This window comes from Falco rusticolus, chromosome 5 (genome assembly GCF_015220075.1).
Source record: "Falco rusticolus isolate bFalRus1 chromosome 5, bFalRus1.pri, whole genome shotgun sequence".
Taxonomy (NCBI): Eukaryota; Metazoa; Chordata; class Aves; order Falconiformes; family Falconidae; genus Falco; species Falco rusticolus.
The window spans coordinates 41,900,376-41,972,464 of record NC_051191.1 but is presented as its reverse complement, the minus strand read 5'-3'; the positions used below and the strand labels follow the sequence as shown (position 1 = coordinate 41,972,464).

The 72,089-nt window shown below is 40.0% G+C and overlaps 1 protein-coding gene across 3 annotated transcripts; it reads right to left on the bottom strand.

Moving 5' to 3' along the window:
* Nucleotides 1-43,402: 43,402 nt before the first annotated feature.
* Nucleotides 43,403-69,650, bottom strand: GXYLT1 (glucoside xylosyltransferase 1). 3 transcript variants are annotated; one of them, XM_037389099.1, is made up of 8 exons: nt 69,347-69,648; nt 62,591-62,683; nt 51,413-51,587; nt 50,334-50,459; nt 49,216-49,467; nt 47,267-47,390; nt 46,812-46,984; nt 43,403-45,315 (listed from the first exon to the last, which is right to left on the bottom strand). In XM_037389099.1, exons 1-8 carry the CDS (start codon nt 69,553-69,555, stop codon nt 45,154-45,156), a joined length of 1,314 nt encoding a protein of 437 aa, XP_037244996.1. In that variant the 5' UTR covers nt 69,556-69,648; the 3' UTR covers nt 43,403-45,153. The 3 variants fall into 3 exon arrangements, with proteins under 3 accessions (XP_037244996.1, XP_037244997.1, XP_037244998.1); XM_037389101.1 differs by having other exon boundaries at nt 45,183-45,315; nt 46,898-46,984; nt 69,347-69,650; XM_037389100.1 differs by lacking the exon at nt 62,591-62,683 and having other exon boundaries at nt 69,347-69,647.
* Between the last annotated feature and the right edge of the window lie 2,439 nt (nt 69,651-72,089).

Below are 72,089 nucleotides of genomic sequence, written 5' to 3'. Positions count from 1 at the left end.
CCTCTCGAAAAAAACCTGCCTCTGACTGTGACATTGTTACCCTAAGCAGTTAGCCAGTTTTCAAGGGTTTGGTGGGTTGTTTCTGTTAGAAGCAGAAGAAATTAAAGAGCGAAAATGATATTTGTCTTGCTTAAGTTTCTTAAGCAGGAAGCAACAACAACATTGTCTTATTTCTATGAATACATGCAGAATCAAATATCTGTTCCAACTGCCTTTCCACTCTGCAATGTTCCCCTGAAATACCACTGTTAATTTTATAGCAGGGTCATGTAGTGTTTTATCACCTGGTTCTGACTTGTCTTTTTTCCTATGCAGGGGCGTAGGAAAAAATTTTACGCTGGGTATAGTGGGGTCCATCCCTCCCTATCCCTGCCACAGCCTTGCAACCATTAGTAACCTCTTTCTGTGCCTCGCTTCCCCCTGGCACTGAGAAGTGACAGCCCCTGCTGCAGCCCACAGGAGTTGGAGGTACACACATTTCTGTATCAGTCCTCAGCAGGACTTTCCTGCTGTTCCCAAAGTTACTTGGACAGGCACGAAGCAACTCAGGCAGGAAAAATGGTTCATGGAGAAAGTAAGGAAGTCCCATGGCCTTGACTCTCCTGCGCTTGTGCTGGTGAAGCAAGCAGTAGATATTCATTGCGCAGTTGTTGTGCTCCCACTTTTCTTCATGCTAAAGCTGAATGATGCAGATCTTTCATATTGATCAACAAGTTAAGTAAACATGTTACAGAGCGCTTGTGCACTTGCGTGTCTGGGCAGTAGACACCAGGGAAGGTTTCACTAGTTACCTAAGCTCACAGAGATGACCATAGAGCACCTGCAAAACAGCACACGAGAGAAAATTAGAAGGCTTTTCATAATGGCGATTTGTTCAGGTTTTGAACATGCAACAACTATACAGTCTCATCTTAGTATTATCTTTGCAATGAGTGATCTGTATTGTTCCTATGCTGTATTGCATTGTTTTCTCAAGCCTTCATTATGCGTGCACACATATTCACAAAAGCCTGCTACAAAATTTTCTGTTGAGAAAATTGGGTACATCAACTAAAAAAACACTGAAGTAAGCACGTTTCTATGTATAAAACATACATGTTTTTTCCCCCTTCTCTCATATACCCATTCCCTTGAAACAATAAAACTGAAAATGCTCTTGAAAGCATGGCTACCGTGTATCAAACTGTTGGCTGTAAATGGTGATTATTTTCTGGAAATTCTAGCTGGGAAGAATTTGAGGGAAGAAAGAGATTATTGTATTTGCTGGACTTCCAGACATGTGGCAACTTATGTGGCAACCTACACAGTAGCTTCAATTGACTAGCCAGAAATCTGGCAACCTCAGGGTCTGCCAGACCGATGGCGTGTGTGGTACACAGATGGTTCACATACATGCAGTAAGTATGATGTGAACTGGAAGTGTCAAAGTGGCTATGTACAGATTTAGTCCTTGAAATCCCACATAAATACAGCAGCCTCACCTGAGATCCCCTGGCTCAATATCTGTGCCAGGTTTGAAGGTAGCATTGGGCTCTGGGGTATAACAATATTGTCTCCTCTATTTATTCCACAAAGAAACAAGATCAATTTTGCTATTTATTCTGAACTAATAAGGCTTCAGTAAGGCTTTGCTCGCTCCCAACATAACACAATTAAACATCATGTCATACTCTAATAGGTCTGCCCTGAATGAAGTTAACTTTCTTCATAGAGGCCCGTATAGTGCTGAGTTTTGGATTTGTGGCTTAAAAAGTGTCCAGAACACACTAATGTTTTGACTATTTCTGAGAAGTGCTAGCTAGCACAGCATCAAGGTTTTCTTTGTTTCCCACTCTGCCCTCTCGTCACCCCATGATGAGTAGGCTGGGGATGGGCAAGCAGTTGGGAAAGGACACAGCTGGGACAGCTGACCCAAACTGGCCAAAGGAATACCCCATGCAATATAATGTCATGCACAGCAATAAAACTGGGTTAGAGGAAGGAGGAGGTGGAGGGGCTTTGGCTTCCAAGGCACATGTTGCTCAGAGGCTGGCTGGGCATCAGTCTGCTGGTGGGAGATGATGAGTGATTGCCTTTGCATCGCTTGGCTTTGCCTCTTTTTTCCACTTATTTAACTCTTTTTATCTTGACGTATGCATTTTCTTGCTTTTACTCTTCCTGTTCTCACCCCTGCCCTGCTGGGAGAAAGGGCTGAATGAGATGCTGGCCAGGGTTAGCCCACAACACATACCCAGTGTGCGCACAGGCAGTGTGTTAACTGGGGCAGCTTGTATCAGTAAACCTACTTCTCACATTTCAGTCGAGCTGGACTGTGCGATCATCAGACCAGACTTGTGTTTGCTTTAACAGCTAGATTACCTCCTTCTTCACCCAGCAGCCCTTATATGTACTGATGCACACATTTAACTCGTGAGTTTGGCATCTATGTATTCATTGTCCTGTAACACTGATACCAGGGTCTTGGGCCCCATCTACTTCCAGCCCCCACTTCGCCAAACCCTCACAAACATGGCATTGCCCTGCTACCATCTACGTGCTCTACCTTATACTTATTCACTGTTTTCCTTGCCCTTCCTCCTAATCACCTGCCAGGATCTCATGTGCATGTCCTGCTTGTTCAGGTGCCTGGTCCCAGGACCTGTCCCTCATGAGGGACCCAGTTCCCACCATCCTACCCCATAGTCCTTCTCCTCCCCAGAGCCAAGCATCAGCACTGGGTACAGAGAGGCAATGCTCCTGTTCCCCTTCCTATGCTCCGGAACACAACTGAAAGAACATGTTCAGTGTCTTACCTCTAGGATCATAACCTGCCAGCCACGATGATTTTATTACTAGTTTAAAAATCTTAGTTCTTCAAGCCACTGATCAAAAGTTAATTCTTTATTTCTGTAGGATAAGCAAGTTTATAGCACTCTTGGGTGAGGGGGATATTCTGACTTAGGTAACCAAGTGAGTCTGAATAGATCCACTGCCAGAAGGTGACTGCTTTTAAGGCATGTATTTCTTCACTTTTATAGCTCCCAGAATTTTTAAGCCCATCTCATTTTCTCTGTGATCTGAAACATGAAATTAATTTTTATTCAAGATGCTCTCCAGGATCAGTCAAAATGTAGTTTAGTAGTAGATTCCTACTGAAACTCTTCATTTCAGCAGCATTAAACATGCCAGTTCTTTTTAGAATTAAATTCAGCCTCTCTGAAGACAACAGGAGTTTTGTCATTGATTTCAACAGTGTCGCTTTCTACCTTTTCATATAAAAGAATCACTGCAGCGAGTAACTGCAATGCTGAGGCTTGGATTTGGATCCTGATTGATCTCCAAATCCCTTGTGCAATCACCCAGACAGCTGAGCAATACTGCAAGTCCAGGAGCAAGGATGAAATCCACTCGCTTCCAAAAAAGAACAAATATAAAGCAAATGTTTGGAGGATTTAAAGTCTTTAGGGACCAGAACGGTTCATTCCTCTCATTTCCCTTAGCTGTTATTGTAAAGGTTTCCTTCACTGTGAGGCTGATCCAATTGCCATTGAATATCACTAGCAAAACTGCAAGTGACTTGTAAGCCAGAATACACAGGAAGGTTATTACTGTTATTATTACACTACATAGGAATTAATCTGAAGAACTTTTTTTAAAAAGTGTGTTCTCTCTGTACTGTGACCTAGTCTGAAGAAGTTCCAACTTTCAGCAAAACACAGAATGGCAGCCTGACAAGTGTCTTACTAGCTCCCATTTTAAGGCACACCATCTTTGCTTTCAGTGTGCCTGTTAATACTCCCTGGCTTCAGTTGGCTTTGCACATATCCTTCTGGTGATAAAAGTGGTCCTACACCAATAAAACACCACGGAGACAGCTTAGTGACAACATGTAGAATAAATTCAACCTTACTAATTAAACCCACTTTTTCAATGTTAGGGTCTTGCTGCAGCATCAAGTACATCATAGGACTGTCTATGGGGGGGAAAAAATCACAAAGAAAAAAATTTAACTGGAATTTCCAAAAAAGTTCCCCAGCATTATTTTTTTTCGTAGAATCACTCAAACCCAACAAATTACTGAAGGTTTGAATGGCATGTGTTCTTGGACAGTGGTGCTGGGGCATTGCATGTTGGCAGTCCGTGTGTTAGGGCAACTGTTCTATAACTTTCCCTTGTCTGTGACAGTTCAGCATACATGAAGAAAGATTTCTGATGAACATTTTTTAAGTTACTGATGCTTGGAGGCTCCAGCATTGCAAATAGAGACCACACTGCTGGAGATCCTTTCCATCATGCCTTCCAGCATGACGTTCCCCCACCCTACACACTTGCTGTTCACCCGTTATCTTTTGCTAATTTGCCTGCCAGCCTGAGAGTCAAAAAAATTTCAGTTACACTCTTCTGAAACATGTGCATACACAGATTTCTTAATTTCTTCTTGCTGGGTAATTAAGTTCTTTTCCTAGGCTAAGTATACACAAGCCTTTTCCCTCTGGGTAAGTAAGCGTCCTCATGTGTGACAGAGAGGTCAGAAATCCTACCACTTAACCTTCTAACTCCTGCATTGCGCCAAAAGGATAGTCAGAAATCTTTTTGACAGTGGATTAAGAAGTAAGAAGCTTAACTAGAGAGTCTCAGAACATAACTTTCAGTGCCCTGCTAGTATGCTTTGAAATGGATCTCAGTGTACGTTTTCAATTATATATTTTTTAAAAAATTCAGTACACATGGAGCGGTCTGTTTGCCCTTTCCTTACACAAACACGTTTACCTTCTGCTAAAGGGAGTAGCAGAGGCATGAAGAACATCTGGGTTGTAGGCACTAGGAATCTTCAGAGTCCTCAGCATTCCCAGCTGCATTACTCACAGTTTTAGCATGTTGCCAACAAAAACTCAGAGACTTGTTTCCACTTAATTCAGCACTTTTGTTTTGGAGGTGTATTGAACCTTCTTTCAGTCAAAGCCAAATATTTTACTGTGGATGCAAATTTTTGCTAATGAATGAATAGCAGACTCACATTTCTCATTTGCTAAAGACATGCACTTAATGTTATCATTTAAAAAATGTATATTCATACAGCCATTTAAAAATAACTGGCACCATTGTCATAATTATCTTCTCATATGTTCAGCAGTGCCAGGAATTAACTACGAATGTAAATGTAATCAAGCATGCTACCACACTTTTAATAAATAAGGAAGCTTCTATATCTCTATTGTGCTAGGAATGATCTGTGGCTTGCTCCTAAAGAAGATAAGGGGGGGTCTTTTCCCTGCTAACAAGTGTGTTGGTTCACTTGTACTGAGTCTGCTGAAATTCATGGGGCAGATCAGCTCCGAGAAAAGGCGTCCTGCTCCAGCTATGGGAAGAAAAATAAGTATTTTTCTGTGTCCTCTCTCATAGACGTGGGGAGTGGAGGATTATCTTTGGGGAGGTACTAAGCAGGTTCTCAAACTCCCCCATTAACATAAATGCTCTGTATGTTCCTACATCACACAATGTAATTGCAGCCTGTATCTGCATATCCCTTTCCTCAGTCTCCCTGCTTCAGCCTCCACCTGTCAGATGAGGACACTGTTGCTAACGGTCTATGTATTGTAAGAAAAAGCCCTCAAAGTCGTGTGCACAACAGGAACCAGGATATACGATCAAAACACAACTCACCATGACTTGATTATTTTGCTTTGGTCTTGCCCTAGCTCCTACCTCTCCTCATCTCCCTCACAGTGCCTTTTACTTCTCTGAGGCTCTCACCTCCTTGGAGGAGCAAGTGGCTTTAGTGAACAAACATATGACTATAGGCCCTCTCAAAAACCCTAAGACTGCTTATTGGCAAAAAGGTACCAGAAATGTAAAAGGTGAATTGCATAAAGGTAATAACATACTGTTCCCTTTGTATATCTTGGAAAAATGCAAATACCTTCTTTCAAAATCTATTCAGTGCCCTCATGAGATGCCCAGTTGAGAATCCTATTGCCCTTCAGAAAAGGCAGGATAACCAAAATTTGGGCCAACAGGCCCATGCCTCAAAGAAGCCATGCTATGGAAGGATTTGCTTTGGGGTTGAAACAGCAACTGACTCTCCAGAGGCACGTAGGTGCTCATTTCTGCTGTGAGAAGGGGATCAGTTAGCAGCCACGTGAGCACCCACCTTTCCACTAGAAAGGGCCAATACACCTTGCTCATTAAACCCCGGCCACCAGACACCTGTCACAGAGTAACAGCCTCTGGAGCAGAATAGGGCTGGATACTGGGCTGGATTTTAACCAGTGGCCTGAGGGCAGGAGCACCTGTGCGTCCCAGTATTAGGTATTATTTCTCATTGACTTGACAAGGAGATTGCGCTCTGTTCTGGCATACTGAAAAGCAAAGACCACACTGAAAGTTTAACCCTTGACTACATCCCACAGGGGTCTTTAGACTCAAGGCACTTGGTTAGGAATGGCTTGCCAGCAAGTTCAAATAATACAAATCATTGCAAGGAGAAAGTTACTCAAACTAGTGAGTCCCTTATGATGAAGATAATGATCTCTGTCAGAGCGTTCCAGATCATCACTGATTAAATGGTTCTTTTTCATGTCAGCAGGTTTTGCTTCTTCAGGTATATTCCCCACATCTCCCACAGCTCAAAGGGGCCATCCACAAGGTCACTGGCAGGTGATGGAAAGACTTCTCAGCTAGGAGAAAGGCAGCTGGAGACAGATGCCAGAGTTCCTTATTAAGTCTCTTCCTCCAGATACAGGCACTGAATTTTTCATGAGGGATTTCTGTTTATGCTTGAGGAAAACTGCACCATATCAGCAACACCTGGACCAAAGACTTTCGCTCAGAATTTTTTTGTTTTGTGACCACAGCACGGAGACCGTTTTCATGCACCCCTGCACCTCCCATTGTCAATCAGATCTGGAAGTAGGTATGAACGTAACAAACACAACTTTTCCACTGCCATCTCTCTGTATTGGGAGGAGGAGGAATGTATCACATAATGACAGCTGAGATAAATACGGGCAAATTTTCAAACTGAATCCTGTGCTTTTGAGATTAAGGCACTGGTAGTAAAGAACCTCTTATCAAAACTGCCATACACAAAAATGCTACAGGAATGACACCTGCCCCTTGCAAGTAACCCAGAAATACTGAGTCCACAAGTCTCTTGTTTGGCAAAAAAAGCCTAGAGAAATAGTGAGGAGTATAGCATCTTCTTTCCTTTAAACTTAGTGCTGATGCAGTGGCAAGATGCAATATCATTAATATTATTTCCCTTTAACGGTTTTGGATCATTAGTTGTCATCATGGTTGATTACAGTAACTAGCTATGCACTTAAATGTATGTGACTGGAAGCATGATCAGTAAATTTAACTTACTGATTCCCTAATGGGTTCATTTATGTCTTCAGCATGGTGAAATCAGTAGTAACAGGCAGTATTTGGCAAAGCCCATCCAAGTCAGCTCAGGATTTTTTCCTTGGTCTCCAGGAAGTTTGAGTCAGATCCATGCAATGTGTCCATTTATAGATGTAAAAACATTTTACTAAAAAATGAAAACTCATTTCTCAGAGATGTCTTGGTGGATATATATGTGTACACATGCCACGGTGTATATACAAGAATTGTATTTTGCACATATCAGCCATTAATTTTACTTTCTTAAAGAGGTATGAAGATAAAGAATAGTTTCAATGGCTGAGTTCATGTGTGTGCATGAAACAAATTGCTGGCAGTGTAATAGGAATTACGGTAAGGTGTGTTTCCACATGTAATGGGGTATAGTATAAATTTTATGATTATACTTTCTGGCACATAAATAATACAAATTCTCCAAAGGACCCTTGCGGATATCAGCTGATACTTTTCTGGTTTTGCAGCCTGCAGACTGCTATTGCTTTTGTGCTACTGTTGTAAAAACAGAAAACACTACATGAAGTACTTTACTGTTTTTGCAATTTTGTTTTTTGTACTAAACAGACATTAGTAACACAGATTGTGTGCAGAAACATTCTGTGCCCTACTCTAGAGAATGAACAAAATACATCATATTTTGTCACTTTTTTTTCACTGATGGGGTTCTTAGAACTACTCTCTGTCCAGAAATATAGCATCAAAAAATGTAGCAGTTCTTTAAATAAGAAGTTTTTCGCAGATTATCACTACTGAAGAAATGTAATCCTACTTGATATTCAGTATATATTTTCTCCTGACAGTTTTATGGTACAATTAAATTTCATATTTTCTTTTTCTACCACTCTGAATATGCATTAGAAAACCGAGCATCATAATTCTAAGCCAATTGGCTTGATTTGCTTGTTTAAATTCAAATATTGCTTCTTTCTGTGCATTTTGAAGAAAGGCCATAGGCTGTGACAGTGTATTTAGAATCAACACAGCACATGGTCACCAAAGGTCTAGCTTGCATTAAAATTGTATTTCTCAGCTCAAGTTATGCGCTTTACATGTAAAATGAAATAATATAAATCTAAGTTGGTTTATTGGAGTAACAAACTGTAGAGAAACAATAGAGCTAATGGAGGGTTAGGGAGAGAGGCAGATTATGGAACTCATTGTGCATTAGCTGAAAATTATACTGATATTTAGATGGACTTAATAACTTAATAAGACTCATTTGAATGCAAAAGAATGAACATTGAGTTGATATTAACTTTTAATGCTTGTCATTTTATGATAATTTATATTTTTAAATTATAGTTGATTTTTTTGTAATCAGACAGGCTAATTATACCTCAAACATGTAAATTTGACATGATGCCAACACGAAATTATAAAAAAAATTTCAACAAAGTACTTGGTTATAAAGACCTATAATTCACTACAACTGGATTCTGGCTGAGTTCCTCCAACCACACAAAGCATTGTGCTTTTCACTAGTAAAATAATTTGATTTCTCTGAGATTATTTCTTTAGTTTGTTTTACTGAGGGCACAAAGCTAATGCACTCTACTTGTGTAACTTTCTCCTGGTCATTGAATTTATTATTCTTGGAGAAATCCTTCATCTAGCCTTGATACCTGCAGATGCAGTTTTCAAAGATTCCCTCATGCTAAAAGCATCATTAACAAAAAAGATATATTTCTAGCACTGAAATGGTCTCAAATTGTGAACTCTGTTCCTAAACAGTACATAGTAATTTATTGTTGTAAATCTTAAAGGTCTACTAACCTTCTAAAATCAAAATGTAAAACCAGTGCCTGACATTTTATATATCTGATTCCCTTCAGGGCAATTATTTCCCAACACATTTTAAACAAAGTTACTCTGTCTAAGCATGCCAAATAGACAGGAGCTCATACGCTGCTGGAAGATGAGTGCTTTCTTTTCTTAATTTACACTTTGGAGTTAGGCTTTATTTCATTTCTTTTATCATGTTTCTAGAATGGAAATAATAAATTCCTTCTGTCAACTCTGTACAGATAGTTTTTTAAGTGCTCGTAATTCAGTTGTCTTTAAAAAAACAAAGTCTTTTAGCTTGAATGACCTTGGCCTTCATCAAATTGGGACTTACTGTGCGCTGAGCTTTATACACAGTAGAGAGAGATGTGTTGAGCTGATAACCTTGCTGCACCACGCCTCCACTCTTTTGAAAGGATCTGTTTGTTTAGCAAGTATTTGTAATGGAACTGAACTATTTCATGAAGATTTTTTTTGCATGCAGGTGAGCAGATGAGATGATTAAAATATATAACAAATTCAAAATCCTTACTCCTTCAGCAGGCCACTTTTTCTCTTTCTCCTGCCTTCCCTTAGGGTCAGCACTTTATTCATGTTGTCTTTCAGGACACAGATTGCGATGAAATCAGTAAGCTAAATTTTAACATCGCAAATCTTCACTCAAGCAAAACTCCAAGTGACCCAAGACGGAAGTTTCTCCTAAATAGGAATTGAAAGTTGAACTGTGGCTTTTGGGGTAAAAAAATGCACAGTTACTGCAAATAGGTAGGTTAGGTGAAGTGTCTACCTCCACTTCACTTACTACTGTGGAAATGTCAAAGCCAGGCCCTGCCTCTGGGTTTATGAAGTATTTTGCAATGCCCCTATAATCCCGTTTCACTCAGCTGTACCTATAGCCATGTAAAGTCCCTAATCCACAAAACTGTAGGTAGTTTCTTTTCCCACCAGCAGCAAAATTATCAGTATGGGGTAGGATCTTGGTCTGCCTTATTTTCTCTAACCTTTTTATGTGTTTAGGTCGCCAAGCTCACAATTACACCGGCAGTTAATTAATAATTACTGAACATCAGCTACCAGCTGAATGTGGTTCCCCATCCCTGCCTGTCCAAGGCCATATTTTCAAACTGCTGCTTCTTTCCATTTCCAGCATCATCTTTATTGTTAGTTTACATCCAAAATTATCAAGGCAGTTTTCTTTCATAGTTTCTCTTTTTTAATGCTGAAGTCAAAGCAATTTTTTTTTTTTTTTTTTTTTTTTGTGGTGAGAAGGCAAGGAGAGATTGGAGGGGTTTTGGGTTTACCAACTGGTAGGGGTCTCATTCAACAGAGATAATTCAAGCACCTGTATAAATAGCTCTGCTCTAGCATCTTTTATCTGCTCTCCAGTTGGACCCATGAAATGCACATAATAACAGTTAGAGAGCACCAAGAGGGTTTACTTGCCCCCAGCGCAGAGCAGTGAAAAGAGAAGAATTCTGAAATTTGCAGACCATCCTTATAATAACAAAGAACGCATCTTTTCAGAGGCTCAGAACTGATTTTTCTTTTATTAAAGCATCTTCTATAACAGCTAGTGCATACTTACAATGCTAGTTACTTTCTTGCAATTATGTTATTCAGAAATAATTGGATTTCTGGGTTTAATTGGGCTCTAAATTAGCCAGAGCTTTCATAAAAGCTATTACAGAGATTTCTAATAGCAGCTTTTCCTGCTATTTAAGCACAGAGTATTTCAATGAGAGTGATTCACCAGTGTAAAGTCATGGCTGCTATGAACTCTAGCACAGGTTCAGATTAATTATGCCAATTTAGACACCATCCTTCTGTAATTAAACATTTGCTCAAAACATTACCAAGAGTGCACAACGGTGTCAGACAACTGGTTGCCCTTTATTTAGAAATGTATGATTTTGTTTTCCAGCTCTTTGGAAGATCAAGAAGCTGTATGGTAGGTGGGCTCCTGATGACCAAGTTCAGAGGCAGGGTCAGCCAGCATCTCTTTGCTCCCACCAGTCATTTCACCAGCCCAAGCAGGAGGAGGCTGTGTGAGGTGTCCTGACACTGCCTCCCACCTGTGGAATCCTACGCTCCGTTTTCTGACCATCCCCTTGCATGTAAACATCCCACTACTGGTTAAAAGAGAGAAGAAAAAAATGCAGTTGGGTACTCTGGAGAACATGCTGGGGCTGTTCCTTTGACTTTGCTGCAGAAGATTGAGGGGTCATGATGAGGTGATTCAGGGTGAAGAGTAACAGACTTGGCCTTTGTGCTTTTCCCTGTTTTCTGTCAGTGGTACCGCTACTTCAGTGCAGCAGTATCTGTGATCCTCACAGTCTTCACCCCTACCCTGTAGGCTAGGCTGTATTTTAGGCATCACTGTGTTTGAGGAAAGGTGTGCTGCTTTACCCTACCAGACAACGTAACTCCTGGACCGTAATGATGCCTTCCCTACTTATCTCCTGGCCCAGTGGTGGATGGGGGATCATAACAGCAATTAGTATCAATTGGCCACTGATTCCTGCCTATGACTGGCCCCTGCATACCATGTTTGTTGTGCTAACTGATCAAGAGAGGATGAAGTTTTGCTCAGTTCTTCCTCATTTAGTTTTGAGTAAAAAATGAAGCTTCTCCCAGACACACGACTATGTTAATTGTATAATATTGGACTTAAGGACAGAGTGTGATCTAAAAAGTGGAAACTCAGGAAGGTTTTGAGAAGGTAGACTGCTTGGGCTTTGTATTTTAGAAAACAAGACAGCAAGTATCTACTTGGTATTTTTTGCTTTGGAAAGTGGATAATCTAAGAAAATTTAAAATGTATTGTGGTAAATTTGCTTCATTCCCTGAATCACCCACCCTTCTGAAGAAGCCCACCCCTCTCCAAAGGCTAGTGCCAAGGGAGACCAGTGCCAGTGGTTGTTATTACCTGCTTTGCTAGGAAAGTAGGAGCTGGATAACTTCAGCACAAATGGGATTGCTTGAAATAGTAATATTTTTCCGGGACTAAATTAAAGGCAAAACTGTGAGAGGTTCTGATCTCATCATTTGCACTGTCCTTTCTTGGCTTCCAGAAGATACACATTCCCAGTAATGTTTTGCTCTATTATTGGAACCACTTTCCGTGCAAAATGGATACATGTCACAATGCAGGTTTTGCCTTCCACTCTAACTCAGCACCTAAGAGAGCAGGTGGATCTGATTGTCAGCATTTTTTGTGGGTTTCTTCCAGCTGTTCAGGCTCCCCACAGCATTTTTCTGTGGTATTTCTCTCTTCAGGAACGGCATCCTGTGCATAGCTTATCAAAAAGGCTTAGGCTAAAAATTCAAAATTAAAAAAACAGAAAAAAGAGAAAACTCTTCCACTGATTCATACAACTCAGAAATGTTTGCTCAGGTAATAAAGCATGGGATTCAGTCTCAGACTAAAACATGAGAATTTGGGTGCCTACGTGTAAGTATCTACACATGAACTAGGTGGCCAATCTTCCATCCTGTCTCTGCAGTTTTAGTCAATACACTCAAATGAGAATAAAGAGGATTCAGACCACTCTAATATAGACGATTCAGGACTCGGCCCTGTACATGAACGTAGGTGCTTGGTGCTACCTGAGCAGCCCTGGGGGATCCCAGCTGACTTTTGGCTGTTGGTCCCGGAGGTTCCTTGGCTCCCAGGGTTCAAGTATCACAACTGTAGCCCCATGTCCAAGTCTGGGGCACTTCAAGTACCATGAGAATCCTGCCTTTATGCAGCCGCATTTTGATATCAAGAAGTCAAAGCACTGAAGTAACTTCGGACACAGAGGGACTTCATAGGACATTGTAAGACATTGTCAACTTAATTCATTATATTACTACGAAGTCCAAACAATATCTGATCTGAAAGACATGACACAAATTCAGACTTTGCCAAAATTAAATCTGAAGTCTGAAAATATTCAGTTGGTTAAACTTTTTACTATTGAGATTTTTTCCTTTTCCTACAAAATACTAGACTTAGAGGAGACTGCATTTTCTGGCAGAAAAGTCTCCTACAGACAGGCAGCCACCTTTGCAGGTATACTTCAGACAAATGGTGAGTGATAACATTTCAGCATCTTGCAGCAGGTGCTTTTTGCCTTTGTTTTATCCATAATAGCTTGGAGGATTCTTCAAGATTTACTTCAAGGCTGAAAACATTTTTTGGAAATTTGTTTGCTAATGCACATTTTTTCATCTACCTGAGAAAATTCAAGGTTCTTTTGTGTCAATAGTGGAAAATGGTAGCAAGGCATTGCATGGGTCAATTCTCAATCCTTTTCTAGTCAACAGGAGTTTTACAATTGATTTCAATATAAGCAAACTTAAACCTTCTAAAACAATATCCCAGTTTGCCATGGACTAATTACAAATAAAACCTTACTAAATTGTAAAAAGAATTTAGTGAAGTTACTGAATTCACTGAGTTAAAGGATAAAAAAATGTAATCAGAAGAGATATCTTATTAAAAAGCATTATTTAAGTATACGAACTTCTTTTGGGCCCTGTTTCATATAAGCAAAAATTTATCAATATTCATCAATAATATATTCACCTATGATGACTGTGAATAATGTGATGTTTAATATTCCTTAAATTTTTAAGTTAACCTTAGTGAAAAGTCATTAATTATAATATTTATCTGTTACTTGAAAAAGAACACGATATAAAATGACAACTCAATTTTCCTCTTTGACATTTCAAATGCAACTAGGTCACATTAATCAATCAATAATGTACTTATCATACACTGTGGTCAATTATATCCCAACTATCAGTGACAGTTTCCTGGCTTGCAATCTGGACACATACTGTCATGACAACTACAGTCTTTTTAGCCCTTTCGTATTTTACAACTAGTGCTATTGCTTAAGGCACATCATAAATGTGCAAAAAGGGCATCAGATACTTCATAATCCCAATTCCATTTCTGTGCTATTAGTGTATTTCCAGAGAATAAACTTTCCGTGCACCAAAAGCCAATGAAAATAGGATAAGCTCCCCTTCTCTGAAGAGAAAGTTACACATAAAATAAAACTGTCAGTACTACGAATAGAGCATTTGCATTTGCTGATTGCAAGCTTACAATTATAGCTCACCATTTTAATGAAGTCATAAACTAGTTGAACTTACTTCTTTGGTTTATTGGTTGTTTGGTTCTGATGAGAACCTTTTTTTGGAGTTGTAGCCATATAAACTATAGTTACTAATGATATCTCTGTGAAACGCATTATTAATACTGTTTGCTAGGACATTATTTATGTTCTGGGCTATCTGTAAAGATGAGTCAGTATCTCCCACATGAACTTTGACAGAGTTTTAAATAGAACTTCTCACCTTCAGACAAATCATATAAATCTTAACCTTTCTGGTTTTAGTGAAATTATTCAGAATGAATGATACTATTGTAAATTTTAGGATAAGGTATTTCTCCACTGGAAAATGTTGGTCGGCCAGTGGTGAAATCGCTTATTTCAACAATACCTCACTCTTAATTTCCCTTGAAAAATATTTTCTGATAAGGAACAACAGAACATTGTAGATTTTTTGAAGGGGAAAATGTAATTTTTCATTTTAAAAAGAACTTCTTTCAAAATAGTGAAAGCAAGTTATTAACACAACACGAAGGGAAATTACGGGAGAAACAATTCTAAGATACATTATCCAGAATATATTTTTTTATTTAATTCCACATTAATGAAATCTAAACCACTTTTTTATATATTTGCTCAGAATAGGAATTTGGTTTAAAGTGCATAGTTTCCTATGAAGTAGAATGGGCAGTTTTTATGAGGCCACAGGCTCAGTCAGGCTAGGGACACAAGCGCTGACTGATGAACCTTCTCCCTCCCTCAGAGGCATCTGCAGCACTGTCGTCCACCATTTCCTGAAAATAAAAGAGAATGTGACCTTCCCTATATACTTTTTTCATCTTCCTTGGGCAAAGTTCTGTTTGCTCCAACTGGCTTGTAGATTGAGTGCTGAGAAGGAAGGAGATGTGTGAGTTCTCAACCCTTCCAAGTGTGTGATGAGACACATTTCACATCTTCCTTCGTTAGTGCCAGCAGCAGAATATGGAAACAAGATGAGAGCAAATTTGAATATCAAAAGTCATTCTTCAGTTTACCCGCTCTTAAAACCTGTCACATCACGTTCCCAGCAGTAATTAGCTACCCTGTTCCAATTCAGAGTCAACGGTATCTCAGAGGTGCTTGAATGACCCCATCAGCCGCAACCTGTTTATTTATTCAGGATAAAAATAAGGAAAAGGGAAGAAAAACATGTTGTATGCAACTAACAGTTCAATAATTGCTGTTTGCATGGGTTTATTGTTTTTACATTGTATTTTGATGCTGTTATACTCATTGGGACATTTAGAGGGTAATATAGTAATAATTTATGAAATAAGAGAGTCTGATATGCGACAGTATTCCTAGTGGTGCATTTCGTATCATATTAGCAATACAAAAATTGTAAAAAGCTGATGGTGGCAGTGGGTCCCCACTGAGACATACCCTATTACAGTTGTATCCATGTCAGCTTTTTGCTTTTTAATCACAGCTTTGACATTCAGTGACTACAGTGCTCTTCTTTTAAAAATCATACTTAGGAGCCCAAATAATTTACAGGTCATTCCTTCTCCTACATTAAAGCCAATTAATGAAAGGAGTATCCTTAGTGCAGCTAACTTCCATTAATGAAGGCTGATGTACCAACATTATTTGTGTGTGCAGTCTGTAAAGAAAAAGCCCCTCCTTAACCCATAGCTTGAGCCCTAGTTGATGCTGCAATGGGACATGAGAGAGATTGGCAAGCATTCCTATGGCAATTTGAAGGTACTTTTTTTTTGCTCTCACAAACATTATGTTATGCTACCAGTGCACAAATATACACAAAAATGGATAACAAAATGTGGTCTTTTGATATTTACTTGACTTAGTACACCGAAAGCAAAGATAGGTAAGACCCAGAAATCTTGAGCTATTCTTCCAAAGCTAAGGTAAAAATGTTGATGAGAGGGGTATGTTGATATATTGGTCAGATCAAATAATTGGGCTTGGTGAAAAATGGTCTTCCAACCCTTGGAAAAAAATCTTAAGAGTTCAATATATTTCTCAGTGATTGCCAAACTCCTTCCACTTAAGTCCCTGAGAACTTTTCTGTTGCCTGAAGTGTGGTCAGACCACCAACCACAGCTCTCACTCCGAGGGGCAGAAAATTTCCCGTATAAAGCCTTGCTTTGATTTTAGCTGTGCTTTGAAAGAGAGACATCGTACGCCCATAGGAGGAAAGTGTAGGAGTGGAGCTTTGACAGATAGGCAGTGCGCAGTGGTAATGGCTCTGCCTTAGAATTGCCTTATTTTCCTTAACAATGTCTTTAAAATTTAATCATCCTGGATCTACAAAATTATTGACTGCTGTTGAATCTTCAGTTTCATTTTTTTATACCATTCCCAGGTTTTTATTGTATTACCATCTCCCATCAGAGAGATCAACTTTGTTAGAATAAACTGAAAATCACTGGTTACGACAAAAAAGAATTCCCATTAACAAGTCATCATCTAATCATATTAGGATCTTTGTATCCTATTATCAGCTTTCTTATGAAATACCATTTCTTAATGACAGGGATTTGACTAATGCTGTGTGAACTCTGTGAACATAATTTGGAAGTTACTACCAAGTGTGTATTTATAGAATAAGGTGTCATCTTTTTCATTCTTGCACATAATTCTAGCTTGTGATTTGATCACAAATGAATGCTGAAATGTTAATTTTCATCAGATCAAGTGAGGAAGGAGGCAGAGAGTTATCAGCACTTTGCACTGGATTAAAATGCACTGGCACTGAATTCAATGAGGCCTCGAAGGGAGTCCAATTTCTTTTCTCTGTGCCCACAACATTTCTTTTGTGGGTGGCAGAGGCAAACCACCCATTTAGCATTTTCTTTGAGGGCAATGGTACAGCTTGTACATGCAATCTCTAACATTTACTGTATTTCATCTGGTTACATTGAAGGCCAAGCAGTGGGGAGAACTCGGGCCCTTTCAGTCCCAGTTTCAAGCCCTGTGCAGTGAACCTGATGCCTGATTCATTTCTGTCACCTCCCTCACTCCAAAATGCCACGTTTCTTTCCCCCTGTTCCCTCTGTTGCCAATCCAGATTGATCTCGCCTTAACCTGAGCTGCCTAAGTCAGTTGTCCAGGCTCCCCAGAGCATGGAAATGATACACTGGTGTAACATGCCACCTCACCATTATAAGTCTACACACGAAACCATGTGAAAATACGGAAGAAATTTAACTCCTCCTTTTTTTTCATTCCATATGGTTTGTTCCGTGTAGCTCTGATTCAGGGATAAAACACATGGTGGAACACATATATATTGAATAGTTCGCTTTCCATCAATCCGAAGATATATTTCCTAGGTAATGGCTTGGGAAAAAACGCTTTCCAAGGCAGAAAAACAAATATATTAAATTTTTTCATAGTCTTAAAAATACAAAAATAGATTTTGATCCCTTTCTAATTGATGATCTTCATAGAGCCTTCCCCCTACCTTAAAAGAACAAAAAGCATCCATTTATTTTTAGAAAAGAAAATCTTCTATGGGAAATAGTCACTTTAGATTGATTTAAGATACATATACTCTGCTAAAGAGTAGATATCAACTCATAGAAACAGAATTTTGCTTTACCTTTTCATAGACGGGTTGACTCCATGGTTCTGAATTAAGAAAACCATTAATTAATTTAGTAGGGTTTTTTTTCAGTTCGACTTGCAAATGTGGAGATACCTATCTGAAACACTATACATAGGCTCACAGAACTTCAGAGAAAAATCTGCTATCAACAGACTGTTCATAAGACAGCCTCAGACTGGCAAAATGCAGAGCACTAAGGTCAGGGACTGTCCTTTCAGTTTGTGTTTGTACAGCATCTACCATGGGCTCAGATCAATGGCTGATGTTCTTAGATCTCCTATCACACAAATAGCAATACATTTTTATCAAGTACAATGCCACAGAGTGAAATAGATAGTATCATAAATGACAGCAAATAGAGCAAAATTGTCAAAATATGTAAGCTACCTATTGTGCTTCAGTATCCTTGGTATCTTTGTTATGGAAATCCATGTAAGGGGATAATGCAAACGCGGTAACGTCAATGGAAGTCTTTACTTTGATTTCCATGACCTTTGCATCATGATTTTACTTCTAATTTGCAAAATCTGATAATCCACAATACAGCCCACAGAGTTATTAATTTGAATTAGTGAACTTCTCCTACCCGATTGGTTTTAAGCCAATTTATATAGGCTTGTCTGTTTAAGCTGTTAATACGGTTGAAGACTATGGCATTACTGCAGTCTGCAATATTTCAAAGCTTACAGCACTGTTTCTCACCAAATCCTTGAAACAGATTTGACTTTTTCAATGCCACCTCTAGTTGTCTAAGAGCTATCACTTGTGAAAAAAGCCTCTGAAAGCCTGGGCTAACTGTGCTAAGTGTCAGAAAACAGCATTTAGTCTGCCAAAAGAACTAAAGCAGGAATTCAACTGTTCAGCATAAAAACAGAGAATACTTTCTTATTTCAACCAACTTTAGGTAGCTGGATAAACATTTCAGTTAATTAAGCTGTGAAATGGTTTCCTTGATTTAGAGGTTCTGATATTTTCACTGAATTCATTGCTTAAACTCAGCTTGTATTTTCTTTTGCAATTCATTCATTTTAGTAAAGAATTACCCATTCGAAATGAATACTGGTTTTGCACGCACGAAAAGAATCCCTTAATAAATGTAAGTCAGTGTTCTGCTCTAACTGCACAGGGAAGATAGATTAGTGTTGTAAATTAACCCACAAACAGACTTTATGCTTTCTTGCTCCTTAAAACAAAATCAGTGCATGGCTAAGTAAACCGTCTCTGAAAATATGTAGCTCCAAATGCTCAGCCAGTGCAGAAAAGATTATTAATAATCCCCAGTCTTGGTTTGAGAAGTTTAGCTAATGACAAGTCTGTGAGAAGAAAGGGAAGTAGAGCACCATCTGCTGTACAGCTGTGCAAATGTTTCAGAACAAAAAACCCCACCAATCCTACCTTAAGCTTTCCACATAGTTAGGACGTGTGAAAGGCCATCGTCATCCAACATTGCATGACCATGAGCTTGAGATGGACACAGACTAAAACTAGAGAGAGACATGAAGAGCCAGGGTGCAGAGTTAGCCATCAAGAAGTGCAGTTTATTTGGAGGGATAGGCATGGCTGTGATTTTGAAGTACAGAATTTGACTGCCTATATATGTATGGGCTATTATACTGACATGCCATTTGGGAGACTCGCCAGCTTGGGCCAAAGCACTGTCGTGAAAAAAATACCCAGAAGTTGTGTTATTATGACTACACTTCAGGAAAAAAGAGAATCATTGTGCTCACAGGCCACTGTCAGCATCTTTGTGCAATTCCTCCTTATCATAAGAGGCTGGTAGACATTTGAAGATGAGCCTTTTGGTGGGCTTTTATTTGGGAAATTTTAAGTTCTTTGCGGGGATCTCAAAAAGCAGATCAGGCTTGAGCATGCCCATCACACTCTGCAGCAAATGGAAGAGTTAAGAAAAGAGATGCCAGTGACTCCAGAATCACCCAGCAAGCCCGAGGGTAACCTGCTATCCAACATATCCAACATAAGCCATTGATGAGTACAAGAGTAATGAAGAGTGATTGATTTCCGTTCTATGAATAGAAGAGAAAATTCATTTTTCAGAGTATCAGCTGCCCAAATTAAAATGAAGACCATCACCCCTAGTAGATGAGGAAATGGTACTTCTAAGGACTATAGGGTTCAAATCCACCAACATACAGAGCAAATAAGGAGTGGAGTGGCCCCTTGTCAGTCCTGAAGAGGATGATGGATTGTCTGTAAGCCTGACATCCCAAGACGTCCACCATCTGCCTTTACCTGTCACTCAGAAGAGCCACTGAGGCTCATCCACTAAATATTGGGCAATCCAAGTGAGTGTTAATGATACTATCCACAATAGCTCTAACACCAAGAACTGGCAGTGGAACTGAGTCATAAGCTTAGCAGGTGTTACAGCCCTTGTGTTTGCAAGAAAAGGCCCTAATGGGAACAGGAGCATCCTGTGGATTACACATGGTTTGCACAGAGTATCACCAAAGAGGCTTTGGTTGTTTATTGTGAAAGGAGAAGACTATTACAAAGATGAGGCATCTTCCCTGAGCTGGAAGACAGGGACAAGGAGCAGAGTGAAGCCCCCATAATCCAAGGGGAAGTGGTCAGTGGCCTGCTACACCACTTAGACCCACACAGGTCTATGGGGCCACATGGGATCCACCCAGGGCATCAAGGGAGCTGGCAGAAGTGCTCACTGAGCCACTTTCCATCATTTATCAGCAGTCCTGGCTAACGGGGAGGTCCCGGTTGGTTGGAGGTTAGCAAATGTGACACCCATTTACAAGAAGGACTGGAAGGAAGATCCAGGGAACTGTCAGTGTGACCTTGGTGACATAGAAGGTTATGGAGCAGATCATCTTGAGTGCCATCATGCAGCAACAATGCAACAAGTGCCAACATACAGTGCAGGACAAACAGGTGATCAGGTCCAGTCAGCATGGGTTTATGAAAGGCAGGTCCTGCTTGAGCCCAATCTCCATCTACAGCAAGGTGACCTGCTTAGTAGATGAGGGAAAGGCCCTGCATGTTGTCTACCTGAACCTTAGTAAAGCCTTTGACACCCTTTCCCATAGCAACCTCCTGGAGAAACTGGCTGCTCATAGCTTGAATGGGTGTACTGTTCACTGGGTAAAAAACTGGCTGGATAGGAGGCCAAAGAGTGGTGGGGAACAGAGTTACATCCAGTTGGTGGCTGGTGACAAGTGGTGTTCCCCAGGTCTCACTGCTGGGGACAGCTCTCTTTAATACCTTTATCAATGATCTGAATGAGCTGATCAAGTGCATCCTCAGTAAGTTTGCAGACAACATCATGTTGAGCAGGAGTATTGATCTGCCTGAGGGTAGGAAGGCTCTGCAGAGGGATCTGGACAGGCTGCACTGATGGGCTGAGGCCAGTTGTATGAGGTTCAATGAGGCTAAGTGTCAGGTACTGCACTTGGGTCACAACAGCCCCACACAGCACTACAAGCTTGGGGCAGAGTGGCTGGAAAGCTGCCTGGTGGAAAGCAACCTGGGGGTGCTGGCTGACAGCTGGCTGAATATGAGCCAGCAGGGTGCCATGGTGGCCAAGGTGGCCAACAGCATCCTGGCTTGTATCCAAAACAGTGTGGCCAGCAGGACAGGGGAAGTGATGATCCCCCTGTACTTGGCACTGGTGAGGCCGCACCTCCAATGCTGGGTTCAGTTTTGGGCCCCTCACTACAAGACAGCCACTGAAGTGCTGGAGCGTGTCCAGAGACGGGCAATGAGGCTGCTGAAGGGTCTGGAGCACAAGTCTCATGAGGGACGGTTTGAGGGAACTGGGGTTGTTTAGCCTGCAGAAAGGGAGGCTCGGGGGGACCTTATCGCTCTCTACAACTGCCTGAAAGGAGGTTGCGGTGAGGTGGGGGTTGGACTCTTCTCCCAATTAACAAGTGATAGGACAAAGAGGCAATGGCCTCAAGTTGCACCAGGGGAGGTTCAGATTTTTCCTAACATCCAATGTCTTCACCAAAAGGGTTGTCAAGCATTGGCACAGGCTGCCCAGGGAAGCGGTGGAGTCACCATCCCTGGAGGTATTTAAAAGACGTGTAGGTATGGTGCTTGGGGACATGGTTTAGTGGTGGACTTGGCAGTGCTAGGTTAACATTTGGACTTGACAGTCTTAAAGGTCTTTTCCAATCTAAATGACTTCATGATTCTATGAACATAGGCTGCTTAGGGAACAGGACTGGGATTATCAGGGGCTGTTGCAAAGACTTGCACAAAAAAAACTCCAACTTGGCAGTGTGGTACATATAAAGAGGATCTAATTACTCAGTATATCAAGACACAAGAGGAGCAAGAACAGAGAAGAGGACAATCCGAGGAGTCTCTCAGGTGGATGGATACCAACTAATTAAAAAGTAGCCTAAGCAGAAGCTGGAAACAAAGCAACTACACATCCTTGATTCTCCACACACACTCTCCCTTCTGCCCTGGACACTTTTCAGCCAGCAAAAGGGAAAATGGGCTTTTTTCTCCACAGTTCTGTGTCAGGCAGCCCACAATAAAATGAGTGAATTTTGAGAAAGCACAGAAAAAAAAAAAATCACTAACCAATCAGGAAGGTCCCTTGAGAATTAAATTGCAGAAGAAGGTCAGGATATTACACACAGTACAAAATATTCTAATGTGTAAAGTAAAGACATGAGGGATAATAAGAGTCATTTTGGTCCATCATGCCTTTTGCAATGATCTCAAACACAAGTAAACGTACAAAAAGCAGAAACCAGGTCCAAATTATTAGGGATAACAGACTATAAAAGAAAAAAAAAAAAGTAACTATTAAATCAGAAAAGGATAAAGTCACAAAAGAAGGATCATAAATAACAAGAAAGCTGTCTATGGAAATACCTCAGCCAGAAGTGAAGAAGAAAGGCTAATTAGCGGTGCTGAGACAGATTAAATATCTAACATTTCCTTTCGTTTCAGTCTTCACTTAGAAGGTCACCCAGGTGACACAACTAACACTAGTGCCAAAGAGCTTGCAGGTCAGGTTCATCTGCCAAACTCAGAGCCAACTTATCCACACACAATTAAGGCTCAAAACTACCAAAACAGCTGAACATGACCTTTCTGGTTTTAAACAGAAGAAAGAAAATACGTTTCTTTCTCAGCCTGTTTTTGGGTTATGGGGAATATGCACGGGGTGTGATAATGGGTGTCCCTCAGTCTGGGTTAGTGAACTGACTCTGCTGCTGCTCTAACAAATAAAAGACCAGACTCTTCTGTTTTATCCCAGCATAAGCCAAGAACAACTTTACTTGTAAACAGAATATAAAACTGTAAACTAAACAACCAATACTAAGATCAGGGTACAAAACATTCTGTCTTTTCCCAATGGCTCATCATTTTACCATTTTGCCTTTTATTTGACTGAGATTAGCCTTAAGGGAAATCTTAGTGCCAGCAAGTCAATAGTAACTCCACCAGACGTTACAGCTATTCTAAAAAATAAAAAGGACCAGACCCTTCCTCTGCTCCTTTGAGTAACTGGAATGATATAGGTGAATCCAACTCCACTGCATATCACCCAGGGAAGCACAGTGGGGAAAGGCTTAAACCAAGCAGGGAGATGCTGTGTGGGTGTTCACAGACTTGCTGATCAAATCCTCTTTAATTTGCGCGGGCATATAGTCAGTACAGCTGCAGCCAGATGGGCATGGACTTCACCTAAGACTTTTACAGCTTGAGATCAGATTTGAAATTCCAATTTCCTGCAGAATTAATGCAGTGATTCTCAGTCTCTCCTGTGCACTTGCCTAATTGCTTTCTAATTTAGCACTCATCAACCAAAAAATACATTCATGGCAGTACCAGTGATTCTGGTTAGGGCTGACATTGGCACACAATTCATGCAAAATTACCAGAGCATGTTCTCAGAGCTCCTAAAACGTTAAGTTGAAATTCCCTTGGGGATCATGGGAGGGAGTGTTCAAAAGAGGAGATTAGTCAGCAGTGGTTCAGTTTTTCTGCCTGAAGTAGGGTAAGAAACTCCTTAGCCTCTCCAGGGGACTTCAGGTGGCTCTGACTTGCTGACAGCAGCTCAGGACCTTCAGGGTAGAAGACCAATATTGCAGTAGTGGTACTCACAGCTTGTGGCTGGCCCAGGCAGATCGCGCTTTCAAAAAATGAGCCAGAAGAGCATTTCACTTTTAGAGAGATTAAGAAACAGACGAGAAGTTATAGGTCCTTTATTAGCAGATTATTCCAAAGATAAATCATAAATGCACAGGCTACTCAGACATGCATCTAGAATATTAGCTCCGAGCAATCAGTAATCCATCAGTCTAAGTGAGGAATGCTCCAGAACTAGAACTGCAGACCTGATGATGGAATGCCATTTGACTACCCACCCTGCACAAGAAGCCCATGCACATCTGGGCTGATGTCCAGCACCCCTGGCATCATCCAGCTCTACACTTGCCTGACTTCATCATCTCGCAAAGCAGAAAGTGTGACTCCAAGGGCAGACGCAGAACCTGCCTGAAAAGACAGCCTACACCCAGCCGTTTTGCTTAACTATTACTATTTTGCTGTTGTGATTAAGAAACAGAAATTGCCTGTGAAAAGCTTAAGAAAGCCACTGCAAACTTTCTGCCTTGTACTAAATTTTGGGGCAGGGGGAATTTCCAGCCCTCTGCTTCTTAGAGCTGCAACAAACATGCAGCCACGCTGCGGCAACGGGCAGCCAGACACGCTGCCTGTTTTCACCACACAAGTCACGCGTGTTGCATTACCAGTAAACATGGGAGCTTTCATATACAAGTTCATAAATGAGTTTCAGAGCAACACTGCTCCGCTTCTTTCACATCTCTGCAACCTGGCAAAAAAGGCAGGCAATATTCTGCTCGCTTCAGCCCTGCAGCTCACTTAGCACGGTTTCAGTGATCCCATGAGAAAGGCTGATTCAACCTTTCCCTGATCTTAAGAGTGGTAGAAATGTTTTGATTGTTTTCACTGAGCACCAAATCAAGTCCTTGACAGGTAAGGGTTGTTTATTGTGTTGAGGAGCCGAAGAAATACACAGCATTTCTGACTCTTACTCTCAGTGGAAAAACCTGTACTTTGTCACTGCCTGCATCCTTCTACAGGCATCTGTAAATAAGAAATTAAGAGTTCCTCACATAACTTATATCAATCATTACCAAGTCAGGCAGCTCTAATAATAGCCTGGAGAAATCTATAACCCACAGTTGGATCCAGTTTACAAAAGCATCTGGATAAGACCCCAGAATGAAAAGGTACCCTGGACCTTCACAGGATGGAGATGTGATCACCATCCTAATCTGGATGGAGCTGTTTTGTGTCAATACCATTTCATTTGGCCTTCATGGGCTGCTGCTCTGCAAGATACTATCTGCATGATGGTTGGTTTTACTCAAAATTGATGCCCAGCAGCTGAAATTGTATGACGTGGGAAAGAGCTGTCTTTTGCTGTGAAGAACTGGCAAGCTAGGTTGATGGCAATGCATGAGGAGAGAAAGAAACATATGAGGAGCAGAGGGGATGGTAGCAGCCAGGTAGGTTTGCATCTCCATCAGCAGCCTCCCATCCTCTGAGCGATCAGGTTGGGTCGCAGTAGAAATTTCCCTGTTGGGGCAAACCAAGGGACAGGACAGCGGGTCTGGGGATCATGCAGGGGCTGCAGCCACACAAAGACCACACTGTGGAAGCCACAGGTGTAGGATGAAGGGGTCAGGCAGGCAGAAAGCACTGAGGATGCTGGCAGGGAAGGGACCACCTCCCAGAGTCCCAAGAGGAGCCCACCATGGAAGTGGCTCGGTAAGCACTATCCCAAGTCAGTCAGAGGAGACAAGGGTGTAAGCAGTTAAATCCCGAGAGGACATTAAAAAGAACGGCAGACTAAGATACACAGTCAAGGGGAGACTAACAGGTAGATTTTTCTTTAACAGTTAACCTGTCAGTGGTTGTAGCAAATATAACTAGAAAAAAAGAAAATCATCAAAAGCAGGCAGATTCCATCCTAAAACTGAGATCCCAACATGTGAAAGAAGCAGCACATTTCAGCACCCTTCTGTCTCTCCCCCTTCATAGGGCACCTTCACAGCATTCATTAAGTCCAAAAGGGGACACAAGAAAAGCCAGTCTCCTTCCCCAGGGAAATTCTAACAAAATGAAGGGTTTGGACTCCTTCCCCAGGGAAATTCTAACAAAATGAAGGGTTTGGACAACAAAAACTTGCCCGTGCTCCTCCTGTTTTACTCCAGACCACATTAATGTTTTAATTTCTTGAAATAATAGAAACTAATGTTATGTAAAATTAATATGCATTTTCTTAGAAAACTCAGTTTTGGGCCAAGTAACCTCTCTTAAAAATATAGATGAAAAAGGAGTTCAAAGAAACAGCTGGTAGTAGTACTCTTAATAAAACACATTTAGAAAGCAAAACAAAAAGCCTGAGATAAACACACATCTGAACCTATTAAAGTTGCACTGTTGCGCTCTCTTTCCCCTGAGATTCTGCTGAATCTAGGGCTCCTGGAAAACTGTAAGCAGTAATGGTCTCTTAAAATTAAGACCAAATGTGAAAGAAATGCAAAGCAGTTTGCAAATTCTTCCTGTCTGCGGAACCAATTACATTATTAAACACTGCCAAAACATTCTGTATTTTAATTGCTGCTCAAGATTTCACTATATCCTAAAAAACAAAATTGTTTCCTTTTCAATTAGTGCCCATGGGATATTTAAGAATAAAACTGCATGAAAACAATAATTGCTAGAGGTTTTATTGAGAAGTATGCCACTTAATTTCCTTAAATTTGTGCATTTCCCAAAAGAGCATAACATCTAATTCTTTGCCTATCCCACGTTCTGTACAATTCACAAACATACCTCATTGATTTTCAGTACACCAAGTGCAGGGTGAAGATAAACAATAACTTTATATAGAAAATATTGATTTAAAACCATTGATTCAAAGCCTTAGGGTATCAAAAGATTAGTTACTTTTAAGGAAAGCACTAAAGGTGACTTTCGGCTACTCTGTTATTGGAAAACGCAAAGCAAAAAAGCGCTGCTATTTAAAGCAACAAAATAACAATGCAGAAGCTGTTAACAAAGCCAGTGTGACGCACAACAGACCAATAGAAAAAGACCCAAATAGGCATCACCGGCAACTGGTTTAGTGATAAAATATAAATGCTACATCTTCTAGAAAATAGAAGAAAAAAACCATGCTCAATGTTTTACAGTAATCTCCAGATGAAAAGGGACAGTACAGAATAAAACCTTGTTGTGATATAAGATCCCACAAGGATGTCTTCAAGCACATATGATGGAGCAGATAAATAGAACCATGAGGCTGCATCCTGGTGGCATCACTGCCTCCTCCTCCCAAAGCTGCTAAGAGCCGAGGACTCTTCAGTACCCACAGTTTGCTGGGGTTCCAAACCAACCCTCTAAATCCAGGGCTGGGGCTGGTACCCTGCTGGGCACCAGCATGGACACGGGGCCCACACCAAGTCCTGCTGACATAGATGGACTGGCTGGTGATGCCACTGGGTCATCCTGCATGTAACGGGAGAGGAGCGAGGCCACGAGGTGTGTTGGGTGCACAGAGCTGCACAGGGACATGTGGCCAGGTGGCAGGGGACTGCCAGCAGGCAGTGACTCTGCTGGGTCAGGTGCTGGGTGCTGGCACACAGCTCTGCGCTCACTGGAGCTGGCCCTGGGGAAAACAAAACCAAAAGAAAAATAATGTTTATTCCACCTATAAACTACTTCCAGTCTCCCTGTAAAATTCAGGAATGAAACAGTGAGGGGGAGGCTAGCATAACCAGACCCTGTGTTATCCTTTAACACAGTGTAGTGTGTTGACCCTGGCTGGACACCAGGTGCCCACCAAAGCTGCTGCATCCCTCCCCTCCTCAGCTGGGCAGGGGAGAGGAAACATAACGATGGGACAAGATAAGGACAGGGAGATCACCTGTTACTATCATGGGCAAAACAGACTCAATTTGGGCAAAAGCAATTTAATTTATTGCCAATCAAATCAGAGTAAGATAATGAGAAAATAAAAACTAAATTAAAAAACACCTTCTCCTCACCCCTCCCTTCCCAGGCTCAACTTCACCCCCAGCTTCCCCACCTCCCCCCGCCAGCAGCAGGGACAGGGCCTGGGGGCTGCGCCCAGCCCCTCACACCTGTCCCTGCCGCCCCTTCCCCCTCAGGGGGAGGCTCCTCACACTCTGCCCGGCTCCAGCCCGGGGTCCCCCCCACGGGGCGCAGCCCTTCAGGCACAGACGGCTCCAGCCTGGGTCCCCCGCGGGGTCACCAGCCCGGCCAGCAAACCTGCCCCAGCCCGGGCTCCTCTCCCCACGGGGACACAGGCCCTGCCAGGACCCTGCCCCAGCACGGGCTGCCCACGGGGTCACAGCCCCCTTCGGGCACCCCCTGCTGCGGCGGGGGGTCCCCAGGGGCTGCAGGTGGGGATCTGCCCCACCGTTACCCTCCATGGGCTGAGGGGCACAGCCTGCCTCACCAGGGGCTTCCCCAGGGGCTGCCGGGGAACCTCTGCTCCGGGCCTGGAGCCCCCCCTGCCCCTCCGCCTGCACCGGCCTGGGGGGCTGCAGGGGTGCTCCGCTCACACAGCCTCACGCCTCTCGCCTGCTGCAGTTGCTGTTGCACAGCAATGCTTTCCCCTTCTCAAATACGTTATCCCAGCAGCGCTACCATTGTCGCTGATGAGCTTGGCCTTGGCCACCGGTGGGTCCATCTTGGAGCTGGCTGGCAGTTGCTCCATTGGACATGGGGGAAGTTTCTGGCATCTTCTCACAGAAGCCCCTCCTGTAGCCCCCCTGCTACCAAAACCTTGCCATGCAAACTCAAAACACATAGGCATCTGCTTGTTCAGTTTTAACAAGTCTTGCTTTTGCCAATATTTTCCTTTTCTAGGCACACACTGATGTCAGGAAGAAGTTCCAGATTTCAGCTGCAAAAGGAACCTGACAAGAAGAAAAATCACCAGAAGAAAAGACGCCTGTGGTAGAACAGTAATATCCTGTCAAAAAGTGCCTTTCCTTAAAGCACACCAATCTCACAAGCATTTCCTTCTCTTTCGGTAGTTCGTTAAATGATGGAAGACAGCTTATCCCTAAATGGACATTCTTCAGTCTATTTGCTGTTTATATTCACATCCACACTGCACAAAGTATAAAGCCACGCTTAAACTCCGAGACCTACAGACACCTTATTCTCCCAGCACATGGCATATTTCTGTCCCACGTGGTGTGAACTGGTGAGAGAGTCTGCCAACATCGGCCCAAAAATAAGCAATGCTGAAAGCAAGGTCAGACAGAGCAGCAGGCAGATGTTGTAGGTAATTACGTGAACTGCCCTGTGAAGATCAGTTACTTGTAAGAAATCATCTTCTCATTCTCTGACTGCCCACATGCAGGTTCATGTTAGAACAGTGGTCCTGTGGTCATCAGAGCCCTCACCCAGAAAACCAGGGAAAGCAAGAATGGACCAACCTCCTGTCTAAAAAGAATCTCAGATGAAGGACTGTGCCCAGACAGCACTCTGTCTCGCAGCTTTACAAATCTGGAAGTAGTTTTGTGTACAGAGCCTGTGCCAGGTTATAAACATGAACTATACAAGCAGGTTCCACCTTTGCTGTGTCATGGCAGGTCTTCATGCCATGTGTGATTCAGGAGGATGGCCTCAGGCACAACCTGATAAAATCAAAGCTCTTTCTGAAGCAGAAGCAATGACAACTCACTTTACAGGAAGGAGTCTTAACCAAGGAAATTTTAATACCCAGCGCATGTAGTGTTCTCTGCTGGAGCTGAATAAGGTTTGGGAAGAAACACAGAAGGATCATCCTTCAGGAGAAACAGTATTCATACAACCATGGGTGGAGACTTTACCTTGAAACCTTATCCTAGAAAAATCCAGCATACCAGAGATTAGCCACGAGTCCCTTAAAGCTTTTTAATGCAAAGCCTGAGTTCAGATTTCATGGTGGTGAAGGATTTCTAGATGTAAGAGCAGATGCCTTTAAGCAAATGTACTACAGAAGCACAGAATAAAGCCAAAACTGTTTCTACAAAGCAAGCATAAAGACAAAAATGTCTGCCAAAAATAATTTTTACTAAGTTAATGGAAAGGTTCCAATTTTTCAGATTTTCCATTTATCCTAAACTGACATGGTAAAGGTTTCCCTGGGAACAACAGATCCCTGCCCACACACTAAGCCCAAAACTTACATCACATTTTATCCACATGGGCCAAACACTGTCTGTTGTGCTACTGAGACAGATACTTTCTCTAATTACCTGGACCATCCTGTTACCTTTCCATAATATGGAGGTGCTTGAATTCCAGCGGCAAGACCTTAAGAGATTGCTATGAAAAGATAGAAATTGTGGTGATTGCATACAAGAAAGCAGGAGGTAGAGGAAAGAGAATGCCATGGGCACACAAGGTAATTAGGATACTTAATTCCTCACCTTCTGTAATGCCCTCAGGCTGAGGGACTGGGTAGAGGCTTGTGTCAGATAGCCTCACACTGGAACCAGGAAAGTGCCTGAGAGAAGACCTTAACCTCTCAGCTTACAGAGAAACTGATAGGAGGATACCCAATGTGGAAAATCATCTTTAGACTACCATGTCGTTACCCATTGATGACCTGACAGTGTAGAACATATGGTTGTCCAGAAGGTAATGACTGACAGGAGGGCTTGGATCCAGCCACATGGCATCCAGAGGTTCACCGTCTCAAAGAAAATACTCCAGAGTCATTGGTGAGTTGGAGTCACCATAAGCGTAAGGGAGAGCCTTCCACTCTGCCTGTATTTTGAAGATATTTACATGCAAACGTTAACGTATGAGCAATCAAACATGCTGAGCTTTTAGGTGACTAAAGGGGGCCAATTTTAAACAGCTTGGTAGACCCGAAAAGCATGAGTCAAATGGCACTATTTTTACTGATTTTTGCATCATCGAGAATTTTTCAGGATAAGGATGAATTCAAGTCATTAATTTCGCTGTTGTCATCTTGTTTTTCATTTACAGTTCTTTCAACTACTTAATAAATTCTTTATATGGCCTTGGCCTTTCAACCAGCTGAAAAAGAGACACAACATATCCTTCCACAGCTGATCTAAGACAAGCTTCTATTCAGCCCCGGATCACAAGACAGTAGGTGGGAAGTAGTGAATACCACTTCCTCAATGCTGAAAATTAATGCAGTCTTGAATATGAGAATTTGGCAGAGAGTTGTTCAAGCTGCTGTCTGCCAGTACTTAACAAGCACACACAGAGCACAAGTGAAAAGACAGCAACTTTTAGAAACTTCCTAATTGATTTTGTTGGCCTAGATGGATTTGTTCCCAGAAATGAAAGACAGAAGGGCCTTATACCAGTCTCTGATGTTCAAACTTTTTTATTTTAATCATGTAATGCCTACATAAAGGCCCTCTTTTCTGATCAAAATGATACTGGCAAACTGAAACTGGCAGCCAGAATTAGAAATGCTGAGGAACAGAAGTAGAGGTAACCATAATTCACATTATCAGCCAAAACGTTCACATCAGCAATACCCTACACATGCAACGTGCAGATGCTGTAATAGTCACGTGACTGAAGTTAATTTGCTTTAGAATCACAGAATATCTCAAGCTGGAAGGGAACCATAAGGATTATTCAGTCCAGCTCCCTGCTCCTCACAGAACCACCTAAAACTAAACCATATGACAAAGAGCATCATCCAGATGCTCCTTGAACTGACAGGCTTGGTGCTGTGACCACTTTCCTGGGGAGCCTGTTCCAGTGACAAACCACCCTCTCAGCGAAGAACCTTTTCCTAATGTACAATCTCAACTTCTTTGACCATTGTTAGATCACTTTAGAGGTTACTAACAAGAGTAAATAACACACAGTGGATTTTTAAGATATATTAGATAGGAAAAAAAGAATTAGAATGACGTTTGTATTTCAATCAGAAACCCTACTACAGGATGTTTTCCTGCCTAGTCAGGCAACAGAACACGTATCACTAAGATACACTTTCTCTTGGACTAACCACAGACAAACACTTAGTAATTAAACTATTCAAGCAATAATTTCAAAGATATGTTTCAGAAAAAACGAACATTCTTTCCTGGGCATATTCACAAGTAATTGGAATGGCAAGGAATAAATCTTAAACGGATCCAGCTTTGGCTGGGATTCACCTTAGCTCACATTCAAAGTCTACATTGTGGCATTTGCTTCTGAACTAACTTCCTAGTCTCTATCAAGTAGGGAAAACACAACTACTTTTATAGTACAATTTATTTGATTTACATTGCACGCTACCTTAGGAAGAGATGAATCATGTTAATTCTGGAAATCCCTATATTCCTCCTTTCATTTAAAGAGTGGTCTACCGTCATTAGTTCAGAGAAGTTTGATTCTATGAATCCAACACATGTCTTCAGTAAACCAACTATGTATTTCCTCATCCATAGACTCCTTTCTTATGTAGCACCAAAGAATACTTGAAAAGCAGTATCCAGCATATTGCAGAACTAACAGCCAAACCCCCTTGTCCTCCATTACAAGTTACAAGCATCAATATTATTGATGTGAGAAAAAAGAAAGTGTGGCAGCTAAATTTTACATGGAAAGAACAGAACTATAAGCTACTTCAGAACAGGTTATCCAATATAGCTACACATAAGACCACTAGGAATAATTGCATATTTCTGTATCAATACAAGGTTGCAACTTAAAAGATTACCATGTAAAAGTGATCCTCTACAGGCCAGTTCAAGGACACCGCAGACAAGAGCTAGGGCACTCTGATGGAAGGAACACTGACTTACTAGGACTTTTTTCTTCACTGCAGCAGAAATGTTTGCACAGAAAGAACATCTGCATTCCTCCAAAGTCCATCATCTGTTTATGTCCTAGCAATTTTCTCAGATATCATAATTAGATTGTTAACTTCAAGGAGAAAAACTGCAAGACACTGAAGCAGGTAGTAGCCTGGCCAGCGAGTTTTCTCCTTGTTGCAGTCTGAAGAGAATGAGTGTCATGTACATTCTCTGTTTTTCAGCAGTTTTAACAAGAGACAGCGGGCACAAACTGAAACACTGGAGATTCTGTCTGAACATCAGGAAACACTTTTTTCACTGTGAGGTGACTGAGCACTGCCACAGGTTCCCCAGGGAGGTTGTGGAGTTCCCATCCTTGGAGATATTTGAAAGTTGACTGGAAACGGTGCAGGGCAATCAGATCTAGGTAGCCCTGCCTGAGCAGCGAGGTTGGACCAGACAACCTCCAACAGTCCCTTTCCAATCTCAACCCTTCTATGATTTTTCAGAAGTTCTAGGAGCTACTTTGCTTGTTACTGTTCCCAACCTGCATTTGGTCTCTGCTGCTTAGACTCCAAGACATACTACTACTTATTCAGTTTACCATCCATTTTACACGCACGAAAAGTGGGCGCAGCATTTACCAACATCAGTCATTCAAGTCTCAGAAGTTACTTTTTTCTCTGTCATGTCCATGTTCAATCAGGATTAAAACATTAAAAACTGTGGGAGGGAGTGCCGTTCTTCCTGGTGTCTTGTATTGATCATCCGACACATGCACAGGCAACTTTGCACAAAGCGAAGATGATGGGGTAGGGGTCATTCATTTTTTTGTTTGATGTAATACCACATTACAGCCTCTCTGGACCTTGTAGCATGACCCCAAAGGGGATAAAGGACAGGGGTATCCCCTCTTTTTGACAAGGTATCAGACTCCAACACACCTCCCAAGACTCTAGCTCTAAAATGATAAGGCATCTGTGTTTACCAATATGAGATGACTTGGAAAGGAACATTTCTTCCCCACCCTTCCCCCTTTACATCTCCCCTCCTCCTGTGCACTGACTACAGCAGACTTGAAATCTGTCGATTCTCCTGGATGAAACGTCCTATACCAGCTTGGTTAGCCTGCTTCATACTCTGTGTGTGAACACACAAGGTCAAAGACTGGAACCAAAGGCCTTATCTTCTGGAACAGTGCATGAATGTTCCACCAAACCTGGAGATGAAAAAACACAAAGTAACTGTGGATAGGCCAGCTTGTCCAGTTCTCCATCTGGTAGACAAGCACCTTAGACTGACGCAAGGAAGATAATGTCAAGTGAAGTTTCAGCTAGATAAAAATAACAAAAAGTAAAAATCAGAAGTTACTAAATTATGTAGGAATTACTATAAAGTTAATATTGCGAAACTGAGAAGTATTACATCTGAGGGAAAAATAATAAAAATCCCTGCAGCTGAAAGAACAAAGGCTTAAGAATACAATGCTGTAATTTTCGGAATAAATTAAGAACAAAAAAAATAAGAACTGGCTTTACTACTAACGATAATGTAGTTAATAATGCAAAATCATTCAATTAAGTCTTCTGCATTCAGAAATAGAACACATTCGCATCACATGAGGACGTTAAATAATTTTTGCCCATTAGCAAACCAGAAGAAAGTTAAACAGACATTGATTGGGTGTATTTCAAAATCAGATCTACACAATTTACTGTAGGAAACCATGAAAGAATTTCCTGAAGAATGCTGTTGATAGTTCCAATAAATCTTAGCATTCCCAAAAAATTCCAGAAGATAACCTAAACAGGTTTAGTATTATTCAAAATACTGAGTTACTTGTAGTCATACAACTATGAGACTATTCCACATAAAAATTATTAGAGAAGTTGCAACACAATGAACTGGAAGACAATTAAAAGAAAATCCTACGATCAGAAGTAATCAATGTGGTTTCCAGGAAAATAAAGCTTGTCAAACAAATGGGATATTTATTCCTGAATGCAGTTTTGTTCCATGAAGTTGAAATTATACCATGCAGAGAAAAAACAGAAACATTGAAATCTTGCAAGATTAACTGGCCACTCTCAACAAACAAGTGTTGATAGAATCAAAGAGCTGTTTCCAGTTACGTTATAAAGGAAGTAACATTATTAAAAGCTTTCATTGGTAATCTGGAAGCAAATATAAAATCATGGCTGATGAAGTCTGTAGACAAGAATACCTGGCAAGGTGATAAACAGTGATAACGACATCACTTTCGCAGCTGAATCTGCATTACTGTGATGAAATGGCATCAGGCTAAGTTCATTTTAACAAAGACAAATGCCCCTACATTGAGGAACACAGATCTTCTTCCAGGAATTGAAAGTAAGCTAACATGAGCATTCATGTATAAATTCAGAAGTTACTAGGAAAATTCTACCTGTGTATTAAAATTACCAAGTCCTTAACTGTACTGAAGTCTTGTTTACTGTCCTGGTGCCTATATTTTAAGGAGGGCTCTAGAAAATTGATGAAGGTAGGAAAAAAGAGCCACAAAACTTAAATGACGTGTTTTAGTGAGAGACAGTTCATGAGCTCAATTTTTTTGGCTTATCCAAAAGGAAACCACAAAGTGATTTGATTACATCATATTACAACCTCCATGAGGAGAAACTGCAGAATATTATGGAGGTCTTTACCCTACTGGAGACAGGCATAAAAAGAATCAATGGCTGGTAGCTAATGCCAGACAAATTCAAATCAGACACAAGGCACACACTCATCACCCTGAGAATGATGAACCATTGCAACAAACTGGCAGAAGAAGTGTTTTCTTTCTTCATGTCTTCAAACCAGCACGGGACATTTCTCTGAAAGGTAATGATTTAGCTGGACACAAGTTATGGTTTAGTCAAACAAATTATTAGGTTCAGTACAGAGGTAACAGGGAAAAATTTAATGGCTTGTGATATACGACAGATGAGACTAGATGAACTAACACACACCCCAAGGCTAAACTCTATTAATTGATTTGTCAGTGCTTTATGCTGCCATCCATTGCTACAGTATCTGAACACTTTCATATTAAATCAATAGCAATAGTGAAATCCCTTGTGGGCTTCAAGGAGCTTCTGGAACTTTTGCTTTTAGGAGTAAAACTAATAAGGAAGGATTTTTGAGGTTTTCTAGAGGTGGTCAGAAGGTCTGTATTTATCCTTCTTGTTACAGACTGTGCATTACTCTATTTCCTTTGTGTTTATATAGTGCTTTGAAGCAGTGAGCTACTGATTTCTATCAGGCACAGCACTGCTAAATGGTTCTGTCTCAGCAACACTGTTATCTAACAATCGCAAACGTGCCAGTGGGTATCAGAACAGAACTGTCTCAGAGCTCCACTTCCCAGTGTTATTTAGGGTAACGGGCACTTGCTTTGCTGATACCAAGAAAAAATGCATCCTCAGTGTGTCATAATTTAGATGAACTTGAGAAGTGGCAGTAGGCCCAATGTACTATATAATCTATTCCTTAAAAGTTAAAATATTTTCAGAGACAAGATACCACTCTAAGAGGATAACATGTCTGTTCTACAATTCCCATTCCAAAGCAACTGGATTTTTATATCTAACAGTTATTATAGACTTACGCTCCGGGATACAGTGCCCTCAGAATACATGTATTTTGCAAAAAAAAGGTATTCAACATTACATTCTAAAAATTGTAAAAATACATAAGTATTTTTACATTTATCTACATTTACATCTATCCACTTTTGTACAAAAAGTTCTTCCCAATGTACTATTTGACAAATGTCCATTAGCAAAGTAACTTTAATTAATTTAGAGGCTGCTTGAGGTCTAACACACCAAAAATGGAGCAAATATTTTTCTTACAATAACAAACTATTAACACTTTATTCTTCAAGATAAATGAATTTTCATTAATTACACCCTATCCTTCTGGCCCAAGAAAGATCAAGGTAGGCAATCAGGATTACTGCAAAAATACGATATTGGTCTAGTTTTTAAGCAGTATCCTACCATTACTTATTTTTGCTCAGTTTTGTTCATTGTTTTTACGGACTAGTGAAGAAGGTACTTCTCAAAAGCCTGTGTGTTTCAATGGGCTATTTGCAGCTGTTAATTTTTCAGCTAGAACAATTTTACACACTGTGCACTCCCTATTGCATCCTCTAATCCCTCTAAAACTTTGATCGGTCTTCTCAAGTGTAAGTCAATTCTTACTCTTTGTACGTGCACAGAACAAAAAGTCAACCGATAATCACTCTTCTAGATTGCCCAACACCTACAGGAACAAAGCAGAGACCAAGCCCCTCACCACACACCAAGTGCCCTGGCACTTTTTTGTTTGCACTGTTGTCTGAAGACCTGCTGAGCATCTCTGCCCTAGGTAAGCAGAATGGCTCAGATCACCTCTGTTTAACTGTAACTGCATCATGGGCCAAGCTTTCTCACACCTCTAGAAACAAAATTTTCAAACATGCCTCTATTAAAAAAAAAAAAAACCAAACAAAAAACTCTACAGAAAAGTAAAGATTAAAATTTTGTATACTCTACATAAAACTGAAAAGAAAACTAAGTTTATTCCCCAAGCTAAAGCCAAGAAACACAGTAGTGCTTAGGAACCACCTGGATCAAGGATATGCCAACATGCCCAGACACGTGCTCACCATTCTCCTGTGGAGAAAGCAGCATGCCCGCTCCAGGGTATCCTTTTGGCTTGAAATGGTACAGTTAGGTTATTACAGCAAACAGCCCAGTTCTGAAAGCACACACCTGGTGGCCGAAGCAATATTGGCTAATGGGTCTAACAACCACCAGGATCCAGAAAGTTCATCATGAGATGAACAGATGGAGTGACAACAGCTTCTGGAAAAGACAGGCAGAAAGGAGACCGGAGAGGTAGTGGAGAAAGGAGGCAGGCCAGGAACACCAAGCAGGAAAAATGAGCATGCATGACAGGCAGTAAACACCCAATACATCAGGTTTACTCAGTAGACTAGTGAAAAGTATCAAATCAACAGACAAGTATTGCATGTAACACACCCTGCGTAGCAAAAGTGGGGTTTTACTTCTTGGGCTTAGATCTGCAATCCTAATTCACCCTAGATAACAGTACCCATGGCATAAAAATGTAAAACAAACCAATAAAATGATCCATAGCAGAATATTTTAAAATGAAAAGATAGTAGTACCAGTGACTAGTCAGAAAATGCATGACATCATACTTCTGAAGTTTCACAATATCCAACCAGCAAGTGGAGTGTCTCCCAGGCACCTTTCTTACAGCTACTCTGTAAGAAACAGGAGGCTAGCATTATAAGGCTAAAACATTTTTAATTAAATTTAGCTTTGTAAGTCTTAAATCAGGAGTTAAAACTGATTATATTGCTTTCATTTTCTTGGAAGCCTAAAAATCCCCATGCCCTAAATACTCATTAATTCAACCACAAAGATTTGCAGTTTAGGGTAACTTCTAGATCTACTTTTGTATTTCAAAGCAATTCATATGGATATTACAGACTGATTTAATGTGAATTGCTCTAGTAAAATGTGTACACAAATGACCAGCAGAACATTAAGATTCATGAGACCGACATGAAAGAAAAAAATGAATTGCTGTACCCAGATTTTAATTCTGAGAATGAGGATATGCTACTAAATGACCCAAAGGAAGAACAGGCTAGAAAGTGATCTTCCAGAATATGAAGGCAGTACAAAATACATTAGGCTATTCTAATAAATTGTTCATCTCAGTTGGTTTAATAATTTAATGCAAACTCAATATAATAGAAAGGCCATTTAGGAATACGCAAGGAGCATTTTTAAAAAAGCAGTGTTTCAAGCTAGAAGTGAGGCAATTAAATATGGCACAATCTAGCAGCACTTCTCTAAGTGGTGAGGAAGCCACAGGTTAAGTTCCACATTTGTACTCCATGACTTTACAGAAGTCAGAAATATTCACTAGCAAACAAACTTCACAGTCCCTTTCCTCCTCTACAAAAATTGTATTTGGTTTCAAGGGGACATTTGTTAAAGCAAATTTTTGCTTTGCTCCAAAAAGACGAATCAATAAATTATCTGTGGAAAACAGCACAGAGGGAAGGGTTATTTCAGTGAGAATATTAGTTCAACAAGTACCTTGAAAAGCAGTCATAAATCCTACCTAAGGACTGTAGACTTATATTCTTACAGGCTTCTAACAAACTTTCTTTGGGAACATAACATGCCTGTCTGTATCTTAAAAGTTTGGCAGTTTTAGAACAGCAACAGACTGCACCAAACCAGGCAAGTCCTGCTTTTGTAGACCTGTTTTGATGAACAGTTCAAAGAAACAGTCCTGAGTTTTAATCTACAAGTAAGGCCCATGACCAGTGTGCTCCTAAATGAAGGTGTCAGGAAAGCTATCAAGTTTATTCTCCTCTGGCTTTGACCCAGAAAATCGGGATTTGCTCATTGTTTGGTTTTTGTTTGGTTGTTTTTTTAAGTGTCATATGGAATTCTAAAGACAGCAGGGCAGGAACTAACAAGGTGGTCTGCATAACTGCATCTTTTCCCCTCCCCTTTCAGTATCACTATTATAAAACCACTAACACCAGTATTGCTAAAAAGCAGCAAGTGGGCAGTTATTACTGGTTTCAAAGAGATTAGATAGGGTGGCACTAAGGATCTACAGTGATGACTTCCAGTTCCTTTCCTTGCAGTTCACAGTAAATAAGGAGCCAGTCTTTTAAGAGATCCTTCACATGCTGACACAGGAAAAGTCAAATGATTTGACTGAACCACGGAGGCTGACCCTTACATCTACCAAATCAGACATTAGACTCAAAGATAGGATTCTATTTCAAAACTGTTGACTATTGCAGAAATCTGTAGTTCTCTAGTTTCTGTTGTGAAAACTTCTGCATTCCTTGTTACAGGTCCAGTTACAAACTAAATCAGGGAAATGAAATCAAACATGGACATCTAAAAATGGAAACAGACTAGATCCCTGGTTTATGCAACCAAGGTGGCACCCAGATATGAGATCTAGAAGAAGGGACAGTCACTGCTTTGATTAAAAGAACTTACAATCATAGATCAAGTAGGCAGACAGCAGCCAAGTATCCATCATAACAGAGGACATGGATGATATTAATTGATTCAGGGAAGAAGCCACCAGGTCATCACTCAAGGAACACTGAATACTAAATGCTAAAAAAATTCCTCTAATCCTCCTACCCGACTATAACCCAAATAGCAATCTGAGGTGGGGGGGAAATCTACAAAAAAAAAAATCCAACTGCAGTCGGACTACAGATTCTCCTTTAATTACAGGTCTCTTGCAAAGAGACCAGTAACAGTACTTTTTGTCATTTTTATAAGCATTCAAATGAAAGAAGAGCTTAGTGATTATCTTCTAAAAGCAGTGCAGGGAAATGGGGGAGAAGAAAGAAGCCTTGTAGAAATTTGCTAGCAAATATACAGGAAGATGCACATTCATAAGTTTAAATGAGGACTCTCTAAAGAATTGAACGCAGCTGTGCATAAAGCAACCACAAAACTGAAGAGACAACTGAACTTCTTCAAAGAAAGAATTTCCAATTACTTAATATTCCTTCATGAAACTTAATTTTAATAGGCTCACAAAGGCTTAAAAATGCATTGGAGAACCACAAGTCTTAAATTTGATGACAACCTCAGAGGACAAGCTATTCTTATATAGATCCACTAAGTGGTTACAAGAGAGAGATTTTGAGAACTACTTTAAAATGAGATTTTCTTCTCACTTACTGAAGTGGAACATTCGCTATTACCTCTGCGAGCACCTTCTGTTTTTAAACCTAAGCAACAGTTTCTAGTAGTCTACTAGGTCCACAAACCAAATGCAAGGCAACCTGCATTTCTATAGAAAATTATCCTGTGTCATTTAATATTTGGCACTTAAATACATAAAGCTAGTTGTGTTTCTCTGTAGAACTAAGCTAGGATCAAACAACATTTTTCTTTTTTCTAAGGGACCCTGAAGTACACGCACTACTGTTTAATTATTATTTTTTTAAAATCTAACTTGCTTTGGCATTTAGTTGCCCGCTTGGGCAACCTAAGCAAATAATTTGGCTGTTAATTGTGCAAAACTGTGTAGGAATTTAAGTTATTCTTCTCAAATATAGAAATAAATTCAGCCAGGCAGAACTCAAGTGCCAAAAAAAGAGATGGAACAGGAGATATCCAAAGAGATTAGAAACATGACAGAAAATACAAGTTATGACATCACTTCCCAGTGTTTCTGTGCACAGAGGAAGCGCTCAGACTGACAGCGACACAAGACACATCTAAGATCTGTTCCAATATCCATGGCGATGAGAAGTACCTTCCCATTACTTCATACTTCTATCATCTATGCTACAAAAGAATCCACTTCCTGCTACTAAAGAAAAAGCTGTACCCTCACATTATAGTTCTCTGCAACTTATTTTAATACACAAGATTACTGGAGCTATTCCAAATGCCATCCATTCACAAAGTAGTGAAGTGGGCAGGGAAGCTAAGATAATTATGGTAATGAGATTAGATACCACAGGAGAGAATGTAAAAATAACTATCCAGAAAGGATAATTATTTTTTTTAAAGAGACACAAACAGCTTATACGTTCATTTATGTTATACAGGAGTATTCCACTTAACCAGGTCAAACAACAAAAAAAAAAAAGGTCGTAAAATTGACATTGTTAAGCCTTTTTGACAGTATCTTTTCATTTGACACAGAAACTAGACAATAAAAAAACCTTAAGACTTCTAAGAAATGTAAATTCTAGATATGTCCATGTGTTTGGAGACACCTTTATAAACCAGGTAGGAGAAACCATAAGTCTAGTGTTTTCCTACAGATAAGCTAAAAAAGTGGAAGACTGATTTTACCCCTCAGCTTCACAACATTTAATCCACCACAAATACCGCCACATCCATATATGTGAGTAAATAAGCAGCAGTGCTTCATTCCTGTTTTCACTCAAAATAAAAGAGCCCAATAATGCATATGTAGATAATTCATTGCACCTTCAGCTTCGCCTCTTAACTATTCTGCTTCTAAACCTTCCAAGCAGACCCAGACCCTTCCTTCCACCACTAAATTGCAGTTATTTCCTTTTCCTTCCATGTTGTCTAGGCAGGAAGTATAATTTAGAAGGAGGAAAAGGAAGACGACTGGCTTCTCAGTCATCCTGTTATTCAAAGTGCACAGACAGAAGTGTGGAAAGCCTGTGTGGTTGTAGTACATCTAGGATGGACAGAAACTTGGTACAAGTTAAGGAAAGTGCTGACAGTTTAGTTTTCCAAACAACATTTTTCCAGAAGTTTATAGCTTGACCAAATTTAGGTCAAAACCAGCAAGAGGCAATTCCATATTGCTTTAAAGTCTGTTTAAAATGAGGATAAGGAAAAACAAAGTAACTTTTTCTTCTAAACAACTTCTCTTAACCTTTCTAAATTTAAATCAAAAGCTTACCAAAACCAACTCAACTGGCATTAAAGGTCACCTTTGGTCTAAATTTTGGCAAAACTACCAACAACTGGAAAGATATTTTCAAAAGGCTTATACAGCCTTATTACCAGGATGTTTTGGTCTCATTAAGGGATGGTTGGCCTTTCATACTACCTACAAAGACAGAATTTCATACAAATGAGATAGCACATCTTCAAATAGATCTTACCATGAGACTGTTGTGCCTTTAAACAGAGACAGAGTAATAGTACCATGATATAGAGACAAATCAACCATAACGATGACAGATTTATCTTAATCTGAATGTACGCTTCCTGATGATCATATTTTTCTATGAAACTTTACACTTCTATTAGCTTTAATTAGCCTTTACAGATAAATCGGTAAAAATGGGATTTCTGAAGTTCTATAATTTGTCAGGTCCTGTTTTCTTTGTTACTTAACCATGTCTGTAGAAAAAGCAATGTTTCTAAAACTAGACAGCAATACAGATTCACAAGCTAAATATAAGTTTCTACACTTACATGCATACAACATTACAAATAAGGCACTGAAATACTTGGGAGTATAACTGGTTTCTATAATATTACTTGGTTTTGCAGTCTTCTTACTGTCTCCAAATGTTTACTTTGTTAGTCAGATATGATTTTAAAGGTAGGTCATCTTTCTAAATTTAAGACATAGGGATTAACAGAACTAAAATTTTGATCAGAACAGATAAATACTCTGGAGAGTTCCTTAATGGAAGCTATTAAGCCCTTGATACTTACTTAAGTTTTCTGAAGTGTTTGTGAGTGTTACCTGGGAATGGATAGTTGAGGTGAGCAGTTTAAGTTTATATTAATAAAATCTAAACAAGAACTATGGCATAAAGCAGGACATTCTGCTATTTGCAATATGCTAAATAAACACCTCTTGAAATAAGCACAAAGTAAGAATTTTTATCCTATGATAAGCTTCAATATTAACCTTTTTTGTTCTAATCCCCCACAAAACCTGAAATGCAAGTGGAAAAGTTGCTGCTAATGTTCAGAGTCCACTTGTTTTCTAAAATGGCTCATTGGGTTTTAAGCTGTATCTTCATACAAAAAGCTAAAAATAAATTCAAAACAGAAAGTTTACACAAAGACAAACATGAAAACCAAGCCAAAGTATTTTTTAAATACAAACACACAGTTCAAGTAAAAAAGAAAGCTGAAGACAAATTGATATAAAAATCAGTATTTATGTAAAAAAATAATGCACTGCATATTGTACAATCAGTCAATAACAGCATTCACCTTCACACAGATTCTAGATCTTCAGACTTCAAAAGTTTACATCGCAAGGAAAAGGGACTGTAACTACCTGCAAGGCAGACTGCTTCCTAGCTTCCGTCTCTTGAAATTTACACCCTGAGCCAGCAGGGAGATTAGGAGCAGAATGTAAACTCTGCTTACAGTGGAGTGTGATTTTGTAATGTAAACTCTGCTTACAGTGGAGTGTGATTTTGTACTGCTAAAGCATTCATCCAGCTCACATGGATCAGGGAGTCAGAGCCAGCCCGCCTTTGACAGAGAAACAGCCACAAAAATTAAGCTTCTGAAATGGAATTGGGATGAAGGTGCAAGTCAGCGAGTGGATCCTCCATGTTCACACAGGAACTCTTAGGGTATCCAAAAATTCACTTTATGAAGACTTCATCTCAGACAGGTTACCCAAGTTCAAATATAGTTTACAAACACGTTTCATACCATGCAAGTTTAAATAATATTTCACTGTAACACTAAAACTCAGGTTTTCCTCTGAAAAAAAAAAGTTTGTATTACATAAACAGAACTTTTTTTCTGCTAAGATAACTAAAGAAAACCTAATCCTCACCTGTTGTAAATCACTATCACTCTATTGACAGTAACGTATTCATGTAGTTGGGGATCTGCCCCAAAACTATTTTAAAGCCATGTTATTAAAAAAATAAGGTAACGGGATATGTTCTCTAAGAAACCCATCCAATATACAGTCTGATGAAGCATCAGAACTCTGATTACAGCTCTTCTCTTTTAGGTACTAAATACTCTATAATAATCATCAGGTAATAATTCTTAGTAAGGAAATACAACAGCAACAGCTTTCCACTGTTTTGGTGGCGTTTTTTTCTTCTTCCAAAACACCCTATAAAGCTGCCAAATCATGTAATATTTAAAGTATTGAAAGACTAGCAAAACTTCAGTTTGAAGTTATTAAAAAAACCCCTCAACTCTGCTCTCTTTTGGCCATGATGGCTCAACAATGTTGAAACAAATGCTGTATATTAAAGTCTCTATCTACTGACAGAGAAAACTAGTATCACATACTAGTTATTCATTTCTCAGAAAGTCATATTTATAGTGTGCAGTTTACATCTAAGATAAGCAAAACGAGATTGTCAAAACAGTACTTCAACATGTAAGAGATGAACATATAAAGGCACATACAGATTGTCAATGATTACATCACATTTCTTTGAAAACGGAGTATTTTCTGCACTTGTAAACAACTTTGTTTACATAAAGGCTCACACCTTTAAAGTGAGGTTAGTGCTGCTGACTCAGTTATTGCTACATTCACAGTTTAACACTATTTTAGACAATATATGAGGTACACTCCCACATACAGCCAACTTCATTTCTTTCTTGGTCATTTTTTCATTAGATAACTGAATTATGCAGACTAAAACTACTGACCATAGAAGCCAGTAACACTCAAATCATCAGATCCAAGACAAACATTAGCAATGATTAAACTTCAAAAGAGCAAAAAGTCACCTTTGCAGAAAAAGTTCCTGTTCTTCATTACATGAATATTTTCTTCATTTTTATGTACGCTAGTAAACTTTTATCTGGGCACGTTAAGAGCCAATTCAAGCCATATTAGAATTTTTGCACCTTATGACCAGTATGTTAATTCAGTCTCTCGATTTAACAGTTTGGAGTAAAAATCACCTTCCCTTTGATCTTCTGGTGTAAAAGTCTCTTATGCTTTTTGTTAGCTGCTTTATGAACACTTTGTATACTTTTCCACAGTATGTATGCATGGTTTTCCTTAATTCCAGTTCAAGGGGTTGCAGCAGGGAATGAATCAGATCATCTCCAAATGAATACTGTAAAGAGGTTAAGTAAAAGAAAGACTTAATGTCAATACAGAAGAGTGTCATTAAGAGTTATTAAAACATCTATAAAAATGCCTTTGAACATCGTATTTACTTTTTATAGGTTTATTAAATGTTTTTAAGAATGCAGGCAGCTTCTGAATGCAATATTTGAAAAACACCTCAATTACAGAAATAGTCTCCAATGCTTCCAATAAGCCTAACAAGCAAGATTTAATTTAAAAAAAAAAAAAAAAAAGTAAGCAAATAAATATATCCAGACAGGCAAGGAGGAAATTTAAAATTGCATTATTAAATTAAAAATTTACAGATCTAAAATGATTTCTGGTTATTTGTTGAATGACACGTAACTTCTAAGGAATACAATTCTTACCAAATTATAATGAAGCAACAGTATAAAAACTGGTACTACTGAAGTTTCATTAAACTGAATGATGGTCAAACATACTATGTTTAACATGGACATGAAATAAAGAAGTCATTAATTCAACAGTGCAATATTTTTTATAAACAAATGACAAGCAAAACCAGCATTTCAAAGTAACAATTTTGTTCATCTTATTACCAATGAATCAGCAATGTTTTACATACTTTCTGTAACATATTCATAAACCTAATGGGATAATAAATAAAAAGAATTAATTTTTTCTTCTGTTTTTGACAATGCTCAAAGGAAACAAAGAAATCGTATTTTTATGGAAACACATTCACTTTCCCTGCAATGTATTCTCAGATCCCCCAAAGTACTTTTCTTCATCTTTATATCCATATGACAACATGTAATAAAGCACCATTAAAATATACTATTGATTTTTGAAGGTTATACACACCCAATAGCCTGCTATATTAAAATGTGCATCAGTGCTAAATTTTACAGCTCTTCAGTGAGTATACTGATGTCGTGATAAATAGTTTATTACATGACTTATTTGCAGAATGAAAAGTCACTGTGCTCAGTATTTAAAGGAACGGCAACATATTAATACACTGAATCTCTAGAAAAGACCAAAACACAGTGTAAAAAAAAGAAATACTTTTACAATCCAAATCGAGCTAGAATTAAATGTTCAACATTTTAAAGTAAATACACAAACTTTGAGAAGAAAAAGGGAATTTTTTTCCTACATTTTAAAATCAACAGGAAAATGAAGCTTTTGGTAATATCCTAATGCTTATACAAACAGTTTACTAGATATATTTATTAAAGGAATGGGAATAAAGTCTTTTAAATAAACACTGACAACTACAGTCAGTTTTAGAATCCTAACCTAGACAGTCTACATTGTTTCAAGAGATGCTGATCACAAAAGGAATACAGTTGGAATTCTACCTAAGCAGTAAATGAAAAATTGGTGAAACACAACTTAAAAGACAATTACTTTGTTGCAATCAAGTACCAACAAAAACTACAAAATACCTGCAACATTGCCAATAAAAAAATACATTTACAAAAATCTTTGCACAAGTACAGTGCTGAAAACACTTACATTTTTTATTGCTTCATAAATGGCCCTAAAAGTTGGTTGTTTATCATCATGGTAAACACCTCTGTTTCCATGAAGAATAAATATACCTTCTTCTTCAGCTTCCTTACAATTGCTTCCATAGATGCAGTGGTCAGGTCGGTAATTCCATTGGCAAGGAAACACATAAAGACTTTCTGTGGTAAAGTACAAAAATCATTTCAGTAAAAAGACTAATCTCTCTTTTTCTTAAGGCTGCTTCATAAAGTTCTGTACAGTTGTCTTGAAACCTAAAAGCTAATTATATTCTAGCAAGCTCCAGTGCTGTCTCTCAAAGCAAACAGTTTCAGGAAACATAAGAAAAGTGCCTTGAATACATTCACCAAAAAGTCTGTTAAAAAGAGTAGTTTCCTGGATTTTTGACCATCACAGAAAGGATCAAATTGGTAATGTTACACTTGGAATCGATGTAGATTTACCTGGATTGTGAAAAAACATAATGTTCAATAGATCCTGATCGCCCCACGTTATGTTCAACTTGTACTTCTTCAGCAGTGGCATAAGGATTTCTCCCCACTGTAACCGGACTGGTGTCATATCATTCTATTAAAACAAAACAAAGCAAAACAACATCCATTCAGGACAATTATACCTATAAAGAAGAAAATGCCCTACAGAATCGCAGTAATTTGCTTTTCAAAGTTACAAATTCAAATGTATAGAAGACTTCTTCCTTTTAAACACATGAGCACATCTAAGGAAAACAGTTATGGATATTTCAAATATGCTTTATTTCTCAATTATTATCTTATAAGGAAAATTATATGCATCGCCTATTTAACTGCCACATTAAATTCTTCAAGATTTCCCTCAAACATCTTAAACCGAGACTTCTAAGAAATAGCAAGGTTTTTTCATACAGCAGTAGGATCTAAAAAAAACTGCATTGAAGTGATGCATGCAAGTAGATGGGAATTATGTAAATATCCACACTTCATGCAATTATTGTCTATCATGGAGTGGTAATATGAAGTGGTTTTAAAGTTAACTTCAAGAACTCAAAACACATCAATATAAAATTAATTATTAAATAGTCCCAAACACATACAGCTAAAAATACTAGCTACAAAGCAGTGTACAAAAATATGGAAATCCTTCAAAGGTTTTCAAAATAATTTTCATTTATTTAGTTGAACTAATTTGTTTTAGTTACTGAACTTTAACTTCCACGGCAAAGGCGGCACAACTTCTCACCAGCAAAGGCTAGTTATACAAGATTATACTTGTATAATCAGACTCTAAACCAAGAGCTGTTACTTAATTCCAAAATTCTTGATTTAGCAAAATCGCTTTCAAGGAAAAGGAGGAGTTCTTCTAAGGTTTTGGCTGAGGAGATGCTACTTGGAATGAACTGGCCTCCAAATTACCAAAGGGGTTACCATCTGCATGTAACAGGTTACATATTCTAAAGCTAATTTCTTATCTTTACAGAATGTTTATGTTCAGCTAGGCCAGAAAAGGAACAAGGCTGCTCACTCTATACCTTCTACTTCAGTTGGGAGAGTTAGCATGCAATAACAGTAAGTCCCAAAGAGAGAAAATTCCTGAACAAGTACAGGATTGTACCCTCAAATCTTTTTAACCAAGCTGACAAAACAAAAAAAAAAAAAAAATACTCCACTATGGTTTGGGACCTGTATACAGAAACACCATGTTAAGAAACTTTCAATCTTTTTTTGACTGCATTATTATTTTTCCCTAATCAAAATTCTCTTAAAAGTACTTCCCCCGCCCCCCCCCAGTATAATCACACAGCACTGCTTTTGTACTTGTGTTTCAAGTACATAAGAAAAAACTTCCCATCTGTGAAGCAATGACCATTGCGGCTGCACACAGTGCTTAGTAAGTACTTTCATTATAAACTTACTTCTCTACAAAAGCTATGACTTCAAAGGAAATCAAAAGATACTTAAGGTGATAATCCTCTGGTTACAATGTAAAAGATCAAAATTTGGAAACCTTACAGTTAAAATAACTTACTAAATGTTTTAGCACCACCTCCTGGTCATATTACTACACACATTTTTCAAGTTCCTTTACAGTATACATTAACTGTTTTCTGGGACCTCTACAGTGAAGAAAAAATACCAGATTGTAATTTCAAGCAGAGTGTATTAAGACACAGGATCTCTCAGAACTAAGAAAAATTAAAACAATCAAGCACACTTAAAATCCAGGAATTCCAAGTCTTACAATGAATGACATCTAAAAAACACAAGTTAGATACCATTTTAAACACAGTATTTTCAGAATATTATTCCATTTACAAGAAAATTATTTTGAAAAATACTGTCCCACATCAATTCGAAACAGGATTAGAATTATAAGATGGAAAAGCACAGAAAAATGCAACAAAGGCAACACTTACCTTGAAATACTTTTTTCTGATACGTGTCATATTCATTAACATGACTCCGGAATTTATTCCAGTTACTCCATAATAGGGATGTCTAGCAAAGCGATTATACCACCCAATACGAGGCTCTTCATGTTCCGGTGCCATTGCAGCAATTTGTGTGGAGTTGAATTTCCCCAGAAAAGACCAAATATCATCAACAGGTCTCAAAAACAGGATGTCAGTATCAACATACAGTAATGAATCCACATTTTTGAGGATTAACTGCAGGGGAAGAATTTAAAACCAAACTATTAAGTTTTATTGAGCTTCTCTTCATAAAACAGAAGTTGCTGCCATTACACAATAAAGTTTAATATATTTTTGCCACATGCAAGTAAACTCACTTCAGACTGACAGCTTGCAGTCAATAAATTTGTCATCATTCCCTCTTTTTCTCATTTTGGAGAGCTTTTGTAGAGTGAAACAGAGGTTTTATATAGAATAGTAATGCAAAGAGACTTGATCTACACTTTATATCCTGGGGCTTCCCTCAAGAGTAAGTTGCAGGCCAGGCGAACATCACCATAACAGGAGTTACTATCTTCCTCCTCGTCCCTTCCTTTCCTACGCGTCTTACCAAACAACGGAGTGGTATAAGGGAGCCCCAGAAGAGAAAGTATCTGGGAGACAGCTGCCACTGCTACAATTCACCTAGACTGAAGTATGACTTCTGAAGTGTCTCAGATGAGTAACGAAAATGCTGCACAAAACGCTCTGGCAACAATAGCCCATTTCTTGTTTCAATTTCTCTAACACTTCTCAGACCCATGCATGCACGAAACTTTCCAACTGAATGAGGAGATGCGGTGTGATAAATCCTTCTTGCCTCTGAGAGGATGATATTACCTACACCGCTCACTGAGGATACTGTGCCCTAAACACAAAGTGAGAAAAGGACTTTTCTCATTTTCCATAGTGTATTAGTGCCACTATAAGAAGGCTAAATTCCGAAGGGTTTTTAGGATGCATAAAAGTAACTTTTAGGAGTAATAGTAGTTCTTAATTTGAAACTAAGCAGAAATTAGATTAATCAGGACTTGATGCTTCATAAACAGACTTCTGTATTGTCCTATTACAGAATAACTTACTGGCAAGAACAGCCTTTGTGAAGCACACGGTTTAAACAATTTCTTCCATTCTGCTGCACTCTCAGTTGGAAATGTTATTGGATACAATGTGTAATTAACTTTTCCTTCATAGGGGAAGTCATCAAGCTATGTGAAAAGAAGAGATCACAAAAATTACTACATTGCATTACAAAAAAGAAATCGATCCTCCATTCATATTGATAATAGAACTTAATTGCAACACTTCTCTTCCACAACAGAAATGTTTCCTGAACTACAAGAATCTGTCAACTACTCAAAATACTTGAACAAAAAGTGGCACCTGCAGGCCACTATGAAGAAAACACATCATATCAGGTCATACAGAAAATTAAGAGCAAGTAAAATAAACTAGTATTTACAAAAAGTAAATACATAAAACTTTCTCCCTACTTAACTTGTTCCCACAGGAGAAATACCAGTGAAGTCTTCCTCAATTTAAAATAACCTTACCCAATTTTTGCCAAAGTTACCGTTCACATTATATTAGTGTATACGAGAATGTAAAACATACTAATGTCATATTTAGTACAACGTTTTGAGCACAAAAATAATAAAACCCTCCACAGCTACACATTAGTCAGCTTGTAATACTGCTATTCCAGTCATAATGGTATATTCATTAACTGGAATTTACTAAAGTTAGACATAACCATATCTACCATTGTTTAGACAACATAAGGCTGAGTCATATTGTAAGCACAGGGGCAAAAAAGGACAGATCTCTGTTTTCTCTTGTAAAACCAACTTTAAGCTCACACAAGACAACTGGTTTGTGTTCAGAACATCAGGTTTGTACTCACCAGATTCAAGGTGACAAATCAGGATGTTTTGGTCTGTCTCAACAAAAGCTTTGATATTGGCAACTAGCATTCTTTCACAAGAAAAAAAAAAAAACCAGAAATCCCCATCCAACATTACAACAGGCTTGCATATTACCTTTTTTTAAGACCCCTGCATATCTGCCACTATATCCAAAAACTACTAACCAAGCAGAGAAATTTGTAGTACAATTTGAGTAATATATCCCAATTGAGTAAGTAAATTATTTGGGTACTTACTATGTCTTTGAAACTCTCATGCAATTGGTCCTCAGCGAAAATATGAAACTGGAGAGGTTTGATGCTGAAAATAATGGCTGATCTCAGCATAGTAACAGTCTCCTCCAGTCTTTCACCACAGGCAACCACTGCTAGATGCATTTTCTCAGAAGGATGTGTTCTCATGTAATCATATCTGACACAAAAATATTTTTTCATTTGACATTATTTCTAGCACAGGCTTAAAGAAAAGGTCTGCTATTTACTGCAGCATGTAGTTTAACAAAATATCCTTTATCATATTTAAACCAGCAAAGGATAACTCAAATAGAACATACAATCTACAGCATTACATCTCATAAGTAGGCTTACGTTTAACCTTAACTATGCTCATATCCACTCTCACCATCCCAGCCTATGAGGGAAAAACAAGGTATGGAAGAGCTATACAGAAACTAAACAAACACCTATTTTCTTAGTAATCTTACTACCCATTACAGATGAGGAATTCCATCAAAATAGCTATTTTGAAAGATCGCATGAAGTTAGATTGAAATGTGAAAGGCTGACAGCACATTAAGTCTATGCCTGAGTTCATTTTTTCCTCTTTCCCTGAACTCAGTACAGAGAGAGGTACGTATGATAAATACAGTAAACTCAACAACAAAAGCGAGATAAGCCATACTTTTAAGCCCTGTTAAGAACATTTTTGAGTGATCTAGGCGTTTTATCCATTTTCTGCTCCAGTAAGTCCTTTTGTCAAACCCATGCTTCAGTGCTTCTTCTAAGCTCTGGAAAAATGCAAACAGTTTTCTCCTCTCCTGCCATCCTGCAGGAATACAGCTTGGGTTGAAAGGGGGGTAAACTAACCACTCAGATAGCCTTGTGGGATGTCCTGGTGCTCCCAGCGGTTCTGGAAAATCCCTCAAGTACACTGACCACATGCACTGCTCATGTCCTTACCAGGGGCTAAACCACTGTAAGGTGTGGTGACTGGGAAGTCCCTTCTTTCTGAACAGCTGTCCAACAGATATTGTGAGAAATGCCTGGCATGTATTATACCAGGTACATTTAAAAGTTAGTTCATTATTTTAATACAACAGTCTGAAGTTATCGTTGGGTAAATACCATTAGCTTAGTAACAAACACAGTGGGCATACTAAACCTAACACCACGTTCTCCTGGATATCCTGTATTTAATTAGTCAGAAAAGCTTTCAAAAGTTTTAAACCTAAATCAATCAACTCAAAGACAGTCTTCAAAACAATATTCTGCACTTGAGCTATCCACACGGATTATAGGAGCAGGAGCTAGACAGAACTAGCCAGTATCTGAAGGTTTAAATTACATTAATTCCAAGTTAAGCAGACAAAAAAACCCTCTGAAGTTAGAAAAGACTTTCCCAAACTAGTAACAACAGATAAACGCTTGGCAAACATACCACCCATTCTTAGAAACTTGCCAAAGAGAAAAACACTTCAAAACAGAAATTAACAGATGTGATTCTTAGCACATAATCTCCACCCAATTCATGAACTAAAACATTTAGATGCATACAAGTTTTGCTTTAAATTGACGAAAGATACTATGTAAATATCCCTCTTTTTCTTTAAGGCACAGAAGAGCAACATACATCCAGTTCCATGAGGAAAACATAAGCAAAGATATCACTGTAAAACTGCTGAAATTTAATAGCATAAATAATGGCTACATTCAAAAAACATTCTGAGTTTTGGAAGACTTCAATGCCCTGGAACTAGAAACACCCTCCAGCATCCAGGCATTTAAGATTAATAACATTTTAATTAGAACATGCAGTCTTAAGTCAAGGTTTGGGGTATTAAAAATCACATGGATTAAAGACCTCATAGGTAGGATTCCAAAATAGGATACCTAAATGAAGATGCTGACATACAAGATTGTGTCCAAAGTCTCATTAAAGCCAATGTGAGCAGGATATGGAGTGCAGACAGCAATTCATCTTATTACAAAGTAAATACCTAAGGCTTGTTTCTATTTTTTAACACAGGTATTGTACCATTTATTAAGCTCTAGAATATCCCACCTGACCTCCAGGTGCCAATCCAAAAGGACTGGGTGTCTCAAAGATCATGTTTTATCTACTAGTCCTAAGAACACGCCTAGGATACCCAAGTGCTTACTAAAAAACACCAGCCATTACTTTTCAGCAATGTAATGGCTAGTCACCTGGATCATTCTCTATGCTCTTTCAACTGTAATGACCGCTTAAGACCTACTTGACGTAGACACCTATATGCAGGCATCTATATTCAGATGATTTAATCCAGACTAAAACCTTTTGTAGGTCTTGCAGCAAAACCTGAAAAATTAGTTCAGGTTAACAGGAAAAAGGTAGTATAAAATAAAATCTTCAAATGTAACCGAGACACATCCATTCAGACCTTTATATATAAAGCTAATTTAAACATTACACCATGTAGTAAGCAGCTAATATAAAAAACACAAAGCACACTGAATGTGATGAGGGTAGCTGAAACTCACAAGTAACTACACCGCTGCAGTCTGAACAAGCTGCAAGCAGCAGATTAGCCTCATCACCAATCCACTGAAAAGGGAATTACAATAATTAAACCCTGAAGTCATGAGAGCCTGCAGTGATACTGCAAGGTCATGTGATAAATAAGGGCACAAACTACACAAACTGCATAGCTGAAAGCCAAGATCTGGAACGACATGTAACACATGGCTTTCCATGAATAAGGTATGGTGAAAATTATGCCAAAGCAACTCTAAAACACATTGGGATTCAAAGACTGTATTTTATTATTTCTAGATCTACTGACATCTGTGAATAAAAGAACATTTCAAGCCACACAACAAAAAAGACTGATCATATCACAATGCTTTTACAGTCACTTTGTTCACACAATCTCTGTTCTTTGAGTTTCTGACTTTATGAGTTCAATTTTTAAAATCTGTGCTTAAAAACAATTTTTGAAAAGGTGAAAGAAATATTTAAAGAAGCCAACAAGTGAATTTCAGCTTGCACAATATGGGGAACAGCTGGCCTCAGATCTCCCACGTCCACAACACAAAGCTTTACCTCTGAAGCAGATGGAGCTAGAAGCTATTGGAAAAAACAGGCCCTCCCCATTCCCTCTGGGGAACCCTCCACTAAAAGGAAGGGATGAGGCATATTAGGTCTTAGAGACATATTATGGCAGGAGAAGTTGTAAGACTCCAGAACTGTGGTTCTTACTCCAGACTGCATGAAGAGACATTCTTTAGTGATTGTAAGTTGCATTTGACTTCCCTGCATACAGACTATGGCAATCGCAGCCTTTTTTTAATAATCAGGCCTCAGTGCCGCTCCTTCTCCCTGCATATACATCTCTCTCCGCTCTCAGAGGGAAACCACTGCCCCATCTTCATCCAGGGACGCTAACTACTTACCTCTTGTGCTAATTCTCCGCTGTGAGCATCTTTCATCACTTTTTCCTTCTCCTGCCACCAGAAGCAGCATAGATTGTAAATTGTTCAGCAGAGCTTATCAACTCGAGCTCTGCAGTCTCACGTTCAGTATTAACATGCTTCACCTACACAGTTATCTATGCCATGGCTTGTCTCACTCCCTTCTTCAACATTCATCTACATGACTTTTGTCTCTCTCCTAACTGCTTTTAAAATTATCTGCCCTCAACTGCTCCTTTCTCTACTTCTCCTTCCTAAATTTTTCCAGCCTCTGTAACTCTTTTCCCCACCTTCCCTCCACTGCAGTTAGTCACACAACTATCTCACCAGAAGACAGGGAAAGGAAAACCTTGGTCATTTAGTCAGCCCTGGGTGTGGTATGACCTGACAACACAAGATTTTTCAGCAATACAGACTTTTTTTTAACTTATTCCATAGCTGAGTTGACCATGAGCAAAATAAAATGTATTTTACAAGAACTGTAACTTGTCTGAACCTGAGCAAGTTTGGTATCAGTGTCCCAGCTCTGGTATCAGAGCAAAATACTCTTATTGAACCTAAACCCCAAGTTCTGAAAGTGTTAGACACTTTCAAAAGTGAGGAGATACTTTCAAAAAAATGTTCCAAGACAATGTGGAAAACACAAATGCAGATTTTTATATGCACATTTCCAATTAGTAAGTTCTCCCACACCAGAACATCAGGCTACTAGTAGAGAAGCCAGAAAAAAGCAACGACAGAGTGAAATACGGACTGTATTTTGGTAAGGTTTTAGGACAGACTAGCAAGGAAAACTTGGCAGCCCTCATTTCTAAAGAAAAAAAACCAATCTCCAATAATGCGGGAGTCCTAGCTCCTGCAGGGGAAAAAAATCCCAAAAAACTTCTGGTAATTAAAACTAAAGAACAAAGAATGCACCTGTAATACAATAGAAGATACTCAGCAGGAAGCCATGACAGGATTTGAGAGTTTAGGAATAAATATGAGAATTTAAGTTGTCTGAGGATACTAATTATACATGAGTGGTAGGGACGGTAAAAATAAATGAGAGCACCACACATACACCCATGAGTTTAGAAAACACATTTAAAACAATCCACTCTGAGAGCAAAAACATACACTTTAACACATGCTGCTCATCAGCAGCATACGGCCAGGTACAATCCTTGCCCTGAAGTATTTCTGTGTTGAAGCCCAGACCTTCATTCTGTACTGACCGATTCTGCTGTGGGGTTAATAACCTCTGACAGAGGAACATGGCTGGATATGCTCAATGAATCTGCTACAACAAGATATTCCAGAGCCTGTCTTTCAAGACATTGCCTTATGTTTAAAGATGTATACCATGACACACTGCATATTAAATTACCATTTCTATGTCAATTAAAATTATGAAGTAATAATCTGGTGAGTAAGCTACAGAGGTATGCTTTGACAGGTCGCACTCTTCTAGAACCTTCACTGCATCCCAGCTGAACTTCTTGGAAAAAAGCTAAACCCCAAAGGGTATTGTCACTAAAATACTCATCAGCTCCACAAAAATCTTAGCTCTGCCCTGCGGACTTGGCACAAGGTACTGCAGGTGGGGGTCTCCTGCATATGTTTAAGGTAGGCTTCTTCTATCCTTACGTAAGCACATATAGAGCACAGGTGAGAGGGTATCAAATCCCCAGGAACACGCAGACAGGCATAATGAATCCTGTACACAACTCCATTTAATTTGTGATCATTAAGCCTGCCTCAATCCTAGCCTCCTTTACTGAGGTCACAAGACAACAGCTTCCTCTGCTGCATGCACACACTGCCACCTTCCAAGCTCCAAACCTTTCAGAGCAGCAGTGTTACAGCATCTAGTGTGACCCAGGTATCATTCAAAGAATTGTCAGTATGACCAAGGGCAATTTTATTTTTTCTCCTTTTTTTAAGCCACATTCAAGTATAGTGGCATTGATATTACAGAAAGCCATGACGGAACCAGTGTGAGTCTTAATTCTGTGTTACAAACTTTGTGCACTAGAGCTCCTTTTTCCCCACCTGTTGATGCTCTGCTAAGAACATGCCTAGAGATCAACAGGAAGCTCCCTGCCCAAGTTCACCAGCTATCAAGCTGTCCCCTCCTATCCCCTTAATATGGCTGGGGAAGCCAAGGAAGGGCAGATTAGCATCCAGGTACCGAGAGCCCAGAGCAGTAGGAATAACTGAAGCAATAAATTGACCTCAGCTGTCCTTTCAAATTTTACTCTGGGTGATTGAGGAGTTACCATTTTTAATACAATAGCATGAGTTATGAACAGTGTAAAAATACTTGTCATTTTCTGAGAAAACTGCCATCATCCTAACTTGCACCACTAGTTTTTATGTACAACCACCATCATATTACATAATGCTAATACCAAGGATTTAAGAATTATTTTGTAGGTTACAAAAAACATTTTTAAAATTATTCTACATCAAAACAAGCTTTTCTACACTTGCTCTGATAGAGCTACATCATCGCTTTTCTTTGATCTTTTCTCCTTATGGTCTTACTGTAAGGCAAATGAGACATGCCACATTCAGCTTCCTAAATAAGGTTACTTAATAAAGTCTCCTAGTCCTTCCACACCATCATTAAACTAATTTTCTTTGATATTACAACCAAATGGACTAGGCTGCCAGGCTCGGCTGTGTTAAAGTTACTTACGCATAAAAAGAACAAACAGAAGCTACTGCAAATATGTTTTCTTAACTATAAAAAGCTAATTGCCTACCTTATCAGTGCAAATATTTTACCCATTGTCCTGGTTTCAGCTGGGGTAGAGTCGATTTTCTTCGTAGCTGGCACAGTGCTGTGTTTTGGATTTGGTGTGAGAACAATGTTGGTAACACACTGACTTTTTGGATGTTGCCGGGTGATGTTTATACTAAGTCAAGGACTTTTCAGTTTCTCAGGCCCTGCCAGTTGGGGGGGGGGGGGGGGGGGGGGGGCACAAGAAATTGGGAGAGGACACAGCCAGGGCAGCTGACCCGAACTATCCAAAGGGATATTCCATACCATGGGACAGCATGCTCGGTATATAAACCAGGGGAGCTGGCCAGGGCTGCCGATCGCTGCTCAGGGACTGGCTGGGCATCGGTCAGCTGGTGGTGAACAGCTGTGTGGGGCATCACTTCTTTTCTTTTCTCCCTTCCCTTTGGATTTCATTCCTCTCCCCTTCTCTCTCCTTTCCATTACAACTGTTAATAAAATTGTTTTGGTTTTATTGTCTTTCAGTTATTAAATTGTTCTTATCTCAACTCTCAAGCTTCACATTCCTTTCCAATTCTCCTCCCCAACCCTCTGGGTGAGAGGGGGACAGCTGCATGGTATTTAGTTACCAGATCGGGTTAAACACAACACCCATACAAGTTTTTCAACAATTAGCATGGAAAATGTAAATTATATTTGTTAGAATATGCAGGGAAAATATTTTTATGTAATTAATGTGCATTATTTCAAACCTGGCACCATGATGTACCTCAAAAAAACCAAATGGTAGATCTGTAAATACAATACAGATAGCTTACTTACTACATCCTTCTTTCTTTTAATGTTTTGTGCTTGATCTAAATCAATCATCATTAAGAAGCCTCATCCAGCAGCCTTCAGTCACCAGAAAAGCAAAAGCAAATATGCAGTGAGAAGGCAACAAAGCCCACACTGATTAAAATGCAACTGTTAAATCATTCCCACTCTTACTAAAAATAGGATCAAGATAACTATAGAAATTATCTGGATTTTAAAGTGATGAAATTCTAGTTTTTCCTCAGCTTAACTTTCTACCACCGCAATGAATTAAAAATAAGTCACAATCAGAGCATATTTTGTAAAAGTATGGTAATGATACCAGTGCATATGATGTCCAAATGTCATCTATACAATTACAAATTCAATCAGCAGATTAGGTTTGCAGTTACAATATATTAGTCATTTAAAAATGGACTATAAAGTCCAAAGCACCAACGTTCAATGAGCTAGCTTGTTTAGAGAAGTTCTGTCTTTCAAGATTGTCACAATTCACCTCAATATATCCACACCACCTGGACCTCAATATACTCAAAAATAGTGAAACTCATTTTTTTAATAGGCAACGCAAGCTAAAAACACACTTAGAAGCAACATCCAACAACTGAAATCCAGCAGGTCAGATAGTCAGAGTAATGACCCCTAAGAATTTCTTCTTGATCAGTAGGAAATAAGTGACCATACCAGCTAGATGACACTGAGCACCTTGAAAGGTGTACTAGAAAAGATACATGTCATCACGATCATGCCAAACCTGAGTCTCACCTTTATCAGCAGTTTTAAATTTTTTTATAAAATGTATACCACTGTATATAAGAGTGATCTCAGGCTTCCTCTACTACCGTGAAAGCTAAAAGGTGTACTGTACCAAGATCACAACACAAGACATTCTGTCTCAATAATGTTGATAATCAGAATGGTGATTAAAAATGTGAGGGCAGAATAGCTCCAAAATCCTTCCCACATACAGCATAGGCAATAGATCTTACACTGATTAACTTACAGACATGATCCTTATTACCCGTTATTAGAATCAGCAACTGCTCAGAGCTCATCAATTTCAAACTATGTTGAATTATCTATAGCATGAGTCATACTGAAGTCTATATATACCTCTCTCCCAAAAATCCAGATTTTAAAGTTCTTTCTCTCATGGATAAACAAATCCCTGTGGTTCTGATATCCAGGAGAAGGGAAAAAAAGAAAAAAAAACAAGTGGAATTTCAAGTTAGAAACAGCGAGAAAACAAGGTAAGTTTTTTCAAAGAAAAGACTTAAACATCCAAAAGCTGAAGGACTACCTTCCAAGGTTTGAAAAACTTCACTGGTAGAGGGAAAGGAGACCTTCTAACATTGAGATAGATTTTATGAAACTACTATTGGCAAAGTAATTCTAGTTATATGATCTGCTCTTCTGAACAAACTCATCTGGTAGCTTACTAAAACATAATAGAACATCAGAATCTCCATTCATAAACTGATTTATGATCTGGATAAATAGCGTTCTCTTTTTATGGATTAAATCAGGCCAAATAGAAGATTCAAGATAAATGTTGGTGTAGCTCAATGACCAGACTCTGCCATTTCTATTAAAAGTAAACTCACTGGAATTCCCATTATTTTGTTGACACTGTCTATAGGCAGTGGATGTAGCTAACCTAAGATTTCAATCGGATCTGTAACTCTTAGGCTTTTCTCATAACCTTCTCCCTATCCAAGTCTCTTTGGAGTCCAGTTTTATTCTGTACCTCACTACAACAACTGCACTAAACAAGAACACAAAGGCTCAGTCAACCCAGGATCAAGTTATTTGGAATAGGACACTATGGTAGAACTCACTCCTTTTTATTTCAAGATACCCAACTTAGAACCACAATGTTGCCCTCTTTACAGAAAAAGCTTTTGAGAGACTTTATCTTTATGAAGACTCTTGAAGTGGCCCTACACATACAATCTCAAAAAATAAGGATACTAGACTTCATTTGCTGTGGTTAATAAACTTGCATGGAATTAAGTTCATTCCTTTTCCTCCAAATACCTGACTGCAGACTTGAGAACAACTACTATCATGTTTGAAGGTCTAAACCCTTCGGCTTCTCAGTGCACCTAGTACAATGCACTTTTTTGAGAATTAAACAAAATTATAACTCTTATCTAAAGCTGAAACCGAACTGCAACTATCTTCTGTGTTATTCCAACACATACAAGGAAATGAGGCTCAGGCAGCAGATTGATGCTGAGCCATTGTAATCGCTTGCTACTAACCAAAGAAGGAGCACTTTGTCCTCCTCTCTGCCCCCTCACTTACACACTCACTGCACATCTCTGAAACCAACTGAACTAAACAGAGCAAGAAAATAAATAAAGTTTGAAGGAGGCAAGGGGGTCTCCTCTGAAGCAGAGCATCTCACTGAGGAATTCAACACACACCAGAGTCAGCACAACATAGAGGCATTAATTTATTAGTAATATATTGACAAAATAATCAAATTCAATCTGAAGTTATTAATCTGAACACCACATCCCCCTTACACATTTGAACAGCATTTTTCTTTCAGCTTCAGATTTTCTAAACATGAAATTTTGCAGATATTAAGGGTTCACCATGACAACTGCTCCACCATGAAAGAAACTGCACTTGCCCAGTACTGCCATAATCAATACATACTTCAACAGACTTGTCTTCACAGCCACATTCTTAACAGAACAACACAAGCTGCAGATTAAGGTACCCACAAAGGAACTTCATGGGGTTTCTCTACTGCCAGTTCCAGGGTCCTGCTCACCTTAAGCCTGGCAGAAAATCTAGAAGGGAAGTTTTCTGTTATTTTAGTGCACTACATTGTATTGTGGAAAGCTCACAGACAGCACAATGGTCAATGGGGTCAGAAGACCGTGAGACCCCCTCCTCTCTCAGCACTACACAACTGTTAGACTGGCTCAGATGCCCACGGATGACTGAAGCTTGCAATCACATCCTGTCCCTCCACTAAGCATGGGCTAAGCCCCTACACCCTCCACCACAACAGCACTGACAGTTCACTTACTCCCCTGTGCTAAACTTCATAAAGCTAAACTCCCAAAAGTTAACTTTTAAGGAAAAAAAGTGAATTGAGTCCATTCAGACAGCTAAACCTACCAAAAGGGAAGTCAGATGAATCCCTGTGGATTGACACACTGGCTACCAAGGGCAGCAAGAAAGACAGCAGTCACAAATTACAGGTGCAGTTCACTAACAGACTAACAAAAAAAAAATACCAATCTAAGCCATCCCTTTAAGTAACTTATTGGCAACTAATGAGCTTAAAAAGCACTAACAGCACACAAGCAGTGAGGAACAGGGGACAGATCTAAAGTCTTTCCCACAATCATAATTTTCAAAAATACATTAAGTCTTGTGAAGCGAAACTTTTTACTTTGCTTCCTTAGAAATATTCAACTTTCGGTCTGAGACAGACATAACCATATCAAAGGATTATCAGTAAAATTCTAAACATAAAAAAATTGACATACAACTTTAGTTATATACTGAACAGAACTACGCAGGTTAGAGAACATATCTCAAGTAGCTTAAGACTTCTTCCTTTTCTTTTCAAGCTATTCCATAATGTGACAGCCTAAAGCATCTGTACAACCACATCAAAACATTTAAACTTATTGTTAAAGATGCAAATTTAAGGACAGTCTATGCTTTAACATACTGTATCTTAAAGCACATTCTAAAATGCTCATTTCAGTGCTTTTGGATGGAGTACCCTCCTCAAATTCTATAAAACATGTCACTTGAATAAAAAACTAACTTCAAACTTAACTACTAAGCATATTTGCCAGTTTTTGTTGTAAATTACACCATGGGTATTACTGTTGAGCAAGTTTTATTTATCGAAAATAATTAATCAGTAACTTTTCAGACTACATTCAGATAGACTTTTTACCAATGTTAGCAAGTCTCTATTTAATAAAGCAACATAACTGAAAAAAAAAAAAATCTACTCTTTGTAGTAACACTTCAGTCTACATTTTCAAAGACATAACAGAACAGGAGAAAGTCTAGGCAAAGGAGACCATAATATAAGCAGGTGAAATGCGTGTGAAGCAATCAAAATATTTTTGCCTTGTCACCTTGCTAAATAGCCAAAAATACTTAGCAGCTATGCCTGTCTGCAATCAAATAATAAAGTACTATTTAATAACAGATCCTACCTAAAAGCAGCTTCCCAAAAGCAGTTCATTCCACAAACATCAGAGGGCAGCATCCAATAGGAATTCCAGAAAGATACAGACAAATTCTTACACCTAACAGGACAAGACAAAAATAACCTATATAAATGTTACTGATTTTATGGCAAATTTAAATGGATTATTTTCTAGCTCAAATATACCTTGACTAGTTAATTACCTGGCAGAAGACTGGCTAGTAAGGGAACTTGCATAATACAGAAGACGAAGTATCAGTGCCAACCAGAAGGATTCTTTTAAGGATGAACAGTCCCCATCCTTTAGCCTTTCCTCTCCATGTATTTTCAGAGTGAGAAAGAGAGGGCCTGGGATTTCTGAGGGTCATTCTATGTTCTTGGCTTAGTATAAATCCATAGGTAATAGATTGAATGGCAACACTTACTGCTGAAAAGAACTCCTTCACCTTGCAATAACATTGTCTACTTCAAGCAGGCAGAGCAAGTAGAACATTTCTTTTTCAAAGTTACATTGTCTATTTAAACACAACCCCTATTAATCCACGACTATTTGGCGCAAAGCTGATTTTTAACAAAAAACAGGACTCTGCAGCACCAACTAATTCCATTTTTTCATAACAAAAGGTTAATGCAATAGAGAAATAATCACCACATCTGGCAAGTTTTCCTTCCCCATACTGACATTATGACTCCATAATGACAGGACTAATGATTTATTGACTTGTGCTACACTAACAACTAAAAAACCAGGTTTTTCTAGTCCACCACTACATTTTATGCAACAGTAATATAGGAAGTATTTTAAAAGAGCAACAGAAGTATATTTTAAAAGATTGTGGTGAGGAAATTGACATCAAGATTTAAAATCTTAAATGAGCAAGTATACTACTTGTTTTGCAATATTTCACTCTTGAGTGACCTCCTCTGCTCCCTCCTTCTTCCTGCTCTGGTGACACAATGACTATAGTGTTTATCCTCCTTTGAAAGTTGATATCTGTGAAAGAAAGACGTGCAAGAAGAAAACACACAAGCTTGATGATGGAAAGGTATTTAAGGACTAAAACTCAGAACTCTAGTTCTTGGCTTTGCAAGTTTGAAAAGAATCAGCATGACCTTAGTAGGGTTATCTGTAAAGGCCAATGTTTTACAAATACCAGATTTAATAGATTAACGTAGCATCAAAAATGGCAAGCTGTATAATTTCTTCTTTTTCCAACACTTGAGAAAAATGACCTGATAAACACAGTGTTTCACAAGGCTTCATTAAGTGTTGGGGGACAGAGCAGTTCTTTGGTAGAGATCACAGAAAATCCTCCTATCCTGTAGATATGTGTTTGCAAGAAATAAGTCAAGTATTTCTATGCCATGACTCATGAATAGTCTCCACAAATCCAAATACAAAAAAAGGATAATGTAGACTGTGACTGGGTTATCTGCACTCCTCTGGGGAAAGTAAATGGCATAAAACCACAAGTTCTCTCTGCCAGATTCTTTCTTACATTAACCTCTTGTGGCTTTTGAAGTTTCTTAAAAACTTGAAGGCACATTAAGATCTTGCACTTATGCAAAGAACAATCTTTAGAATCTCCACTGTATCCCTTTTTCAAGTAACTATTTCTCAATACTTTTAGGATAAATTATATAGACTCTCTCAAGAACAGTTTTCTGGTTTGGAAGATTATTATCTTATTATTACACGGGACTCCTCTTCCAGCTGTCAAGAGCTGTGTTTTCTTAGCTGCCTTGAGCTACTATCCTATCTAGCCTGCCAAGGCGAGAGGCAAGCTTCAGTTAATGCCTAAATCTTTTCTCTGACACATTAGGCCTTTCCAATATCCCATTCAGCATGATGACAAAACTGCCAGCCTTGAATTAGATTCATAAATTTCACATTTGAAACAAAAATGTTACTAGAACCCATATGTATGTAATTTACCTAATGTTAGGCTGACTTCTTTCCTGCCAACAGAAGTCTCTCTCAACTGACCATACGCTACCATATTCCACAATGCTTTCACATACAAAGGATTGAGACTAGATTCATTGAACAGCATTTTGTTCTTGTTATTCACAAAAAGATCATTCAAAATGCCACTTATGATGTTTTTGGTTTTTTTTTTACTTGAAAAAAAACTTGAGGAAAGCTTAGACAGCAAGTAAGTGCCACAAGTGCTTTACAAAGCTAGGGAGATGCATTGTATCTGTTCATCAAACAGGCACAGTCATTACCTGAGCAACATTACTAGTCAGACAGGAATAGTCACCTTCAGCATTAAGGAGGGATATTTTGCTTACTATTGCACACCTATTACAGGCTTTGTGATTAAAGGCCAGTCCCCACAAACAGAAAGCAGAATATAGTGTCAGGTGAAGGAAACCCCAGGCACACAGAGCACCCTGACCCAGCCCCAATGCAGGAGTGCAGGCAGCCCACCGGCCAGGCAGAAGATCCACCACGTAAGACAACTGGCGAAGCTCTCCAGACTACCTTATGGACTGCCTACAGCGGTGTGGGGCTCACTGTGGGATCAAGGTGGACTAGGGAGGAATGACAATGCAAAAACAGAAGATAAGAAGGTCCAGACACACGTAAATAGGTTGCCAGTCCGTATGATTAGCCATGTTGTGTGCCTGATCACCAGCCTCTTTACTAAACTCACTTTCTGTTTTCCATGGCGGGGCAGAGGGGCATTCCACGTGCACATGGCATGTGTGAAGGTCAAAGTGCCAGCAAATGAAAAGATGGCCACAGATCATAGAGCCCACAGTGCCAGGAACTGGAAAAACGTGTATGCACATAGCATGTGGGTGTGCATGTTGGCACACATAATCACCAGCAAGTATCAAGCCAGACTAGCCCGCAAGTGCAGCAAGAGCTTGGGACCCAGGTATCAGACAGGCCATAAGGCTATGCCAGACTGCAGAGATCAGAGGGTTTGAGCTACTGAAAGAACCTCTCTCAGCCTAGCCACAAGAGACACTGTCTGAGCACTGGGTAACGTTAAGCCCGTAGGTCTGGACCAGCTATCCAAATGACCCATATACATGACGCAATCTCATGGCCAGCTGCCACAAGACTAAGGCATAGTGTATTCATCTGTGCACGTGTATGCACATCCAAGAGGGTCTGAGTACCAGCAACTGAACTGGGGCTGCAAGCCTTGTGGGTGTGCAGGCCCAGGCCAGCAACAAGGAAGACCAGAGGATCAGGAGCCAGTTCCTGGAAGTTCCTGGCTGCTGTACTGAAATGTACAAAAATGCTAAACTATAGCATAATGGAAAAATGTTTCATTTTAATATGGTTAAATTCATTGACCCCACCGAATTCACGGAACTGTTGACAGACTGATTCTTGCTCTACTTCTCAAACATGCCATTAGGATAGCACTTATTTTTGGACCTGAATAGAAAGATGAACATTATCTGCCTAATTGAAGTAGCAATATTGATAAAATTAACTGAAGATTCACTTCTTAAAAGCACAGTCTGCTAATTAACTGATCTGAAAGCATGTGGAGAAAGCCTGACTTGAACAGATACTCCACTGCCAGCAGATGATAGCACTATTAAATGACACACATGTAGCAAATATGCATTTATTAACTATGATTTTTTTCATTTTTTTCACAGTTGCCGCCTTCATCCATAAATCATACTAGCAAAGCAAAAAAGGCTGACTACACATACTGGCTGCTTTTGATTGACTTTGTACCTTCTGGAAGTAGACACTTCAATATTTTCTTTTTTTCAAGTTCAGATCTATTGTTCATTTAGCTATTACATATGACAGTACAGACTATTCATCACTACTTTTCTCACTCGAATGAATAAGCAGGAGGACAATTTACCTTCAACATTAATCTTTCTTCACAGTTCAAACATGACCTTAGGATCTAGCTAATAAATTCTTAAAATGTTTTTCAGCTATTTATGTCAAGTTTCAAGATACAAGCCTATAGTTTCCAGTCATCTTAGTCCTCAGGCTACTGTAGCCTTTGAAACAAACAACTCCTTACTGAAGCGATTACCCAACAAGCTCCCTTGAATTACTATGTTTATTAGAGGATCTTGCCCCAACCTGTAATTCTAGTTTCAATATGGTACTTCCTTTTTAATTACAGATTTTCTACTTAAAAGCATCATCACTATTGCAAAATTCTTCCAGGTGTGGTATTCTGAAGCTTTATTCAAAGCTAGTAGTTTTCATGTTTGCATGCTTATGAAAACTCCCAAATACATCATCTTACCCCTCCCTCCCCCATCCCAGAGCTCTTTCTGCCCTCATAGCATATACTAAAATAGATTATTCAAGGCAAATAAAACCCTTTTTGGATAAAGAGGAAACCACTGTTGAGTGCATAAATGTCTTCAGATGGCAGCTACATTTGCTTTGTAAACTGTATTTTAAAGCTACCAGTGAAGACAGCTGAAGCAACCCATTACTGAGACTTACTATTAACGCATCCAAAATCTTAAAACTTCAAGAAGGATTATAAGGTTATCTGTACACAATTTACTTGATAAGGTTATGAACTCTTTAGGATATTACACAATCACAGGAGTCAGAAGTGGGCATAAAACACCCATGTGGCTATCACGCTCAGTCACTGCTAAAGAAACAGCTTAAGTATAAAAACTGAAGGACGCCATCATATTCACCAAGATGTGTCTATCAATTACGTAAGTGAACATAACACGATTTAAAACTTGAGAGTAATTGAGACCCGCATCTAAAGGGAGATTCAGTGGGGCTTTTCTTAACTACCATAGGACAGAATTTTTCCTTAAAACAAAAGCCTTTTAGGGACTGTTCTTTGCGCAAGCAGCATATAAAACTTAAATAATTTACAGCAGGATGATGTTCATTCTGAGCCTTCAGTATGACAGCAGTTTGTAGGTAAAGAATTCCCACACAGGTCTCAACAGACACTGATTTTGCAAAGAGATATGCCCCCATGAAACTGTACAGGAACTACTTGTGGCACTTAAGACCTTTGGGAAATAACTTTCTCAATTTGTAAAGCTTTTCCAGATTGCAACACTGGGCAGATTTATATCTCATTTCACCTCACTGCAGCATGCAAGAAGCTTCTTGCACCTTGTTGGGGTTCTCACTACACTTTAGTACAAATACTAAAGAAGTGCAGCTTTTAAAATAAACTTGGTTCTTCCTTTGCTAACCAGGACCATGATGCACCTGACAGCAATTTCAATGTTCACTAACACAAAATATTTTAATTATCTTTTACCCAACACAAGTTTTCTTCATATAAATTGCATGTTTTCTTTAGTAAAACAAATATCGCATTTATTTTATTCCTCACATTTCTATTTAAAACTTTTTTTATTAAACCAATGAAATCTTGCATAAAGCTGCTGAAGTTAACTGGTTTATTCCAGTTACCATGTTCTTTAGACCTAGTAGATTTCAACTTCTCACAATGAGTTTTTAATCATGAACTAGAAAGTGAAGAACAAGCACCCTCACATTTTTTCAAATCATAGTCTGTATTAATCTGAAATAAAGCAAAAGCACAGGGGGGAAAAAAACATTCTCTTGCAGTAGTTGCAGCAGTCAAAACCTGGGTTTCACGTTTCAGCTGACTCCACCCCCAGCAAGTCAGAATGCTGTTTCATGGTATTTTACGATGATTAAATCAGAGCTGCTGTCATCCCACCATCCGCTGTGACTCCTTTGCACCGGCACCAACACTTTCATAATTATATGATGAGCCAGTGCAGACCGCTGAGCTGGCCAAAAAATCGGTAGTTTTTGGGCAGGTCCGCAGGCCAGATCAACTCACTTGTGCGACAGAGGAGCACCAGCAGCATAAGGAGTGGGGGGTGTCTGAGCATCGGGAAGGAAGGAAAGTCACCAAACCATCAAACCCACATTGCTTTAAACTGCTGCGGAATCTAAGCAGAGTTAGAGGTAAACTGGCCCCTCAAGGCCTGGTCCTAATTTCTCCTCCATCTTCAGTATCAGATTTCTCATCACTCCTCCCAGCATTAGCATTCTGGTGGCCACATGTGAACAGGATCACAAAACTATAAGGGACAACCAGTACTTTTTCATTCCACAATCTCGCTCACCACTTGGCCGCATACAAATTCCTGCTGACAGGAGGCAGGCGGCAGAAACAGGCCGCCAGGCAGTGCGCCGGCGGCGCAGACGGCCACCCCCCGGGAGAAGACCGGCCTTGCTAAAGCCTCCGGGCACAAGCATTTCTGCTGCTGCAGAGTTCAGTTCGACAATCACAAAGTTTCAGAACCCAGTCACGGCCTGCAACTTCCTCAGCTCGGCAAAAGGGAAGGCCCGCCGCTCGCTCCCGCCGCCCTGTCCCAGCAGGGAGGCGGCCCGGCTCCAGCACCGGACGAAGGCGCAGGCCGGCTCCCGCCGCAGCACGCCAGCCCCCCCCGCGTCGCCCTGGTGTCGCCGTGCCTCGCCGCGGGCCTGCAGCGCCACTTCCCTCAGCCCTCTCCCTTTGCTGACAGCTTCTCCAGTCCCCGGTACTCGGCGCTCGGGATGCCCGAGCTGCCCGGGAGGGAGCACACAGCGACACCGCCGTCCCGCTCCCACCCAGGCCGCGGCCCCGGCAGCCGCCCCCGCCTCGCCGAGCGGCCGGGGGCGCCCGCGGGCCCCGCTCCGCCCGCGGGAGGGTGGCCAGCGCGCTCCCGCGCCTCCCCGGCCCTCCCCGCAGGAATGCGGGGGGAACCGCCGCCCGTGCCCCCGCCTCCTCCGCCCGGCCCCGGCGCCCCGTACCTGCCGGCCCCCGACTCGCCTCGGCCCGCGCTCCCCGCCGCCACCCGACCGGCGCCCGCCTGCCGCCGAGCGCCGGGGTCTCGGGCCTGTCCCTCCCGGCCGCCGCCAGGCTCCTGCTCCAGGGAGAGGGCCAGCTGGCTGAAGCCGTAGAGCAGCGAGCAGACGCCGCAGCCCAGGCACAGCAGCGCCACCCGCGCGAACCGCCGCATCCTCCCGCGCCGGCCCCGGCAGCAGCGCCAGGCGGCGGCCGGGGCCCAACCTGCAGCGCGAGCCTAACGGACGCGGCGGCGGCGGCGCCAGCCCCGGCATGTGAGGGGCGGGGCCGAGCGGGCGGGGGCGGGGCGAGCCCTGAGGCGCCCGGAGGGAGGCGGGTGCTGCCGGCGGGGCGGCACCGTACGGCGGGTACAGGGCGCCGCTTAACTGCCCCACACGTGGAAATACGCAGAACGTTCCCTTCTGTGGCTGCAAATAGCCCGGGGCCCCTGCGGTTAGCCTGGCCTCGCCGCCCTCCGAGAGCCCTCCGGGAAATGCATCCCTGGAATGAAGCCGAGGGAAGGAACGTCCCAGGCAGAGGCAGGAACCAGACCTGACGGACTTCCGCAGGCCCCGCGCACAGGCTCCTGTCTCCACCTTGTCTTCCTTGAAGGCCAAGCGGGGGCTAAAGTTCCGTGGACATGACACTTTCTCCCACAGTCAGGGTTTCTGCTGTGGTGTCCTTGACTTTTCTGTGTAAAAGCCTCACAACTGTCACCTCACAAGGATATTCCCTCACACTTGCTGGGTTACACAGGCATCCTTTCTCCTAGAGGGACAATCTGAGTGTGCAAGTCACTTGGGACTCCAGCTGCCTTCCCTCTGGCCTTGGCACACGGCATGGCGCCCTGGCCCGGGGGCTGTGTCCCAGCTGGGCCTTGGGCTGCGTGGGTGCTGGGCTGGAGAAGCTGGGTGAACTGGGCCTGAAGGGTTTGGTTGTGGTAACCAGCAAAGAGGGTTATCTCAGCTCACCGAGTCATGCTTCTTGGACAACAATAAGTAGGTGTGGGAATCAGTGCGCGCTGGGGAGAAGAAATGGTAGGTGCGTGTCCTGCTAGACATGGGTTTCAGCTGAATCCAATACAGTATTGCATCCCCTCTCTCTGGTTCAGTCTCCCGAGCAAAGGCCTAACAGCCTAACCCACCATTGCCAAGGCAAGTGTTTTAAAGTGATCAGTCAGTGTTTCTCCCTGAGCTCCTGATATTGGCTTTAAAAAGAAATACAAATTTGAAATAATTTTGCTTTCTATTTTGTCCTTATATCGCAATTGGTTCACGTTTTCTCTGTGTACTGGAAACACCCTTTTTGAAAAAAAATAAGCAACGATATCGCCACTTAATTGCATGAACTCAGGACCCTGCATTTTAAGAAAAATGCCAAGATGATTTACAAAAAAGCTTAAAAAAAATAGTTCTATCGCTGATTCTGCGCCCTGAAGCTGTGTGTTATATGTGAGTGCCCATAAAACCTAAGCTGTAGCTTACTGCTGCCCTTGACTGTGTGTAAAAGAAGGGGGAAAGCAGAATGTCAGCTGGCAACTAGTAGCAGGAACAGAAGTAATGCCAAAATTGTCTTGCCGAAATTGTTCATCATCTCTTTCTCAAAACAAAAGTAGAAGTCCCTCAGAAAACGCTGGATACTCAGCTATGTTTGCAGTGCAGATACCAGGATGATTACTAACAGATACAAGCAGGGAAACTGGGCCTGAGAAAAGAACTAGAATCTAAGAGAAGTAAGGAACTAGGGAGGATGAGGAGCAATGATGATAATTCAGGGCCAAGGATGATAGGGTGATGATGGGAGTCATAGATGAAATGGGGGTGGATTTGTAAAAAGGACTCTCTAGAAAGAATTTGCTTAATGAATTAAGGGAAGTTTATGTTAGTGACATCCATGTGCCGGCATGGATCACAAAAAATCAGCTCTGAAAATGCCACTCAAAGTCTTAGCTGGGCTCTCTGCCTCTGTTTTCTGTTCTGTGCTTTCTGCTGCGATGGATGAACCTGGTGTTCAGCTTCCCTGAATTTGTGCTTGCACTCAAAACCTGGCTCATTGCTCTCATTGCGTATCTGCCTGCCAACCTGTGTCATGAATTCATGCACTGTCCCATTTCACAGCCCCTTATGTATACTATCAAGTCTACATGGCAGGGAATGAGTCACACAGCAATATGAGAGTCAGAATGGAGAGATATAATGGAGTATTTACTGACAGTGAGCATAAAAGTGAAGACCAGTTAGTCCCTACTGAACTGTGACACTTGTCTTTTGTATTGAAGTGTTCCAGCCAGGGAAAATGAGGTCTGAAGGGTGTTACAGAGGGACCAAGAATGAACGTGGCAGCTGGCCAGCAATAACGCTTTAATACTTCAGAAGAAGAAAGTATATTCTTAGATGGGAAAAGAAGAAATAAGGAGTGCTAAGGAGAGATGACATAGGGAGAAAAAAATGTTTTGTTTTTTTATTTTCATCCAGTGCTGTCCAATAATGCCTCACTAATTAATGAGTGAAAACGTATCTGCAGTGCTCTAAAAATGTAACTGAGGCAAGATCAGAGAGAAAGTATCTTTTGTTAAGGTATCTGATGCTATTGGGGAGGAAAAATCATAAGCTTAGACACACAAGCCTTTTTTCACACTGTAAAATCTGTCCATTTAATCTAACTATCAGTTGGTCTAATAAAAGATAAAATGCTTCTCACTACAAACTC

What these genes read in the sequence shown, in the direction of transcription:
- GXYLT1 (XM_037389099.1), bottom strand. Translation starts at nt 69,555, where the DNA reads ATGCGGCGGTTCGCGCGGGTGGCGCTGCTGTGCCTGGGCTGCGGCGTC. An exon ending in TCAGAAAAAAGTATTTCAAG is followed by an intron (nt 47,391 to 49,215) that starts GTAAGTGTTGCC and finishes TTGTTTTAATAG; the next exon opens with AATGATATGACACCAGTCCG. An exon ending in TTTATGAAGCAATAAAAAAT is followed by an intron (nt 45,316 to 46,811) that starts GTAAGTGTTTTC and finishes ACCTCTTTACAG; the next exon opens with TATTCATTTGGAGATGATCT.